This window comes from Eimeria tenella, genomic scaffold (assembly GCF_000499545.2).
Source record: "Eimeria tenella Houghton genomic scaffold, Eth_scaff19, whole genome shotgun sequence".
In the NCBI taxonomy this organism is placed as follows: domain Eukaryota; phylum Apicomplexa; class Conoidasida; order Eucoccidiorida; family Eimeriidae; genus Eimeria; species Eimeria tenella.
In genome coordinates, this window is record NW_013541739.1 from 296,393 (window position 1) to 364,097 (window position 67,705).

General features: G+C 50.9%; 17 protein-coding genes across 17 annotated transcripts in view; 6 read left to right on the plus strand and 11 right to left on the minus strand.

Annotated features, from left to right (window-relative positions):
• Window positions 1–241, minus strand: part of ETH_00007930 (uncharacterized protein) — a gene marked incomplete at both ends in the record, with an annotated part of 3,546 nt that extends 3,305 nt beyond the window's left edge. The window contains one exon of the mRNA XM_013374069.1: window positions 1–241. This exon is cut by the window's left edge and continues 18 nt beyond it. Within this exon, the coding sequence (XP_013229523.1) occupies window positions 1–241 (241 nt within the window).
• Window positions 242–1,748: 1,507 nt separating this feature from the next.
• ETH_00007935 (uncharacterized protein) lies at window positions 1,749–2,654 on the minus strand (the record flags this gene model as incomplete). The annotated part of the gene is made up of 3 exons (XM_013374070.1): window positions 1,749–2,274; window positions 2,403–2,467; window positions 2,568–2,654. The coding sequence occupies 3 exons, from the start codon at window positions 2,652–2,654 to the stop codon at window positions 1,749–1,751; spliced, it is 678 nt and encodes a 225-aa protein (XP_013229524.1).
• Window positions 2,655–3,662: 1,008 nt separating this feature from the next.
• Window positions 3,663–4,738, plus strand: ETH_00007940 (prefoldin subunit 5, putative; the record flags this gene model as incomplete). The annotated part of the gene is made up of 4 exons (XM_013374071.1): window positions 3,663–3,761; window positions 3,989–4,153; window positions 4,294–4,388; window positions 4,582–4,738. The coding sequence occupies 4 exons, from the start codon at window positions 3,663–3,665 to the stop codon at window positions 4,736–4,738; spliced, it is 516 nt and encodes a 171-aa protein (XP_013229525.1).
• Window positions 4,739–5,379: 641 nt separating this feature from the next.
• On the minus strand, window positions 5,380–7,418 carry ETH_00007945 (uncharacterized protein; the record flags this gene model as incomplete). Its single annotated transcript, XM_013374072.1, has 3 exons — window positions 5,380–6,357; window positions 6,493–6,954; window positions 7,008–7,418. The coding sequence occupies 3 exons, from the start codon at window positions 7,416–7,418 to the stop codon at window positions 5,380–5,382; spliced, it is 1,851 nt and encodes a 616-aa protein (XP_013229526.1).
• A 296-nt stretch (window positions 7,419–7,714) lies between these two features.
• ETH_00007950 (uncharacterized protein) lies at window positions 7,715–8,533 on the minus strand (the record flags this gene model as incomplete). The annotated part of the gene is made up of 1 exon (XM_013374073.1): window positions 7,715–8,533. The coding sequence occupies one exon, from the start codon at window positions 8,531–8,533 to the stop codon at window positions 7,715–7,717; it is 819 nt and encodes a 272-aa protein (XP_013229527.1).
• Window positions 8,534–11,654: 3,121 nt separating this feature from the next.
• On the minus strand, window positions 11,655–13,852 carry ETH_00007955 (uncharacterized protein; the record flags this gene model as incomplete). The annotated part of the gene is made up of 5 exons (XM_013374074.1): window positions 11,655–11,735; window positions 11,822–12,679; window positions 12,819–12,869; window positions 13,025–13,573; window positions 13,766–13,852. 5 exons carry the CDS (start codon window positions 13,850–13,852, stop codon window positions 11,655–11,657), a joined length of 1,626 nt encoding a protein of 541 aa, XP_013229528.1.
• Window positions 13,853–18,021: 4,169 nt separating this feature from the next.
• ETH_00007960 (uncharacterized protein) lies at window positions 18,022–19,323 on the minus strand (the record flags this gene model as incomplete). The annotated part of the gene is made up of 2 exons (XM_013374075.1): window positions 18,022–18,084; window positions 18,298–19,323. The coding sequence occupies 2 exons, from the start codon at window positions 19,321–19,323 to the stop codon at window positions 18,022–18,024; spliced, it is 1,089 nt and encodes a 362-aa protein (XP_013229529.1).
• Window positions 19,324–27,164: 7,841 nt separating this feature from the next.
• ETH_00007965 (uncharacterized protein) lies at window positions 27,165–28,058 on the plus strand (the record flags this gene model as incomplete). The annotated part of the gene is made up of 1 exon (XM_013374076.1): window positions 27,165–28,058. The coding sequence occupies one exon, from the start codon at window positions 27,165–27,167 to the stop codon at window positions 28,056–28,058; it is 894 nt and encodes a 297-aa protein (XP_013229530.1).
• Window positions 28,059–29,927: 1,869 nt separating this feature from the next.
• On the plus strand, window positions 29,928–30,194 carry ETH_00007970 (uncharacterized protein; the record flags this gene model as incomplete). The annotated part of the gene is made up of 1 exon (XM_013374077.1): window positions 29,928–30,194. One exon carries the CDS (start codon window positions 29,928–29,930, stop codon window positions 30,192–30,194), a length of 267 nt encoding a protein of 88 aa, XP_013229531.1.
• Window positions 30,195–32,550: 2,356 nt separating this feature from the next.
• ETH_00007975 (uncharacterized protein) lies at window positions 32,551–33,353 on the minus strand (the record flags this gene model as incomplete). Its single annotated transcript, XM_013374078.1, has 2 exons — window positions 32,551–32,852; window positions 33,320–33,353. 2 exons carry the CDS (start codon window positions 33,351–33,353, stop codon window positions 32,551–32,553), a joined length of 336 nt encoding a protein of 111 aa, XP_013229532.1.
• A 2,652-nt stretch (window positions 33,354–36,005) lies between these two features.
• On the plus strand, window positions 36,006–37,958 carry ETH_00007980 (14-3-3 protein; the record flags this gene model as incomplete). Its single annotated transcript, XM_013374079.1, has 4 exons — window positions 36,006–36,084; window positions 36,932–37,242; window positions 37,391–37,675; window positions 37,800–37,958. The coding sequence occupies 4 exons, from the start codon at window positions 36,006–36,008 to the stop codon at window positions 37,956–37,958; spliced, it is 834 nt and encodes a 277-aa protein (XP_013229533.1).
• A 2,418-nt stretch (window positions 37,959–40,376) lies between these two features.
• On the minus strand, window positions 40,377–42,587 carry ETH_00007985 (microneme protein 7, putative; the record flags this gene model as incomplete). The annotated part of the gene is made up of 8 exons (XM_013374080.1): window positions 40,377–40,426; window positions 40,549–40,614; window positions 40,815–41,051; window positions 41,188–41,448; window positions 41,600–41,737; window positions 41,967–42,092; window positions 42,258–42,392; window positions 42,566–42,587. The coding sequence occupies 8 exons, from the start codon at window positions 42,585–42,587 to the stop codon at window positions 40,377–40,379; spliced, it is 1,035 nt and encodes a 344-aa protein (XP_013229534.1).
• Window positions 42,588–44,198: 1,611 nt separating this feature from the next.
• Window positions 44,199–48,574, minus strand: ETH_00007990 (uncharacterized protein; the record flags this gene model as incomplete). The annotated part of the gene is made up of 2 exons (XM_013374081.1): window positions 44,199–45,820; window positions 46,009–48,574. The coding sequence occupies 2 exons, from the start codon at window positions 48,572–48,574 to the stop codon at window positions 44,199–44,201; spliced, it is 4,188 nt and encodes a 1,395-aa protein (XP_013229535.1).
• Window positions 48,575–49,748: 1,174 nt separating this feature from the next.
• Window positions 49,749–53,019, plus strand: ETH_00007995 (uncharacterized protein; the record flags this gene model as incomplete). Its single annotated transcript, XM_013374082.1, has 5 exons — window positions 49,749–50,321; window positions 50,928–51,011; window positions 51,356–51,476; window positions 51,702–51,920; window positions 52,226–53,019. The coding sequence occupies 5 exons, from the start codon at window positions 49,749–49,751 to the stop codon at window positions 53,017–53,019; spliced, it is 1,791 nt and encodes a 596-aa protein (XP_013229536.1).
• A 1,009-nt stretch (window positions 53,020–54,028) lies between these two features.
• Window positions 54,029–56,105, minus strand: ETH_00008000 (protein kinase, putative; the record flags this gene model as incomplete). The annotated part of the gene is made up of 4 exons (XM_013374083.1): window positions 54,029–54,515; window positions 54,836–54,976; window positions 55,118–55,325; window positions 55,805–56,105. The coding sequence occupies 4 exons, from the start codon at window positions 56,103–56,105 to the stop codon at window positions 54,029–54,031; spliced, it is 1,137 nt and encodes a 378-aa protein (XP_013229537.1).
• Window positions 56,106–61,850: 5,745 nt separating this feature from the next.
• On the minus strand, window positions 61,851–62,372 carry ETH_00008005 (uncharacterized protein; the record flags this gene model as incomplete). The annotated part of the gene is made up of 1 exon (XM_013374084.1): window positions 61,851–62,372. The coding sequence occupies one exon, from the start codon at window positions 62,370–62,372 to the stop codon at window positions 61,851–61,853; it is 522 nt and encodes a 173-aa protein (XP_013229538.1).
• Window positions 62,373–64,242: 1,870 nt separating this feature from the next.
• ETH_00008010 (PAN domain-containing protein, putative) overlaps window positions 64,243–67,705 on the plus strand; it is a gene marked incomplete at both ends in the record, with an annotated part of 3,607 nt that continues 144 nt past the window's right edge. The window contains 3 exons of the mRNA XM_013374085.1: window positions 64,243–65,982; window positions 66,314–67,055; window positions 67,572–67,705. The exon at window positions 67,572–67,705 is cut by the window's right edge and continues 144 nt beyond it. Coding sequence (XP_013229539.1) covers window positions 64,243–65,982; window positions 66,314–67,055; window positions 67,572–67,705 — 2,616 coding nt within the window. The remainder of the gene's footprint in view (window positions 65,983–66,313; window positions 67,056–67,571) is intronic.

Here is a 67,705-nt window from a genome sequence, read left to right on the forward strand (position 1 = left end):
TTGTTCCTTCAACACTGCCGTCGTCCTTGAGGGCATTGAGGCAGGAAGAGGCTCCATCGAGCTCCACTTCATTGCAGTGGACTCTTAAAGCGTCTATCGATGCCAGATCTGGCCGGATAAGCGATTGAACTGCTTGTGTAGGAACTGGCGATGCACTGCGGTGAGAGCATTGCGCTAGGGCCCAGTATCGCGACAAGACCCAAGACGCAATGACTGCGCTTGCAGTGCTACCGGTTCTCATTTCCACGTGTAAATGTCGAATCGGAAGAGTAAACCTCCTGGTTCATGCTGAAGGAACTGACAATCCGTCTTCCCAAGGCCTGGTTGGGCATCTAGGCCCACCACAGCGAGCGACCAGAGCTAGTGGAGCGCCCAGCTGAAGAGCAAAAACCAACAAGCGTATAAAAAGAATACAAATTTTAACTGTTCAGAAGCTGCTGCATGTGTTGTGATGTGTTTGAGGCTGCACACGTCCAATGTGTCTCGGGTGCCTTGGCCCCCTGTGGTTGGCCCGTTCAGGTAACTACTCAGGTCGTGTACAGAGCGTCCTCTAAGCCTTTATCTGAAACATTATTTTTGTCAACTTCGCAATAATTAAGGAGCGTCATGGGGCTACAGGTCACTGCTGCTGCTGGCGCCTAATTATCATCGCTCTTGCCTGGACCACGCCATACCATTGGTTGTGACTCTTATTGAGGCAGGGCTGGAGTTAGCCGCGGGAGCCCTACCCAAGTAACGGCCGCACATTCTCGAAAAAAAACGAAGTCATACAGTGCGTTGTCATTACCAACGAGGGACCTTTAATGCCGTCAAACTGGGCGGCTTAAAAGCCTGCGCACCAGCAGGTAATTACAACCAAGCAGTACACCTAGGCGAGACACAACGAATACACGCTTTTTACCGCCGTGCACTCTGACCCTTCTGTTCAAGAAGATTGACATGTTTTTAGCTACGCATACAGTTCCAACTAATGGCTCCAGATGGACCCACACCCGCGCGTCCCAGGGAATCCCCACTTCTGCTTGGGCACTTCGCAAAACTGCTGCACCTTTGCCTAACGCCTGCTTTGGTTGCCTTGTGAAGCTTCGCTGATTTTACAGCGTTGCATACTCATGAGCAGTGTCCTGTACACATATTGTAGATGGCACAAACTACTACTTAGGCCACTGCACCGTTCTTTCTGCGCTGCCTGAGGAGGCAGGGTGCTCACGCGCAGTGAGCAGGCTCGCGAAACACACCACTGTGCGAACATAGCCAATCTGGAAGAAGCATGGTGGCAAGGGAGAAATAAATTTGAAGGCCGTGCGACTGAAAGTAGAGACGAAAGGAAGTGGCTTAGCAGCGGACACTGTGCTTGTGGAGCCACTGCCTACGCAGGAGCTCTACACACGCAACTGCAAAACGAACAATATAGCCATACATGCATTTTCAAAGCTGTTTGTGTAACTCTGTTCTCTCTTGGTCTTGATGGAAGAGACTGCGTCGCCGCATTCGTAGGGCATGTTTTATTAGATACACCCAACAATGAACTGGCCGTAATCGAGAGTGATAAAAGAAAGTCACGCACTTCTTCCTAGCGCATGCTATTTCTCACACCATCTCGCGCTAAGGCCATGTAAAGCGCAGAAACTGCTGCGGCTTTGGCTCCTGTATGCTATGTACACAAATGTATGCAAGACGCAGTACGTAAAACGTGGCCTTTGAAATCTTCCGTAGAGGGCTTTCCATCAAAAACTGTACGACAATCGTCACGATCCTAGTGCTCCGTTTTCCTGTGCTAATGGCTGCAAAAGTAAGTCAAATGCGGGACCCACAGGCAGCGTGCCATTCCTTTGGAGAGCCTTGCACAGCGACTCCACATCCAGCTCCTTCACCTGAGAGAATTTAGACCGGCAAACAGTTGCAGGGCATCTCATAATGGCATAAAATGGGTTACCAAGGGCCGATGCTCGAAGGCCAATCATGTAGCCGCAGACTGCTGGAAACATGACTGTAAAGACAGCAGCGACGCATGAACCTGGCACACGGTACTCCATCAGCAGTCCGCCAGCAGTTCCCACCTCTTCGAATGTAGAGCATGCGCCCGTAGGAGAGGCTGACGATTCTTCCACAAGGCTGCATTTGCTTTGCATTGGGCGCAACTGGGTGCTGCTGCCTCTATCTGTCCGGCGGCTGACAACCGAAGCTTCACCTCTTGAGCTTGCAAGAATTAGCTTTGCTTCGTCGATTGCCTTTTCAAACGCAACCTGAACTGCCACTGACAAAAGCCTAGTCCTGAAAAACACATAAACACTACTCGCAAACCTGCCTCACAGAAATGGTAAGCTTGTGATGTTCGCTCAGAAATGGTAGGTTGCGATGTTAGCCGCAGGTGAGAATACACCTGTTCAGTGGAAGCCTACGCTGCGGGATCTGTCGTTGTGCAGCCTACACGACTCAGGTAATAGTCAACAACCTCATCAAGTATCTGCAAAGCGAGGACAACAGGAATATTACAACCGCGTGTGAGGACGGCGGAAATTGGATAAAAAATAATGGCGAAAAGAACAGTCAAGAGCGTCACTCACCGCGGGCTCATGGGCAGAGAGCTTCTGCAAAAGTTGTTCATCACGAGGACCAAGAATTTCCTCTAAATCCAGGACTGACTTGTCCATGGTTGTTGACTGCCGATCAGAAGAGTTCTGCTCCGTTCCTCAATACGGATCAACGAGTCCTGGGTAACTCCGTCACCAAGAAGGTAAAAGCGTCACAAAAGTGCTGACTGAGCTCCTACTATCCTTTGGAGAGCGTCAAGTAGCATAACTGGCTCCATGTCAGCACTCCATACGGCTCTCGTCAATTCATCTTCGTGCGCCTAAGTAGGGCCTGCCGTTTGGGTTGGCAGCGCGGCGATGAGGAGCTCACTTCTCCCTGAATGTACAGATTTTCGAGTAAGAAGAATTATAAGTAGTGCAAGGAGAAGCAGCCACCCATGCAAGCAGCAAAACTGGTCGCGGCCTACAGGAGGCAATGTGGCACAGTCAACACAAAATAGGCCCCCTACAGGCCACTTCTTCATTCACAAGGATAATGCAGACAGCAGTTTAGTTTGGTAGCGCGCTAAATGAGCGCGATAGAAGCAGACAACCTAGTTTTTTCCAGATTGGCGTTGCTGAAGTTGCATGCAGCCCTGCGCTGCAGGTCCCAGTATGGCGGTACACTTCTTTACCTGTCAAACTCTTTTCTTTTCTGCTGAAGAGGTTTTGAATACCACACTATAAACCAGCTCACTGTAGCCGTGGCTGCCCTGCAGCCCATATTTTCGCCGTGGTAGTTCTCCCAACTGGACCACCGCTCTGTCTTGAAGAACAACAAGTGCACGTGTTATTCCAGGTTGCCCGTTAAAGTCTTTCTTGATCAGCTTTTTTGGGTACTGTTTCTTGACATTTCAGGAGCTTTATGCTTTGTGAAGGTTAGATCCCAGGACTTATCGTGCGCCGACGGGAGGGCTACTGCTCATCAAGTTGACTTCTGGCGAATGAATGTACCCCGCGAGCACTTGTGTGGCATTTCTTTTATCCATGACAGTTATGTGTTTATTTTTTAGTCAGAAAGGGAACGTGACCACCACAAGAGGCTTCCTGGTGTATCCGATGGGCTTCCTGAGTGGGTGCGTTGCAGCAATGGCGGCTCCTACAGCTGGAACCGTCAAACAAGACATAAACAACTTGGGTAGCTTGACTCTGGACCAGTGTAGCTCACTAGTACGACGTGCGGAAGCGGTGAGCACCTTTGAACAAACCCTTGTTTCACTATCAGGTTTTCTGGAATCCAACAAGCAAAATTTTATTTTTTTCCCGCGATGTACAGCTCCTTCAAGGCTCGAAAGGCAAATAGGAACCAGAGCCTTTGCTTTCTACACATTCGTGTTCACAGTGCTGGTGTGCGGTTACGTGAGCTTGTATGTTTTATCCTATCTCTTCGTGAACGTTGCTCCTGCTGTCCGCAGGAAGTGGAGAATCTGTCAAACCACTTGTCGCAGCTCAAATTCGCGGCATCTCGCGTCTCTGAGGCTCGTGAAGCAGTGATCCAGCTTGATGCGTACAGACAGAGGCAGAAAGAGGGGGAAGCGCCCGAAGTTCTCGTGCCACTCACAGGAGCACTCTACGTCAAGGTTGGAATGGAACGCCGCTTTGTCACACATGATAGTTTCTAGTTTTGGGGATGCTGACAGCAAGTACCCGTGGCTTGGGTGGAGTTGTTAAGTACGTGCTTGAGCTGTCCCACAGCTTTGATTTACATACTGGTCTTCAGGGTCGACTTGACTGCGATGACAAAGTTCTTGTCGACATCGGCGCAGGGTACATGATCCAAAAGACATATCAAGATGAAAAGAAAGATGCAATGAGGTAAGGCTGGATTTGCATGGCGGGATGTGCTTTAGCGCAAGTAAATAACATTCAGTCTCATTGCACGGGCTCATCCACATTCAACTCTCCACGTGCAGCAGCATTGTTCCTACAGAGTAGTGGTCACAATAATATACAGTCATGGCGCCAACTGCTGTAGATGTATTTTGCTGATTCTGGTGATGCTCCACAGGATTTTGACGTTCATGTCAGAGCAACAAGCGAGGCTTGAGAAGATAATTAGCGATAAAGTGAAGCAGCTGCAAGTGCTCGTGGCAACGCTGAACCGTTCGAGGGACGAAGCACCTTCTGGGGCGTCCGTTGCTCGTCGGCAGCCGGCATCAGCATGATTCCACGTTTATGCAAACACAGTGTCAGCCAACAATAGCTGAATTCTGTATGGATTCCACCGTCTTTTCTTAATCCCGGCTCCTTGGTTTGGTGAAATAGAGGACGCGCAGTGTGTTTCCTTGCAAGTGGTTTGCTTGTGGAGCTAGTTTCTGGGATTCAGTAATGTCAGGAATTTGTACTACGAAAGGCAGAGCTACGTCTACCTCATGAATGCGACGCTTGGGGTAGAGAGGAAGCGTAATGTTTCTGCGCGTATCTGCGCTAGTGGCCCTTTGCATTCACCGTGTCCTGTCTTAAAGTGCATCAGTCTGCACCTGAAGAGGGCCAGAGATATGGATTATTTCTTTTTGAACGAAACTGTGTTAGTTTCAGCGCACTATATTGACGACTACCCTGTAGAGACAAGGCTGTCGCATATGCCGTGCAATTAGACTGAATATAAGGGTCCAGAGACACTTACTGCATGCAAGACAACCGAATTGGCTAATCTTGGACGGTTTTCGTCTGACAGTTGTGTTCTAGTTAGTGTTGCCGTGTTTAGTGATGGCCTCTAGCAGCGGCGTCAGGGCAAGCCTACAAGAAGGGACGCCTAATGGAAGAAAAGGCATTTGGCAGAGGAGCGTGCAGCCAGAGTGCTGCTTCAAGAGTTTGGGGCCGTCACGAAGCAGTCCAGCCACTCCGTTGGAAGGGGGCAGGAGCAACAATATGGAGCTTGGGATAAGAAGGCATCGTGGTACGGAATGACTGAAACGTACTGAGTTGGAATTTGCATATCCCGGTGCAAACCTAGGGTAATGCGCAGCCTACACCGGCCAGTGCTGCCTTCGAAGAGCAGAACACAAGTTTGGTTCTTAACGCTCCGTTTTCCGGCCAAGCGACCTAGCGAGCAGCTGCCCACTGCAACGGCTTGCTCCGCATATTCTGAATCGCCAGAGAAAGACCTTCGGGGTTTCGCGTTTGGATTTAACGCATATGACCTTGGGTATCCAGCTGATTGAACCCTCAACTTGCCTGTTCGCTGGTTGAGGCAGGAACTGACTCCAGGACGTAATGAGAAGTGCAAGTCTTCCTTGAATATTTGTGTGACTGTTGGCTTTTTTGAAAAAAGGTAGAATATCAGCATGCGGCGAATACGCACAAGTCCCCGCTCATCGGGGACAGGCAACACCACAGGGGATGTGCTACCAAAAAGCCCAAGCTGCAGCAAGTATGAGTTTGGTTTTTCCATGCAAGAAGAGGCGGGAGGATCCTGAAGCGAATCCAGGAACAGCATGAGGCGCCACTGATGCAGTGCGGCGGGCAAAGCAATGTCGTACGGCTGAGAACGTGGCGCTGACTGGATGGCTTCGCCTCCACGGAACGTTATCAACGCTCCTTGAGCATCTTTTGTCAGCGAGGTGTCTGAGTACTGTCTCCCTGCAGCATGTGTATCGGCCTCATCGCTTCCCTTGTCGCCCAAAGCTACGAGAATGCTGTCGTCTTCTGCAACTTCTGAAGCGCCGTCGGAGAGTCCATCAGCAGACCCGACTGTGGAACTTGGCCAATGCGTATTTTGACACGAGTTTTCGAACGCTTGGAGCAACTCCAGTAGGTCGGGGTCATTCATAAGAAAGCTGCCCTGATGCAGAATGCGAAAACGTGTTGAGGCACCACGCGTGCACCATAGTGAAAACGAAACTGCGTAACTGCTGCACACGGCAATATGAGAATTTTGAAGGTGCAAAACAGCCCCAAGGCAAAGATTCCACCTTACCTGAATCGCGTCTAGTATGCCAGTAACAAAACAGAGCTTCCCAGCATCAGCGCTGATATGCTGGCCAGTTTCCCTGGCCATTTCTGCCTCAAGCTGAATGAGCTCCTTTTCGGCCAAGTAGAGAGAGTAGCACGTACCACAGACGGGAGACTCTGCTGACAGCTGTTGCTTCCTAGCCTGATGGAAGAACAGTATTTCTACACCCCTTTTGCGCATATGGTGCTGAGCCTCCAGCATCATTCGGTGATTCAGCATGCGGTTCAAAGATTTCTTGCTCCGACTTAGTCCACACATCGCGCACACAGATGGTTGAGCTAAGGAGGCTTGCTGCTTCCGGAGTAGGGCGGCACTAGCTTTCAAGGCCTCATCAGGAGGCTCATCGTCTGTGTCTCTCCTGGCTGCATCCACTTTTAAAACAGAATCAACAAGAGGTCCAGACTTTCTTAAGGTGAAGGATTTGACCTGATGAACCCTCAACAGCAATCATGCAACGCACATTCTGTAGGCCAGCTGACTTGCAGTTTGAACGTTGGAATGCTGAAAAGGGAACCTGCCTGACAGTCCCACAAACGCACCTGCAGGAAATACAATTTGCCGTTCCACCCCTTGACTAAGTCCACCACCAGTGACTCCAGCCATACTTTAAAAAGCGTCTGAGTCAGTAGCGCCAATTTTTGAGCGATTCTGGAGGCCTCAGATAAACTTGCTCCAGATAAGGTGAACACGTCGAATGTGCTACAGGCGTCAATTCGTTGCTGCGCATAAGCTGCTGAATCGTCTTCATGAAGGTCGTAGTCGGTTTCGCTTGGCCTCCAGATCGGGAATATGTTGTCGCAACTTACACAGAACTGCCCAGTAATATCTAAGTTGGCATCGCGGCCCTCTTCGGGAGTCAGCTTGTTGACCAAGGTGAAACCAATCGGCATACTCCCTGCCCGCCATGCTGCTCTTGTCAACTGACACCGCGAATGCTTCTTTCCATGAACGAAGACCTTCAAGAACCACGCACAGTCCTGGCGGAGAAAACTTTACGGTAACTGAAATGCTTAGTATTGACACAATGGTACCAGACCTCATGTATGGGCTACGTTTCAGAATTCAGACTGCGTTTCACTTGCGTCTGTATGTAGTGGCTCAGAAAGGGATCAGCGGGAATATGAGCATAGTCGGCTGACGGACAATCAACGCACAGTGTGACGTGGTGGTGTCGTGAGCGTCGTGGTTAATAATGACGCACTTGGACAAGACGCTCTGACGATGAATCTGCTAGAAAGGCAGCCGTGCTGGAAAGATCAAGCGCTTTCGTGATATTCCGATTTGCCGCTACGTAGTGTTGTTGTTTTACTACAGCTGCTGGAACAGCCATTGCCATTTGGATTGTACGACGTTGGTCACTCCGCAGGGATTGGGGGGCTGAACGCCGCATCATTTTGCCGCCAGGGAACCCTGACGAGGCCAGGTAGAGTGCCGCATTCCTCTCAAAAAGTTTAGACGCAGTGAAGTCTTCCTTTATTAACCAGCCGTTCCAGGCATTTTCAGGGAGAGACAGGCTTTGTGAAGACGAGCTATCCGAAGTTAGGGCCAGGGAATTGTTCGTTATGTAGTAGCATTCAGTTGATGTTGCATAAAGTGTGTCTGGCAGTAATATGTCGAGGTTTTTGCACAAACGATCAACAAATGCAGGCGATTGCCTCCGATGCTTCACAAGAGCCTTCCACCATCCTGTGGCGGGCTGTGCAGGCAGCTCGAAGTAGTATTTAGGATTGTTATGCGAAAAAGTAAAACGGGATTTAAATTTGACATAGCGTGATTTCCTAGCGCCATTGAGCGCTGCCACGTGCTGTGCTTTTTCTGTCGCCAAAGAACAGCTACTGGACCTGTCCCGTTGTGATCTAGTACTCCATTTCCCTTCAGGATGTACAAAAGTGCGGTTTGTGGCTGTTTGTGGCCTCTTTCTCTGTAACATGCTCTGTACAATGGGCATTTCATTCTGTTTGCTGTCCGTACTATCGCCACCACCTTTTCCTGCTCCATTTCTCATTTTGGCTCTCATCAACTTGTGCTTTGACGCTTTCAGTGAAATGTGTCAAGTGTAGGCTGTAGGTGTGTATATCACCACGCGACTTCGATGGTCTTTCCACATTAAAGTTCGCTGTACGTAGGTCCTCGAGTATGGGCAAACATAAGGTACTCTACAATATCTTTGTTCAATAAAGAACAAGACACAAGAGGTGTAGCACTTGGCAAAACAGCCAGCCCCGTGCACTGTACTGTGCCTGCTCTGCCAGAGAAGAGCTAACGTATATTCGCTGCGGTTATAAACCATAAAATTCACGTAGTGTAGCAGAAAAGATTTAGGGAACTAAAGCTGAGTGAGCGAGTGCTTGTTGGGCGTAGTGTGCTCCCAGCAGCAGAGCAAGAGCATGGGCAGGGTACTGAAGCTTTTTAGCTGGAATCTGTTGCTGGAGTTTCTGCTTAGTAGTGGGCAGCAGAAATGATGCCTCATACATTTTTCATAGCATTATTCATATATGTGGGGGCATATTCATGGCAGTTTATCGGGGAAGAAGAGCCAAAGTGGCAGAAGGCAACGCAAATGAAGGTCACGTTGGAGTGACCTGCTAGGACATGGTACCTTAGCAGCGACGCGTGACATTCAACGCAGTAAAAGGGACCTTCTTCACCTTTAAGTCGAAAGTGCGAGTAAGAATGTCTTTAGACGAGCCCTCGCAGGGTAAGGATCATTTCAACAGAAACTGGGGTTTCTGGTTGCATCGGTGGCTGCTTCTACCGCCAACACAAGTGACTGCTCAGCTTTGGTGGCTACTTTAAAGAAGAACAATGCTCGAGCCTGCTTGGACAAAGCGAGACAAGATGTAACTCCTCCGGAGCATTTTTATGGAACTGTAAGATGTGGGGGATACGAAACCTGCTTTCTTGGTAAAGAGGTGTTCGTGCCCCAGTCGATCTTCACTTGCATTGCACTGCATTCACCTCTAATATAGCGGTACGTTTAACGCATGCGCGTCGATTGCACCTCTCACATGTTGAATTAGGGCTCTCCGTGGAACGCTGCAGGTTTTTGCACTGCTGGGATCAGGTTCTGCGAAATTCCAACAAAACATGAGACATGGCTTGCCAGGAGGGCCAGAGGTTTGTTTATTTTATGTGTAAGCATCAATAATATAGCACGTGGAAACTTCAGTTCTGGTTGATTTGTTAGGCTGACAAGTACAGTAGCATCCGCTTTAGCTGGTTCTGCAAAGCTGCCCATACAATTATTGACTTTTCCCCACGTCCATGACCTATAGTGCCTTCCTTCTTCAGACCCCACTTTCTTCGGTTTAGTTTCCGTATGGCTGTGTGGCACCGTCCGTCCAGCTGAAGCTACCCACCTACTTTGTCGTGGCGTTGGTGCAATTGCACTACCTCGTGAAGCTCCTGCTCACAGTGCTTCCACGTCTGCCTCCCGACAACAAATCCCTCATTTTCGCGCTTCATGATGTAAACCAAAAAGTGTTGAGCTCTTTTGGGGTACTGGTTTTCAGCATCTACTGTTCTCCACAGTACAGGTACTGCTTTCGCAGAGAGCATTGTAAACCTAAGACCTTTCGCCTGGTGACGTAGAACCTGCAAAACAGACCAAAGGCTTCTTATTATAGGTTTCGCCCGCAGCTGCGAGAGGTCCCATTAGGATACTTTTCTGATTTCCAGGGAGAATGCACAATTAACTTGCATTCGCAGATCAGGAGTGGCAGGCGCGACAGCTTGGAATAGCTTTGCTTGACTGCCAGGCTGCAATTATATGCCAGTCTCGTCAGCTCTGTTGTTGTGTCTGGTAATCAATTAAGCATTCAATGCAATGCGCCGTGCCCAGTGGCCATTCCACCAGACGGTCAACCAAATTCTCTGTCCTGGATGCAACCCTTTTTGTCAGCAATCCTGAGCGGCTCGATGCACCCAAATGCGGCCCTAATTCGACAACTTCAAAATAACTGTCATAAAGTAACATTAGCACTGAAAAACCGACGGTGGTGGGCCTCCGAAGGTTCGGGAGTACAACACGCTCAAATCATCCCTAAAGGCGCTGCAGTGCCTGTATCTGATGACTACGTTGACAATGAAGAATGGCGCTGCATACGAGTGGGTTGATCAGGCCACCACTCGTCATGCGGTTCGCAAAGCCAATGCCTACATCAGGCCAACACCCTATTGATTGCAGAGGCGCAAGTAGCTCGGAACCGAAGCATGCCGATTGCGTTTCCCTCCAGATCGCACTTGGGCTGTCAATGCGTGGAGCTTATATTCCAGCAGACGCTGAGGAATTAGATAAACGATTGCAGCCTCTCTCAGCACTGCATAATGGGGAAGCACAGAAAACACATCACTGGAAAGGGCGCTCGGTTTATAAGTAATTGAGAGATTTTCTGCCTTTGTGTGCCTCGAGCACAGCACTGCAAAACAAACGGCAAAAAAAGACTCTTGAGTCCAGGTCAAGGAATCGAATGCGCTGCAGGCGTTGCCATTCGCTGCCATGCGCTGGAAACAGCTGCCTATGAAAGCCAGAATCCACAGCTGGGAAGGCACGCTGCGCGCTTGGTTCTTAGAGTCAAAAACCACAGCTAGCAAGGTACTATTTGCACTCATTGCAGTGGACCGCTCGTAATTTTTGGCGGTTTAAATCATGTTATTCGTGCGGTCACCTTAAGTAACTACCCCAGCAACAGGCTAAGAGGAATGCATATGCCTGCCACAAAAAAATGTCATGCAGCTGGAAAGTCAAAATCAACGCATCCAGCGTAGAACCGCGCGGCCGGCAGTTCATAGCTGCTGCTTGACAGCCAATGGCCGAAAACTGTACACCGCCACGGGGCGGCAAATATAGCCTACACGCATGTTTGCTTTCTATAGTGAAGCAAAGTGAAACCCTGTTTCGCCAGGACGACTTTGAGTTGAAGGAACAGCATATTTCATTTATGTGTAGCGCTGTTGCCACGCCCACGTCACATCGCCCTTTGAAGAAAAGCACCTGCTTCATTGACGTCGAACTGCTTTTTTTAATCGTATGGTCCATGGCAACGCTAGCTAGCTACGTGGAACTGGGGCAGGCCTCCAACTGCGTCCTGTAAGGCACAGCATTAAGAGCTGTCCTTCAGTTGAATTCACCCAACGACGGGCCTGAAAGTGCGTGCACAGTGCAACACCAAAGCAATCCAGCTAAGGCCATGCAGCGAAATGTCCCACTGAAACAAAAACGTCCCACCCATCAAAGCGAGGCAGAAGGCCCCTAGCCACAAGAATACAACAATAACAAGGAGTGTGCGTTTACCTGAGGGAACAGCTGCCCATGCTCGTCCATCAGCGCCCTTGAGGCTTGTTGATCAAGCAGCCGGTGCTCCTGCTGCAGCATCGCAGCCTTTTGACAGCGTTCCCGGATCGCGAGTGCAGCGACAGCACGCTGTTGGTCGTCAATAAGCTGTCTTAACGTACGTGTGGGCCGAGCTGCGCATACTGCACTGGGCGAAAGGTAGCCGCCATTTCCCAATCTGGAGCTATGAGCACGTCGTAAACAGACACATGAGCGATATTCAAACTCAATACGGCTACTCGGACTCCATGTATAGCTGTTATGGCCTTCGTCTAAAGCGCCCCGTGTTGCATCGCAATCTTCTCCTGTACAAGGCTCCTGTGGCGACACAGTGCGCGCGTAAGGAAGTCTCATAACAAACGTTAGCGTTCGGCAGACAGTAAGACAGGCGGAAATAGACAGACGAAGCAGCAAAGCCAACAAAGGAACCCTCTGCTGCTCCCCGAGCGCAGCAGGGGCATATGTTTGATTCCAGTGAGTGTAGCTCGTCTTGAAGGAATTAATGTCATCTGGAGCTTTTTGCACACGTTCATGATTGACCCTTGCGTGGTGCTTCATATCGCTGAACCCGAATGCCGAAACAGCCGTTGGTGTTCCTAAATCCACTGCGGTCGCAGTGGCAGCAAACAGCTGCAACAACCTCCGCCAACGAGGAGGACGAGGAGAGGGACAAAAGGGCGCGTTTGCATTTATCAGATCTGCAAGTCTCTCCAACCGTGGTATGCCACACGCCCGGCCTTCGTCAGTAGCCGGCAGGGACTCCACGTGGTTCGGAAGTTCCCCTAAAACGAGAAGTCGACCACCTAGGCCTTCAACAACCTAAAAGGCAATGAAGAGCAACATAAAGTAGACGAAATGAGAAGTTCTACTGTGCACTGTTGCGGAGCAATCGCTCTCACTGTGGCAGAAATACACGCTCCAGTAAAATTTTCATACGCTGGTTTCATGTCACACTCACCAGGGCACGCTGGCTGTCCCTTCCACACAACACAAGTCGGCATAACGCTTTCTGCAATTTAACACAAGGAAAACATGAAAAGTTGCTGCATGGTGCCGAAGACGACGGCAAAAGTCTAGACGCTCAATCATGAAAAGTGCTCTACCGAGGAACAGGACAATTTCGAGATCCTCTTTAGCAGCTAAGTAGTAAATTTTGGGACCTACGTGACTGTTGTCAATTCTAAAGACCTCTGATGGCTCAGCCCATCCTAAACTGTGCCGGTCGGCAACCTCGCCGTCACACTTTAAGAGCGGCTTCTGGGATGCCTTGAAAGTGACAAGCAGCAGTTGTGTAGGCCGCCTGTGCACCCCGAGTCGTTCTGCCCCTGGTAGTAAAGTGGGCGCATACAGTACTTTAGCAGCGTCCAGTGTAGCCACTGCTGCTGGCTTAGTCCCGCGCGAGTTCGAGGCGTTGAGTGCTAGTTGCTGTTCGGGGCCAGATTCCGGCATAACAGCAAGAAGCATTACATAGCGGGATCGAGGTACTTTGAGCCACTTGCTGATCTTAGTAAGCCAATCAGCAAAAAGGCACTGAACAACACAGCCATCACTACTCAGAGGGATCAAACGGGCTTCTGTTCTCGGAAGTGCACATTGGGTTGTTGGACCTATGCTCGAGAGAGCAACTGGCCCCATCAGGAGCAGCTGTAGTACTGCTGCATGGAGGTGCCCAGGTAGCGCTGCGGCGGATCTAAAGCCAAGAAGCTCAAGTACCTAAAGCACGGGGCAGCGCAGAAATGGTCCAGAGTGGTTTCAGGGGAAGAAAATTACAGATTTCCAAAAATACCTGCATGACTTCTCAAGTGGTAAGCGTTGCACTTTGGTGTAAAGGCCGCGATTTTCTAAGCTACGTGAAAGGCCGCTCACAGTCGGAAATGCAGGAAACTGCGAAACTGACTGCCTCACCATTTTAGCCTTCCGATTGACGCTGAAGCATCTTGAGAAAAACTCCGGTACTGCCATACTTCCGTCTTCAGTGGCCTTCTTCTTCATAAGTGAGTCGGGTACTCATGAAATTAATAGAGTGTTGGGACCCATAGCTTTGCCTGTTCCGGTGCTCCCTTCACAACTGACACTAAGGAGACAGTGCACTGGTCTGCTTTGATACTCATGTGAATTCCCCACGCGACGAGGGAAGCGCAGCAAGGATGTGGCAGTGAGAAGCAATGGCGGAAGGCACTCCTTCAGTTACCAGACCGCTGGATAAGAAGCTTCCGCTAGATCGATATTCCTGGTCTTTAGAAAATTAGGAAACACTTCCAAAAAAAATGCAATGTTTCTTTGCATGAAGATAAAAATATGCTTCAGGGAATGGTCCGCTGATGCATTGTTTGTGGTTGCTCGGCGTGCAGTGCACCACGCAGCTCTCGGCAACGGTACAGAAGTGTCGACAACATCAAACTGGCAAAAGTAATCAAGCGAACCATCCAAAACTTTATGGGAAGGCAGCCTTCATCGTCTGCTAGGATATCATGGTACAGACCAATCCTGGGGCTGTTGGGGTCGGTCGGTGTTGTGCGTAGAGTTCTGCTGCCAGTTGAAGCGGTGTCCTGCAACCAGTAATGCTAGAACTTCATATTTCGGATTCAGCCATTATACGAGTGATCTCATGGTTTCTTGGTCTAAGCTGCGGCTAGGTGCTTCCGCTGACCTTTTGAAGAGAGGTATGGGCCTGTTGGCAGGCTTCAGTTATCCGCTCAGAGCAAGCCCGTGCAGCAGTAGGTCGATACGTCATCCTTGATCGTCCCCAAGATGGACGAAACCATATGACAAGAGCGAAGATATTACCTGCAGGACAAAGCTAGCCAAGAGCGTTCGCAGCAAAGGCAACAGGATCCAGGTACCTGCGTGTCGTCAGTGGCGCTCTCTGATGGACTTCCCTTGGTCTCAAGAGAATACCGGTTCGCCGAACTGTTTGATGGTCTAAAAACATTGCTTTCTGTAGAAAGTATTGTGAGAAGGCAGCTTTATAACGAACTCATGCCGTCTTCAGGCTTTGAAACCAGATTGTGTCTGAGCTGCAGCCCTTGTATGGCGAAGAAAAGAATTTCGGCTGTTGGCTCGACAATAGTACACAAACAGACAATGAAGACAACGTGAGCAAGTGCCACTCTTTTGACATGAAATCTCTTGTTTCCCTCCAGAACCCTTGAGCAAACAACTAAGCTTAGAGCGTAGACGAGATCACTTGTGTTGGACTCTGCAACAGCCCAAGCAGCAAATATATCACATATCAAGCCTTGCACAAATGCATATACAGATGAGTCATACAGCTACTCCTCAGAGCCTAGATTGACCTATTATTAAACAGCAAGCGGTGAGTGTTCTTTCCCAATATGCAAGCCAGGCTCCTACAATGGAGCAACTCCACATTAGTTTCGTGGTACTTTGCCATAAGGGCTCGAACTGCTCAAACAGAGCTATGCTCATCCCATCTACTTCTCCCTTACGTCTTTCAGTCTTACATTGATTTCATTAGAGCTTATATTCTGAGGGCTAGCTATGCCACTTTGCAACGTGAAAACCTGCAGTGACCGCTCAGCACCGCTGAAGAGCTACGAGAGATCTGCACCCACTTCAAGAATTTTGACTTTGCAAATTCAGGGTATGGAACCTGGCAACTAGTGCACATCACAGGTCTTGAAATTCATGGGCTTATCGTCTCGCAATTTACGGAAATCCTCAAGTCCAAGCGGCTTCGTCGTTGTCCTACAGTTTGGTGGCTGCCCTACTGAACACGGAAGCTCCGATTCCCTGAGTCAAGACATCGACTCACCCAACGAAATCCCGTTATCCAAGGGCTGTACATTTTTTTAGGGGCGGGCTTTTGCTGACAATCTGCGTTTTGCACGACGCCCACTGAGCGGAGTATTCAAACGTTTTGACTTGCTTTTATCTGCCGTACTGCCAGAAATAGAGGCGTTAGCACGATGCTGCTTTTAGCGTTTCTGTCTGTCCTCTTCGTTGCTCTCATTCACCCTTGAGAATCATGTGTTTGTCCAGAAGTTGTGGATTCTCGAGCAGCACACAGGGGTGTTCGCTCTCTCGTAGTAATGCTGAAAGGGACTAAACTGGGGAGCTGGCGCTTGTCAGTTTGCAGCGAAGTGTTCCAGTGTGCCCCAAGGGCACCTTGAATAAATCCTGTTCCTCCGTTCGATTTGCTGTCAACTGAAAGACCAACTACCGGGACTTCAACTTAACATGATTTTTACGTAAATGAGAGTGCTAGCTGTGCTGTTACGTGTGGCACCACATGTATTACGACCAATTTGAGGGTGGTAGCATCTAGGACAGTCTTCACGCAACATACTACATGAAATTGAGCCAGTTTTGTTTTAATACGAGTTCTACTGTCCTTTTGTACGGGTTGAAGTCAATGGCTATCCCTGATTGTTCAGTAAAGAGCTAAAATGAGGTGAAATTTTGCTGCCCGTGAAGGTCTTCATCATTAAACGCTTGGTTTTCCTCGTTTCGTAGCCCATATTTTTACATAATAAGACCTGGCACACCATAAGGCCTGCTTTTGGAGCACGAGCAAGTACCTTTTGTTTCTTTGCCTCCCAGCAAAATTATCGGTAGAGGTGAAGTACTGTTTGACAAATATATTTTAGACATGCACAAACCTATATCCTGAAGGCAGATTTGCGTGTTCTAATGAGAGGAGGGATCATTTGCTGCAGTTCTTCTGCGAAAACTTGCTATTCGGGGTTCTTGCAAAGTTGAAGCCCAATTCTCCCGGCGTAGTGACAAAAGGACGGCAACAGATGCTGCACATGAACATTCGGCAATAGGCTCAGGCGGCAAGCTATCAAAATCACAGTTGCTTATGCCATCAGTCTTGAATAGCCAGTTAGCTCTTGCAGCAACGTGCAGCGTACGAGCCGCAACACTTTAGCTTGCATCTAATGAGAGCTTCAAGAAGTGGTTTCAGTCGTAGGCCACCTGCCGGGCAGTCCACGCTAGTGAAGCTTACTTTGTGGATGCTGCTCACGTCAATCAAAGAAGTATGCAGTGTATCCCTGTGCCATCCTGCCAAATAAGGGGCTGCTGCTGCTGCGTTCAACTCGTGCGAGCCCTCGACGTCCGGAGACTCGAAATATGGAGGACGGCTTACGGGCTCGGTACGTAGGAACGTACCGCATTGACAGTGAACATTCACTGCTGCGTAGAAAGCACGCAGTAACTCGAAGGAGTTTCCCCAGAGCATGCATGCACGAAGTAGATAGATTCCTGTTGCGGATCATTCAAGCCAACTTGATCGATTTCTGTGCAGTGCCTCTACTCACTTTAGAATCCTGCACATTCGAGGATAGGTAAGGACTACGAGCATAGCGAAAAGGCTTTTGTCACGGAGAATACAGTGTTTTGAGAAAGAGCCCCCAAGCTAAGTCGACACAATGCGGACCACCTTTCGCGCTCTCTGCCTCTGCGCTGCAGTGGGTAATTTGAAAGTTCGATGCATCATGAATGCTTGCGATCATCATCTCTCCAAAAGTGCCATAGGCTGTTGTTGAATTGACTCTTTTTGCCTAGCCTGTGGAGGATGAACCGCTTCAGACAAATTATTTCTGCAGGGTGCGGGCGCCTTCCTCGCTTATAGATGGAAAGTGCATCAGTTAGACGGCCGACCCAGTGAAGTAGTTCAGTTGTTTCTTTCCTGCTCCGGGCCTTTCGGCGAACTTCATAATCCGTTTCAAACTGTTGAGTAAATTTGTCCCACCAGGCACTGGTGTTCATTTTTCTTTCCCCTAACACTTCGATTGCGGAGACCAGCATGTCAAATATCATAAAGAGTGATGCCAGTCTCCTAGCAACCTGAAATGCTTTTGGCTTCATATTTTTCGTTGCAAACTTGTGTGATGCGTAGGAGATTAGGTGTTCACATTCCTCCATGAGGCTTTTCACATCATCGGCATCCAGTGATTCTTTAGCATACAACTCCCGAATATTCATGTAAATTGCCATTGGGCTAGACTTAAACGTGGTCATTCTTAGTGCAGCCTCTCCGCGGAAATCAGTTGTGACATCCTGCGGAAAAACCTTTGGTAGCCGCACATATGGATGACGACGAGGGTCCTTCACTTCTTCAAATTCGTCATCCTCGTCGATACTTTTCCGTAAGCCTGCAGCGCACCCAGAAGGTTCAACGGGATGATCAATGATCACAAAAGCGCCTTCAGCATTTCTTGTACGTCCTCCTCTTGAATGACAGGCGTTCCTGCTTGCTGCACCGTTTCACAAAGGCGCACTTTTGTCCATGAATCCAGCTATTTTATTACAGTTTACGTCTACGACGTTGGCGAAAACATGTGTACTGTATTTGACGACGTACCTGCTGGGTAACTTATCGACTGTTCACCTGTTGAAGCTGAAGGGGCTTCCTGTCCCGCAGGCATGTGTTGGACATAAGGGGCATAGTTGTCTAATAGCGTGCTTACCCACGCATCAGATTGCGCCCTGCAGTTCGTCACGTCTGAATGGCCTACACAAGATGGCACGCTCGCTCTCAAGCTTGCCAACGATTCGCGAGAGGTAGATGGCTCTGAGAAGTCCAGTGGAGCTCCAACATCCCCTTGCCCGTACGTTTGCCGTCCATTTTCAGCCTGAGACATGATTCCCTCGGGGCAGTGCTCTCGCATACCAGTGTTGAAGTTGAAATCAGTCCTGGTTGTATACCCAACTGACGACGATGAGAAAGCTGGAGCAGGCACGTGCTCTAAAAAGCCATAATTGCAACCAGCATAGTCCCCAGAAACAAAATAAGGATTGGGGAAGCTGTGTCCTTCAAAATGAACAGCAGGAGGAGGTGTGAATTCCCCAGCTGAGTAAGTTTGGCGCAGCTCTGACCTTTGCTCGAAGGGTAGGCTGAAAGCAAGCGGCATCGATAGCACTGGTGCTTCCTTCATAGCTGAAGTTTCCCTTGTTTCAAATGCACTTTGGGCACTGTTGTCTGGCTCTCCGCTTGATATCTTTGAAGCCCACTCTCGCGAGCGCGTAAAAGCTTCTGCAGACTCGTGCAGCATCATTACCAGCCTAGCCTTACTATTTGCAGGCTCCCCAGTCATGCTGGGCGCGTACGTTAGGATGCCTAAATCCTCTTCCATTTCTACGCATTGGTCTAATAAAGCTGACAGCTCCGCATTATCTACCTCCGCGAGGCTCCGCTGCACCGGCCCTGAAGAGTTACGCATCGTTTGGGATCCCTTACATAGAGCAAGCCATGCTAAAATAACCACGAGAGAAATAACGGATGCGAGGGTAGCAGGAAAATGTAAACAGCCGCCAGGTCGCCGTTGTCGTAGCCTGCGCTGGAGCCTGCCAAGGAGCTGCCCATCACCTGGTGCAACAATGTCGGTGTCAGCGTTCTGCGTGTTCCCTGCAGAGGGAGACAGCGAGGAATCTAACGATCCATTTATGTCCTCCACTACCGGTAGGTATGTTTCGTCTTTCGCAGGAAGTGACATCTCTGCAACCACCTTTCCAGCTGTGCCCAGAGTCGCAAGCGCCGCTCTCAGGACGCTGAGTGAAGGGGTGACCCTCTATGTAATACTCAGGCAGGGTGCTTGTTTGCCATAAGAAGTAGCGTACATGACTAAAATGGCGAGTCTTTGCCGATTTATCTCTGGAGGGAAGATGTATGAATAGGCGGCGCTACGCCAGAAGTCCTAACTTTTGCATTAGGTGACACTTTCCTCCATATTCCATACAAAAGCCCAGAACTGTGCTATTCCAAACAGGAATAATTCATCAGCAATAGCAAAAGGCCCACAGGATGGCAATGTCTGCGAGGCATGCTGCCGGTCCACTTGCCCCCACGACACCAGCAACCTTGGGGGTCAGTTGCTCATCGCACGAGCTTAAAACTCAAGTAGCCTCCAAGATCATGACTTAGAGCAGTCTCTTCGGCAGTGTTTAGCTATAGCAGGACAATACGAACACGTTCTAGGCGCGACAAACCAAGTCTAAGGTGCACCAGTACGCAGCAGCAGCTAGGTGAGTCCCGCAGTCTGCACTAGACGAAATCCTGCTACACTTGACGCAGTTTGCCGTACCGTTTCTTTTGTTTTTATATAACAAAATGTAGTTCAGAAGGTCTGTGTTTGTTTTCTGCTGTGAGCGGGAGGCATGCACCGTTGACACTCTACCCATACATTGTTATCGCGGGCTGCCTTGTCCAATAAATCCAGATAAAGAGTGGCAAAATATTCGCTCTTATGGGAATACTAACCCAATACAGCTTCAGAGCGGAGGCTTAGTTGGAATATCCCCTCAGCACAGCAGAGGAATACGTTTGGGGAGTGGAGCCTCTACATGGCACTTCACGGCGCTCCTGCGGCTCATCGTTCCTGTGTTCCTAGCGCAGTAACCCCACTGGATATACTTAGCAGCAAGCTAGACTACCAGGAGAACTTAACCTCACCGTTTCCTTCGACGGAGCGTCACCCCAGGGAGTCCATGCACCGTCAGCAATAGGCCGAATAGTCAGAGCTGTCAAGTAGCTGGCCTTGAAACACCCAGATCTGTGCAACGTAACATTTTGTGGGCAGAGTTAACCAACATGAGGGATAAATCTGCCGAATGAGCGATGGAAACAAAACTTTCGATGCAACCATGATACCGACTCGAGAAGACCAGTGGGTGTTGAGTTCAGACCATTGCAGCTGTCATGACGACACACACTGGAACGCCTCCTACGCTTTATTCGTTTACAGATATATTGGTTTAATTCCATTCAAAGTGATCTCGCAAGATCAGTTTCATGTTCTCTGCCAGCTTGCACATTGTTGCCCAAACCACCCAGAACCCGTGTCCTGCGGGACATGTAGGTGTCTAAGTAATCGCCTGGATTGTAAAACTGTGTTGCAACACTAGTGGAAACAAAGTATAGTGTTCCGTATCCTTATAGTATATGTGTCTTTGCATGCAGCCAAAATGCATCGAAAACTTGTGGCTCATTGACTGGAGTACCACACCAGGAGCCGAAACCGTGGCGTTACGCTTCAAACGCTGCAAAGCTTTTCATTTTCTCCTAAGCGATATGTGAAGACGGTTGCTTGAAACGCTCACATGCCTCCGTGAATGACGTGGTTGCGGAGGCTGCTCGCGGCAGCGCGTTCCTCTGATGAGAGCTACGTCCTGGATCCGCACAGCATTACTCTTGAACATTCAGTATGCTCTATGTTGCTTGTCTTTGGTGCACCAGACCATCGCATTCTATGTCTGTGGCGACGTTTAAAGAAATCATGTCTGCAAAGAGAGCCCTTGTGGACAATCTGTAGTCACGGCATCAGGATACCACTTGGTCTCCGGTCAAATCCATAAATCCATTCCCCGCAAAACTGCCTACACTAGCTGGACAGCCCAAGGGTGCATCACCGTTCCATGAACCGTTTGCCTGCACAGGCCTTTTACAAAATGAGGAGCGTTGGGCTGCGATCATCAAGCCCCTACCCACTTACTCAAGCTCAAAGTGCCCGAGGCTCTTCATCGACGTACGGCTCGATGGCTCGACTTTCTTGTGGAGTTCCCAGAACATACCCTCACTTACTTGCAAGGAGAGCGAAACCAGGTGGCAGACGTACTGTTGCGCCTCCCTCTTTCTCGTATCTCGCACCATCACACATGTTCTTTATACGCATCATGCTCGTGTGACTGCCGGATATCCAGGCCAAAAGATCTTCTGTAGTACGCAGACACTACAATAGGGCTTGCTGGTGACCTGAAGAGGGTAGCTACGGGTGACATATAAGAGGTTAAGACGCTGAACGCGGAAACTTCTTACTAGGAACAAAGCAAGACAATTTATTAGCAAAACAGAATATGTACACTAGAAGTGTCTGTGAATACCCGAAGATCTTGGCTGGTGACAGCGCCTAGACTGGTGCGGACCATCACCCCACCAAGCAGAGAAAGCGACAACCCTGAGTGGGGTTCTTTTGGGAAAGATCGGATTGAGAACTCGAAAGATGACTAATTGTAGTGATAATTTGGTATTTGTTTCATGAGATGTGCGTTGAATGCAGAGGGTTTGTCTAGGGACGTCCTATTTGTCGGCCAGGTAGAAACGTAGTAGCAGCCCCATAGCAGCCCCTTACCGGAGTCCCTGCAACCAGTTGTGCCAGTAGCCAAACCTGGAGGCCAGGCCCACGACGCTTGAAGGGGGCTGGCCAGCTATCTGGAGTTGGCTGGCTTTCTTTCGAGAACGCCTAGACAACGCCACCAGTCGCCTCTGCTAACACCCTCCGAGATTGCGCCAGCACCGGCTGCTGAGGTCGCTGCGTCCACTACAACGAAGAAGGCAGGCGCTCCAAACAGCGAGGACTGAACATCGGCATACCAGAAGTGCCCACACGCGTCCCCCAAAGCTTAGCAGAAGAAGCAACAGCAGCAGCAGCAGCAGCAGCGAGGCAGTACAAAGGGAGCAGTGGGGTGTCTGCTGCGCCACCCTTCCGTTACCCTTACAGTGTCACCATGGGGCAGGCCAACGAAACTATTCTGTTCGACTTCCGCAACTGCCAACTCACCTTTTGTTATGAGCCCTCTTTCTTGCGCATTTGTATCCATGGCGTTTGGTGCATCCGTGTTCCTTAGTTCCGTCAGTTCCTCACACATGTTCTTAATACGCATCATGCTCATGTGACTGCCGGACATCCAGGCCAAAAGAAGATCTTCTGTAGTATGCAGACACTACAACAGGGTTTGCCTGTGACCTGAAGAGAGTAGCTGTAGTGCACAGGCACTACAATAGGGCTTGTTCATGACCTATAGAAGATAGCTAGCTAGCGACCTACAAGGGGTCACAACACTGGAGGAGGACAAGACCCTCTTACTAGGGTCAAAGTAAGGCAATTTGTCTGCGAATTAACATGCATACACTAGAGGTGCCTGAAAATGCGTCGAGACTGGGGCTGGTGATAGCGCCGGCACCACCGTGACCATGTAGTTCTTCCTAGTTCAAGCGCACCCATTTTCATACATCATTAGGTTTCGTCCCTCATGAATAGAATCAGACGCAATTCCCACAAAATGCTGCCAGTCACATTTGCACTGCCTATTCATTCTCACCGCCTGAGCCATCAATCAAAGCCGAAACGGGAGAAGAACGAACCTTGCACCCGGCCCCGTCCACTGCGCTATTTACGCGATGGGTAGATAACCCACACATATAACGATCCATTACGGCGCTCCACTCCCATGCAGCGGGCTTCCACAGGCCCCAATACACTGTGACCGCAACAGCTTTACAACACCCATCGTCTGCTGGTTACAAACTCATTACTACACAAACCGCCTAGAGACAAGGTTTGATAACCATGGGGCGTGGCATCCTCAAACCTTTATGCAGCGCAGCGCTGCGTCACCACGCAATTCGCTCTGGCCACTACTGCAACTGCGACCCCAGATCATCTACTTCCACGCATACACACTAGACCCCACTGCGCAAAACCCACGCAATGTCGCAAGCGCCCAACACACTGCACGTCAGCCCGGCTACAACACAACTTGCAAGCTACTATTTCAGCCTAAAGAATACATCTGCAAGACCCACCTCGACTTCGAGTGAAGTGAGATGCTTCAACCGCACACGAGTCTCACGTTGCGACTGTGCGTCGCCAAGATCTACTGATCGTCCTGGCCAGCACGTCCCTTTTTCCACTTACAAATATATTTTACCTGCGCGTCAAGCGCAAATAAAATGTACGTGCCTTCTCCGAAGCTTCCTCAATGGCTACTAGACTCGCCCCACGCACACCCTTCCTGGCGACCCCTGTGATCCACCACTCACAAACACGTGCTTCACGCCTTCTCCCAATGCTTTCCAGTGCTGATAGCTAACCAATCTCACCTCAATCAAAATTCCCGGGAAAACAGCTGCCAGGAGAACAGTCCATTGGCAGTGGCTACTAAGCTCCTCCGATCCAGTGCTGCCAGTACTCACGCAGTTTCGTACACGCGTCAACAACTCACTGCCGGCACACACAGCTCGTCACACACCCCAGTTGTCGTCTCCGCTCTTGCCCAAGCTTCTACAGTCACCCTTGTTTGCAAACTCATACAACTGTTTCGACACACCTACGAAGCAGCGTCGTCAACCCGGTAGCACGCCACCTGCAGTGCAATTTCCTTCAACCCAGCACACTGCACCGCTGCAAACGTGATTGGTCAGGTGCCCTTCGATCCAACACCACCACACATCGTCCCATATTCATCCTGATGCAGGCCTGAAACGGCTCACTTCTACTTAAAACCGCACATTGCTAGAGGCAGAAAACACTGTTGGACGCACCAACACGCAAACAGACGACGCACCGAGTCCACATCAAACTTTTGCATCTGCAAAATCTTCCAACGATTCGAAGTCCTCTAGTATAAAACGAACTGAGTTGTAGCGGCATGCGTGGGCCTGGAAAGCAAGCAAGGTCACGCAGGTCCTGTTTCCTGATTCGCCTCTACAGTGTCCCATGGTACCTAAAATGCCGCAGGACGCGCTGCAGTCAGCCAGTTAAAAATGTCAAGCTTCCAAATAAGAGTGTAGTTTGTGCAACCCCCCACCCGCAGTCTGCAGAAGAGCAAAACAAAATACTCTGCATGCGCGACTGCTGCAAGTCCCAAGACAGAAGCTCCGAATCCAACATATCTTGCTACTAAAACAAAAAATGCCAGTGGTCGACGCAACATCGGTCAGCGGCTTGTCCAGTCGGCCTAAAACCACCGCACTGTCTGGGTCATAATCATGTGGCGAAGACAACAATGGTCCGGTTCCCCTCAAAATCCGGGCCATCTCGCCTGGTGCACGCTCGCTGCTAACGTTTTCCAACACCTACTGGGACAGTTTCTTTTAGCATCTCAACACAACATTTCGAAAGAATGGTCACTAGCGTTACAGTCCACTGGGAGCAGCTACTAGGTTCTTTCGGCCCAATTCTGCGAGTACTCACGCAGTGTCGTACACGCGTTAACAACTCACTTTCGGCGCACACGGCTCGCATTTCACACCCCGCATCACTTTCGCTCTCTCCGGAGCGCCTACAGACACCCTTGTTTGCAAGCGTACTAAATTGTTTCGACACACCTAAAGTGCAACTTCCTCAGTCCTTCCTGTCAAGTCAGCATGCCACCTGTGACGCCGTTTCCCTCAACACAACACACCGCACCACTGCAACTGTGACTAGTCCTGTATCTTTCAAACAAACACCAGCGCGCACTTCCAGAAACTTATCGTCATGCGAAAACAGCACGGCTCATCTCTTCTTAAAAACGGACTTTGCCACACGAAGCAACGCTGGAGGCACCACCACCCAAGCAAACGGCTCCACATCGAACCCGTCTTCCTGTGTAATCGTTAAGTAACTATGGATGGTTCTATATGAAAAGAAATACATAGTTCTACCAGCATGCGTGCGTCTGGGAACCAAACCAGGATGACGTAGCTGTAAGTCTGATTTTAGAGTGCAGCGTGGCACTTGAACGTTCACTGAATACGCTGGATCCATGACGTTACATTCAAAACCTCGGAAAATATGTAATAAGTGCCGTCGCCCGCAGGATGCAGTGAGAGAAAATCATAATGCTCTGCACTTGCAGCTATGGCAAGTATCACAGCGAAGATTCGCGCTCTGCCAGGATGAGCTGCTCTCCCGCCATAGACATCCTTGCTTTTCGGTGCACTGCTGTTTTATTCTTCAAGGCAGCAGTAGACCTACTCTTAGAAAGTCCTCAAAGCACAGAAACGAGAAACTCAGAACAACGGTCTACTTTCAAGCGCAGGATATTACGTAACCAGAACAATTAATACAGAACCTGGATCCCATCTCCTACCCACCCAGCTAGCCAGCTAGCTAGACCGCTAGCTACGTTCTCTAGCCAGCAAGCCACGTATCTAGTCAGCTAGCTAGCCGGCTGGCTGGCATCTCTAGCAAGCTAGCGAAGTAGCTAGTCAGCTAGCTAGCTAGCTAGCCACATACCTGGCTAGCTAGCTGGTTAGCTAGTTAGCTAGCTAGGCAGGCCCTCACACTGTAATTATTCGATGGATTCAAGCACCAGAGGATATATCGAATAATGCACGACGCCGGTGCCCACTACTCTCCGACGGTTCACTTTTATTGGATCTTACTTCCTGGAAACGCAACGGTCACAAAAGATTATTTGCAACGCGCGGTCGTGTCACTTGCCGGCTAGCTCCTGTGTTACGCTTGTGAAGACACCAAATTCGTCACGCGACATGTGTCATGAACCGTTCAGTAAGGTATTGATGTTTGCAAAGGGACTTCGCCCAATGCGGGCTTAATGTCCACTAAGAATTGACGACATGCAAGGGTGCAAGCATTTCATTTGCGCAACTAGCGCCGTTCCTCGACACAGAAATTCCTCTCAGTACATGCAGTGGCTGATATGGTCACCAGGAGTCAGAGAGGAGTCCGGAAGAGTTTCTTTCTACGTTGTAAGACGTTTAGCCGATAGTCGATCATTCTTTCATTATGTGTTGTATTGCATTTTTCGCGCAAGTGAAACGGGGTTAGCAAGACAGCCCAAAACAGGAAGTACGTGAGCCTAGAAAACCTGTGTGAAGGAAACGAGCACGCAGCGCCTGCTGAACTGCACACTGCGCTGGCAAGAGTACTGCAACGAAAAACACCCGCCTTGGTGGCAGCCGCTCGTCCTACGCGACACGTGGATGGACGTTTATTTGCAACTGTACGTAAATCATAAAAAGCAGAGTCTCATTAGCTCAAAAATGCATTACACCATCAATACTAGATAATGTGAATACCGTGCCTACATTTACTTGTTTTCAAGATTCCGCATTTTCTCTCTGAGAGATCACAGCCTCTCATTAACCACACCACGACTCGCTCGACAAACCTTTTCTGAAAACCAGGCAGCCAATATCCCACTAGAAGTGCAACGAATAAGTACGAAGCATGCAATCTTGCGTCGAACGCAGGCCTCTTGATAGTTACATGACAACACCTAGCCACCAAGCATTTACTCTCATAAGCAATTTTCTCGATAGAACATATCATACCACCATCCGCCGGAACACGTCTCTCAACCACTTGCACAACCCCATTCGCTGGACCATTCGCTGGATCTACAAAATAGTCCCATACCGCAGGAGACTTCTACAATATCAGTAAGCAAAATGCCGAGCGGGACGCCAGCCCATCATCGCCATGCTACTCCGAAGCCCACCGTGGCAGAGCGGCCGCATGTGCATAAGGAGGCGCCCCCGCAGGTGATGCCTATCACCAATGTTATGCCAGAAGACAGTCCCTTCGTCACATGGGGCCAATTCTAGTCCGCTATGAGTGTGATAGGAACTGTTATAGGGGGGACCGTGGAATCGGGCGCAACGATTCCCATACTACCAGAAGACGGCAGCATTGTGCAGGCCTTTCTGCTGCGCATCGAGCGCCGGTACACCCAGATGGGATTGGAGCCGCGCGAGTCGGGAAATGCACTTATTGACCACCTTGTGGGCCTGGCTCTAACGTACTGGATGTATCTACGGAGAACTATCGACCTAAGCGACTGGACGACAGTACAGCGCAGGCTTTTGGAGCGGTGGACGACAGTACAGCGCAGGCTTTTGGAGCGGTTTGACAAAACAATGTCGCAGAGTCAATTGTTAACGGAGTTGGCTAAAGTACGGTGGAATACTAAACCGAAGGAATACACGGACCGGTTTGCGGCTGTAGCGGAGCGTGGTTTGGGTGTTGCCCCCGACGAACTCGCTGACTACTACTGCACCGGGCTACCGACAGACCTCCATCTCCTAATTACCAATGACGGGCAGGTGAAATATCAGTCGTGGGAACAAGCGGCGACAGACGCAGCACGGCTCTACGAGCCCAAGCAGAGTGTGCTGGAACTCCGAGAAAGGACCAGTCGAGCCACTAGGGCTGCTATCCAAGCTAATGGACCCCGTCGGCGCCAGGAAATTGAAAATCGACCTGGGGGAACTCATGCGAACTGCTTTGAGTGTCAGGGTCGCGGACATCCGGCACGTGTCTGCCCCAGCAAAGGGGAACGTACCAAACGTCTGGTGGAAATATGCAAGAAGTGTGGCGGTGTGGGACACTATGCTCGGGACTGTCCTAATTATGAATGTGGCCAGCCCGAGCCGGCGGACAAGAGCAGTAGGGAGCCCACCCGTCCTAGCGCTGAGAAGACGGAACGATTAAACAGGGGGGCCTAGGCGGCCAAAGAAATCAACAACCCTGAGTTGGGTACTTCTGGGGAAAATCGGAGTGAGAACTCGAAAGAGGACTACTTGTACTGCTAATTTGGTATTTGTTCTATGAGATATGCGTCGAATGCAGAGGGTTTGTCTAGGGGCGCCCTATTTGTCGGCCTGGTAGAAACGTAGTAGCAGCAGAGAACGCTGCGCACTACATTTGGGGGCTGTTCCGCGATTGAAACATTTTTTTCCGGACCTGAGGGTAGAAACACTTTGCCTTAATAGTTCACACCTAGATATCTCAGCTCAGTAAGGGATGCATCTACGCAACGGACGTGTTATCGGCCTCATGCAACAGGAGACTTCCTGTAGTGCGCAGTCACTACAATAGCGCTTCCTGGTGACCTATAAAGGATAGCTAGCTGATGACCTACAAGCGGTTGATAGCTTGAGACGCGGATTGAGCGCTGTAACCTCTTACTAATGAAATAGAAAAGCAATTTATTGGCAAATTAACATGTATAAACTAGAAATGCCTGTGAATGCCCCAAGATTAGGGCTGCCGAGAACGCCGGCACCGGTACGCATCACATCCTCACCGGACCAGCAAAGCGAGAACCATGAGAAATAACCTTCATGAAATATGGTTTTGTGAATTTGTAATAAAAATTGTCTTTTTAATAATTTAGCAGACGTTACGAGACCGATGCGTCTGTAGAAGAGAAGCTTTCATAGAGCGCCAGCGTTTTGGGTCGTGCAGAATCGTAGGCGCTGCAGAGAACGCAATGTACTACATTTCTACAGTGTCCGTAAGCACAATGACCAGAGGAACATCGACCCATTATCGTCATGCTACTTCGAACTCCACCATGGCACAGCGGCCGCATGGGAATAGGGAGACGCCCCCAAAGGTGGCACTTATAACTAGTGTTCCCCGCATGCCAGGGGACAGTCCGCACGTCACTTGGGAACAATTCCACTCCGCGATGGCTGTGATACGGGATGTTATACGTGGTCCCTGGGAATCCACCGCAACGTTTCCCATACTTCCTGAAGCCAGCAGCACTATACAGGCCCTTTTATTGCGCATCGAACGATGGTACACCCAGATGGTAGTGGAGTTCTGAGACTGGAGAGTTGCCCTTATTGACCACCTTGTGCGCCTGGCTTTAATTTATTGGATGTATCTGCGGCGAACTATCGACCACAGTAGCTGGGCAACGGTCAAGCGCCGGCTTTTGGAACGGTTCGCCAAAACGATGTCGCAGAGCCAATTGTTAACGGAGTTGGCCAAGGTGCGGTACGGTGGAATGGCAACCCTAAGGAATACACGGACCAGTTTGCGGCTGTAGCGGAGCGTGGTTTGGGGGTCGCCCCCGACGAACTCGCTCACTATTAATGCGCCGGGCTACCAACAGACCCCCATCTTCTCATAGCAAATAACGTGCAGGTGAAGCATCCCTCTTGGGAACAAGCGGAGACAGCCGCAGTGCGACTCTACGAGCCTAAGCAGACCGTGCTACAGCTACGAGAAAGCACCAGTCGAGCCATCAGAGCTCCTATCCAGGCAAATGGACCCTGTCGGATCCAGGAAAATGAAAATCGGCCTGGGGAAACCCCATGAACTGCTACGAGTGTCAGGGTCGTGGACACCCTTCCCAGCAAGGGAGAATGTACCAAACGTCCGGGGGAGACCTCCAAGAAGTGTGGCGGTGTGAGACACTATGCCCGGGACTGTCCTACAAACGACCGAGGCCGTGCTGAGCCGGAAAACAAGAGCAGTGGGTAACCTATACTTTCCAGCACTGAGAAGGACGAACGTTTAAACAGCGAGGCCTAGGCGTGGTTGGAGACGAGCGTTCTAAGTTGCGTAGCCATGGCAAAGAGATGATGTGTCCGATAGCGACAGGACCTAATGCTATTCCAGTCTCCCTAGAACGGGGGAACCACCTCCTCAACACGGTAGAGGAAAACAAAATGAGCGATGAGGCCGTGCAGGGGACTCAGCCGCCTTCGGAAGCGTGGTTGGAGTCTGGGCCGAAGCCGGTGCGGAGTGAAGAGGCTCCGTGCGGGAAGACGGTTACAAGCGGGAAATCTGCAGAAGCGACAGAAGAAGACTGCCTGACAGAAGCAATAGAGACTATGCCGCACTAGTGGCAGGAAACTAGGGTGCTGGCGATAGCGGCAGCACCGATGCAAGCCTCCTCCCCACAGGGCCAAGGAGGCAAGAACCCCGAGTGGGGAACTTACACGAAAAATGGGTTTCAAGAACTAGAAATATAACTACACTTTATGATATTTGGACAGTTATTTCAAAGAGATGCGCCGAAGGTAGAAGGTTATGTTAGACCCCTACTTGTGGGGCAGGTAGCAGCGTAGTCGCAGCAATAGGGACTGTGCACTACAGGACTGGTCCTTTCGCGCAGCTCTAGCGCTGTCTGCTTAGGGACATAAGGTCGCACTGCGGCTGTCGCCTCTTGCTCTCACGAGGATTACTTCACTTACCTGTTACTGATTTTGAGAAGATGAAGGTTTGTTAATAGCCCTGTGCAATAATGGTCAGGGAGTTCTTTGGGGGTAAATCCCATGCCACGCTCCGCTACAACCGCAAACTAGTCCATGCACTCCTTAGGTTTGCCTTCCACCGTACCTTATCCAAATCCGTCAACACTGCGACACCCTGCTTTGTCGAACCGTTCCAAAAGCCTGCGCTGTACCGCCGCCCAGTCACTTCGATCGACAGTCCGTCCTAGATACAGCTAACAAACCAAGGCTGGGCCCACAATGCGGCCAATAAGCGTGTTCCCCCAGTTACGGGGCTCTTATCCCATCTGTGTGTACCGTCGTTCGATGCGCAGCAAAAATGCCTGCATAGTGCTGCCGTCTTTAGGAAGAATCGGGAACGGTTTGCCCGATACCCGGGGCCACCCAGAGCATTCTCCATCACAGCTGTCGCGGAGTAGAGTTGATTCCACGTAACGTACGAGTTGTCCCCTTGCAGGCCGCCAACACTGAATAGAGGTGCCACCTGCGTGGGAGTCTTCCTTATGCCCATGAGGCCTCTGTGCTCCTGTGGGTTTCGAAGTAGCGTGACGATGTTGGGCCGGTGGCCCGCTGGACATTCTACTTGAGGATACTGCAGACGTCCCATGTTAAGTTGGACCGATAACGCGTCCGTTGCACAGGTGTATCCGTTACCGGGCTAAGCTGTCTAGGTGTGAATCATTAAGGCAAATATTGCAGGTGTTACTACTCGTAGGTCCGGAAAAGAAAAATATTATTTCCCGGAGCAGTCCCCAAATGTAGTGCACAGAGTTTTCCGGTGCTACTACCTTACTACACGGCCCACGAATAGTGGGCCCGCCTGACAAACGCTGCTACCTGGCCCACGAAGAGGGCTCCCTAGGAAAAACCTTCTACCTTCAATGCATCTTTCATGAAGCAAAGACCCAAATACCAACAAATGTAGTCATCTTCTCAAGTTCTGAAATAGATATTCATTAAACGTCCCCCCACTCAGGGTTCATGCCTCCTTAGCCCTGTGGGGAGGAGGCCTGCAACGGTGCCGGCGCTATCGCCAGCGCCAGGTATTCAGAGACACGTCTTGTTTACTCATGCTAATTTGCTGATAAACGGCCTTACTTCGCTACTAGTGGGAAGTTGCTGTCCTCTTTCAGCGTGTTGACCTCTTATAGGTCACCAGCTAGTTATACTCTTAAGGTCACCAGCAAGCCCTATTGTAGTGCTTGTAGTGCCTGCGCACTACAGCAGTGCGGCATCCACTCCACCACATCGAACTCCTCATACGGTTTACCTATTTTGTCTTTTCCCTTTTCCTGCGTGCTCACAGCCGTCGCACTAGCCAGCTTGTTTTCTGGTAAGGTGCTTTTCTTTCTTTCAGCATGAGTCTTGGGCACTGATAAAGCACTTGCATCTTTGGCATCTTCTTAGTAGTGCACAGCGCCTACTGCTGCGACTACGCCGCTACCCGCCCCATGAGTAGGGGCCTATGCTAACTGTCCAAATATCATAAAGTGTAGTTATATTTCTAGTTATTGAAATTCATTTTTCTTGTAAGTTCCCCACTCGGGGTTCTTGCCTCCTTGGCCCTGTAGGGAGAAGCACTGCACCCGTGCCGCCGCTATCGCCAGCCCAAATTTCGAGGTATTCACAGACAGGTCCAGTGTATGCATGCTAATTTGCTGACAAACTGCCTTACTCCGATCCTATTAAGAAGGTCCTGGCTTCGTTCGGCGTTATGACCCTTTGTAGGTCGCTAGCTAGCTATCTTCTAGGTCGCCAGCAAGCCCCACTGTAGTGCCTGTGCACTACAACTTCTCCCCTTGTCAGACTGAGCAGGCCTACCCAGAACACAATACGTTTGCTTTTTCAAGCTTTATTCTATTCTGAAGCTAATGTCGTGAGCGCTTGCGGTGCGCAGCGCTCCCTCCCCCCTCTTCATTAAAGGTTGTCAGCCTTGCAGGCGGCGGAAGCTGACGGACCCAAACCTCTACGCGTCGGGAGGAGCATTTTGGTTTCGAGCCTGGGGTCGTCTTCGCTGGAGGCGGCCCCAAGCGCGAAGCAAAGCTGGGCAGCCTGTAAGGTGGTGAGCGGGATCCCATGTGGCTTGATCTTCAGGGGTCCCGCGCCACTTCACGAGGTACTGGGCTACATCTCCCGAGCCGCGTTGGTCCATAATGTAGTTGACTTCGTATTCCTCTGTTGGTTCGCCTGGTGCATCGCGGGTAGGAGACCAGGCAGCGTCGGCTTCGGGGGGAACCAGATCGGGAGGGCGGGGCGGCGAGGAACTAACTGCGAAACGTGGAAAACGTTATGGTATTCATAGGTGGGAGGCAGAGCGAGCGGTAAGCGACTGTCCCTATGCGTTCGATGACTTCAAAGGGTCCTCGGTAACGGGGCTCGAAATTAGGGCATCTGTTGTAGTACACTGCGCTCTCAACAGCGTCTACGTTGCTGTAGTGCACAGCACCTAATGCTGCGGCTGAGGTGCTACCTGCCCCCTCGAGCAGGGGCCTATGATCAGCGTCTAACTTCGGCGCATTTCCTTGAAACAGTAGCCCAAATATAAGGAAATACAGTTATTTTTAGTTTTCCAAAATCTGTTATCCCCAGAATCCACCCCCACTCGGGGTTCTCGCCTCCTAGGCCCTGTGGGGAGGAGGCCTGCACCGGTGCCGGCGCTATGGCCAGCCCCAATCTCCAGGTATTTACAGGCGCCTCTAGTCTATGCATGTAAATTCGCCAACAAATCGCCTTACTTTGATAGAAGGTCCGGTCCTCGTTCAGCGTCATGACCTCTTGTAGATTGCCACCTAGCTATCTTCCTACGGTCACCCGCAATCCCTATTTTAGTACCTATGCATTACAGTGAACCTGTTGTTATGCAGGCAGGAGGGTACACGGCTCTGCAGTTACGGTGTGGTAGAAGAGGTGCTACAGAGAGTGCCTCCTTCAATGGTAAACATCAAAATAGGATTTTCTCCTTTGAAATGTGACAAAAAACCATAAATCAGGTCTGGACATCCCTGCAGAGATCCAGTTCTCACAGGTGAAAGCAACAGGAGCAGAGGATGCCGGGGATGCTTCGCGTCTTCCGCCGTTGCCGTGCTAAAGAGTTATTTTCACAGTGAGACCAACTCTTTCTCTTCAGCTTTTCCAGAGAACGCTAATACATCAATTTCCCATCTCTATTAGCACCTTGCGTCCGTGAGCCAGTGCAGACAGTCAAGCGAATTCAAGTCGTTTTTTACATTGGTGCCGACTTGAGACAGCCCCAAATGGGTTATAAAGAAGCTCACAGCGTCGTCTAGTGCTAATATGATGTTTGACTCAAGTTGTTTTGAAGCCTACACTTGTGTCTGTCCGCTGCGCCGGCTGCTGAACGACCTAGTTGCGTGTAGCCGATTAACCACTATGCCATCGGGATATCTGGTTGGTGAATTATGCATCAAACGCGGCCAAAGAACACTTTTTGCCCCGAAAATTGGTATTCTGAATGCAAAGTAAGGGCTCACGATATCTTCTCGAGCCGTCACAGTAGATACATGCTGTAACACTGTTGTCTGCCAAAACTAGGATAAAGCTCTCAAGCAATGCGAATATGAAGGATGGGAAAAATGGAATTGGAAAACAGCGTGCTTCTTGCTATTGCCTACAGGTAACGGCGAAGAAACAGAAACAATAGTAGCCGAGCAGCCCCGTTCACAAATCTAGTTAAAAGCTCGATACAGGTACTAAGGACAAGGAACGCCTCTCAGTATCCTCACCTGCAGGACACTATTCGCTTATTTCCTGTAACAGTGCATGCCATTGCATGCCACCTGTCCGGGGGTGTAAAAAGTATATGCCGTTTAGATCACATCGGCCATCAGGCTGACTACATGAGGTTTCTAGTCTGTAAAGGGTATAACGCGCTTTTTGTGGGCTTCTGAAGTGGAGAAAGAAGCCTTGTATATAACGAACGAGCTGCAAATTCTGAAACCGTCCCATTGAAGAAAATGAGCGGCAACTTCTGCTAAGTTGCCACAATGCCACAAGCGGTGAGTCTGTTAGTACTGTGTTATGTTCGCAGCGGTTTTAGTGAAGGAACCAAGTTCAATTGTGTCACGCAGAACCTAAGAAGTTGTGAAGTCTCTTGACAATAAATGCTGGCACTCAAGCTTTCAACGCGGACCATTGTAGTAGGCAGTAATTCAGACTTACGACAAATGGAACAGCGAGATCGTCGAACTCGATGTGGAAGACGTAGTATAAACAGTCGAGCAACAAGACTTCACAACCGTGCCTCTATAAGCCAAGCAATCAACTTAGATCTTGCGGCAAAAACCTTCGTGCAGCCCTGCTGGGAGGGCACCAAGGCATGCAAGCTGTTGCACTTCTTGCTATTGTACGTATTAATCAAAAATCAGGTGTTATATGGCTTTAGAAAGAACGCAAGTAGCCTGCTGTTCTAGAGGATCACTGCTTGCTTGCGCTTCAAATACGCCAATATGTTGAACAGGCACCTCCCCTAAAACCAAATCAATATATATCACAGGAACACCACAATACAGCTGTCCCTCCAGATTAGCACACACAACCACCTAGGCGGACTGGCCATAGGAAGTTACCCCGTCGCATCCCAGCGGAATTTGTAAAGGTGTCCTACCCAGCGTTCTGCTTGCTGATCACGCTGAACCCTTCCACAACTTAGGAATCTCTGCCCTATTATTCCCAGCTCTAAGACCTCTACTGACAACTACACCCGAAAAGCAATACGAACCATCCCCACACCCATACAACTATCTCCTTCGCTGTGACGTCAGCGGTGGATCAGCCAACAGATTTGATGCTATACGAACTTCCGTCAATATCAAATAGGTACGGCTTTTGGAAAATACACGTTTTCACGTCAGGTGGAAGTAAACGAAACAACGTGTGGGGGGCGACCATAATGTGTGGAGAAGTAGAGCCACTGGAGCCCTAGGGAACATCTAAAGATGCATACGTCAGGAAAATCACATTAACATCCTGAAGCTGTAAAAATATGATAAAATTCTTGCAAAAAAGATGGCGCAAAGCACACTTTTTGGTGAGGATGCACCGGATGAAACGGCCTAACCCACTTGGCGTCAAGCTGCATGTGAGAGCTGAACAGTCGCATGTGTGTTATTCACATGGAACAAAAGGCAACGTGTTGTTCAGAAAGCGAAACTATCTCAGATACATTAGGAGAATGCTGTTACAGCGATCCATGTGCGGGGTGTTGTCAGTTGAGCAACAGCAGCAGCAGCAGCAGCGGGCTGCTGCGTGCAGCGGCGGCAGCAGCAGCAGCAGTGTGCGGATGAAGCGCCGTGCCTGCAGGCGGGTTGCTTGGTCACAGTTCAGCATTTTTGAGCCTGTAGAGTGACCTCTGACGGCGAATTTTGTGTGTCTGAGCCCTTATTCTGGTGTCTCTCCGAGAAAATGATTGAGGACATCAAGACTCTTCGGGAGGAGCATGTGTACCGCGCCAAGCTCGCTGAGCAGGCGGAGCGCTATGACGGTAGGTCTTTTTTTTTCCGACGCTTACACCGCAATTAGGGATATTTGGCACCGCGTATTTGATTATTTCATTCGTCTTCTCCGTTGTGGCGACGCTTGGTTGGAGAGTGCTTCCACAGTCACGCCGTCATGGGATGGCAGGGTGATGGGTCGCAGGTGCGGTCAGCCGTAAGTTTTTCCTCTGGGTGAGGTCTACAGCTGAGGGTTCAGTCACTATTTTTTTTTAAGTTGACAATGCTTCTGGCTAGAGCGAATCGGCGGGTTCTGTCTCACGCGGGTCATTGTGGACAGAGGGGGATGCGCTACTGCGGTGGCGCCGAGGCTGCTTCAGCACATACGAAAAGCTGGAGCGCTCCCTCAGCAACATCCACCAGTCGCTGTTGGGCTACTGCATACAGTGACGGGTTTTCTGGCGGCAGGGCCCCCGCGGTGCTCTCAACGTAACACGCTGGGCTTCTGGGGAGGACTATCTATCTTGAAGGGTTCGTGTGTGCGGCCGGACGCCGCGCTTCAGCTTGTTGGCGCCATAAATCTTCATTGAATTTGGGCGCAGCGCCAGGGGAGGATATCTGCCATCTTACGTTCCGGACTGAAGATGCGGCTGGGTGGCGAGATGTGCGGACGCCGCTTCATTGTTTGAGAAGCTGCGCGTTGCACAGTGCTTTACTTAGTGGTGACCGAAGTGCTTTTTGAGTGTGTTTTGGGCTATTTCTTCGTGGTGGAGGCCAAGATGAGCAGTTCGCTTTTTTTCCAAAGGAGCTGTTGGGGCGTGTACGAACGTGATCGAGCAGTTTAGTGTGCATGCGGCTTAGGTCACTTTGTGTTTGCGATATGTGAACTATGCGCAGAAATGGCAGAGGCTATGAAGAATCTGGTGGAGAACTGCCTTGATCAGAACAACTCCCCTCCTGGTGCTAAAGGGGACGAGCTGACTGTTGAAGAGAGAAATCTTCTTAGCGTTGCATACAAGAATGCCGTGGGTGCTCGCCGTGCGAGCTGGCGCATTATTTCTTCTGTGGAACAGAAGGAGGCCAACAGGAACCATATGGCCAACAAGGCCCTTGCAGCGAGCTACAGGCAGAAGGTTGAGAACGAGCTCAACAAAATCTGCCAGGAAATCCTGACGTTGCTCACCGACAAGTTGCTCCCTCGCACCACCGTGAGCCTTGGCTGTGTTTTGTATGCATCCCGCGTCCCAGGGTTTGAAGTGAAAGCAGTAATACGGGGAGAGCCATGGTGGTTAACACTGTAGTGGATACTTTAGTTACCTGGCAGCTGCCTGGCAATTCTGGGTGGGTTGTATGCAGGATTCCGAGAGCCGAGTATTCTATTTCAAGATGAAAGGCGACTACTATCGCTATATTTCTGAGTTTAGCAATGAGGAAGGCAAGAAGGCCTCGGCAGAACAGGCGGAGGAGTCGTACAAGCGTGCAACGGACACTGCGGAGGCTGAACTCCCGTCAACTCATCCAATCCGTCTGGGCCTTGCGTTGAACTATTCCGTCTTCTATTATGAAATTCTCAACCAGCCACAGAAGGCCTGTGAGATGGCCAAACTTGCGTTCGATGACGCAATAACCGAGTTCGACAGCGTAAGTTCGTGTTGCATGCCGTCTCAGCTTAAGTTTGCACTTTGCGTCGATATTTTTTTTTCCGTAGCTGAACTGGGAACGTAAGGGTTCTGTTTTAAGGCATTTGTGCATTTGCCGTCTGAAGGTTTCGGAAGACTCGTACAAAGATTCTACTCTGATCATGCAGCTGCTGCGTGACAATCTTACATTATGGACCAGCGATTTGCAGACTCAGGAACAACAGCAGCAGCCTGTGGGTGAAGGTGCTGAGGCGCCAAAGGTGGAGGCTACTGAGCAACAGTAGGCTCATTATGCCACTCGCGTCGTCGCACAGCGCCGACAATGGCGTTAATCGACATGTTGGTGTTAAGGTGGAAGGTTTTCGGGGTAGGAGGGTCCAGCATGGTGTACATTTTGTGGAAGGAGGGTGGCTTGCACAGCATGCACGGAATTGACAAATTAGGCCTGGAAATTACTCGCGGATAATGGCGACTTCACGCCACACAGACAACCGGCATTGCATCATTGTTTTGATGCACCGTATCAGTTAACGGCCGGGCAGAGACGCAGCCCTTCACTGTCCGCTCGCGTTGTTAAACGATAACACAGTACCAGTCGCTTTTGCATGGCGTCTAGCACCTTCGCCATGAGCAACAGCAGATATTAATGTTCCAGAGTAAAGCAAGCTTGCTGGTCATACAGCAGAGGAGGACTGGTGTGCCGAGTGGCATGGCGGACGGCTGTGCGCAGGGCTACAGCAGTATTGTGAACAGCTATAGGCATTGAGCGATGGCCGGCTTCAAAGTTGCTCCGATGAAGCTCCTTTCATGTGGTACGAAGGAGCTTCTATGCGAGTGAGAATTGTGACGTGTGACACAACCGTGGAGGTGAAGGAAAATACTCGCAAGCGTCTGCTCCTGTATCTGACGCTGCTAGGCAGCGAACGCGAATCGGAATGCGTCGCGTGGACGTTACAGTGCCATAATCAAATGCTCGCAACTGGTCCCTGGGAAGTAGTCCTGTTTACTAGATATCTTGGTTTCGTGTAGGGTATATTGGTAGCGGTGATAGTGATAGTTTATCTGTGGGGGGATTCCTGTATGGAGGTTGTCGCAGAAATTAGCAGGTATCGTCCAGTGAGGCAGTGTATGGTGGCAGGAGGTTGCCTTTCGTGGCGTTGGTGGCTTCGGCAGTTGGGTAGGTGGTAGAACTTTTACAACAACCATCAGCGATAGAGCAGTTCGGTTGCAGTGAAAGGAAGAGCAGTGGTCAAGGTGGAGAGCGCCACTTCATAAGGGGTACTCGTACCGACAGTACCGCCGGTCAATTCGTGAACGATGCTTCTGCTTGGCGCCTGCGTTTTCGGCGGGGTGACCGTGAGATTGCGACTGCTACCTTAACAGGTTTCATTCGTTGCCGGAGATCGTTGCACCTGCTACCAACTTTGCACTGATTCGTAAGTGCGGGGGCCACTACATAGCAGAGGACCCTCGTGACCAAGTCGCGCTGCCCAGGGCCACAACACGAGTTCTGTGCTGCTACCCCTGCGACGGTCATACAATTAAATGGGGAAGACTAAAACAAGTCGTAGAGCTGAAGGAAATGCTGCTACGTCGGAGTGTTCGAGCATTTGGCAAGAGCAACCCAAGCGTACGTATTTGAGAACAGGCGCAGGATGTGGTTGGCACACACAGAGGATTGACGGAGACCCTGAAGAAATGCAACAGCAGCGTTGGTTAATAGTCTCAAGGCTGCCTTAACAACGTCTTGACCTCATCTTCCACTTATTCACAACTGGAAAATAAACCAGGAACTGACGGATGACGGCGTTATTTTTTCCTCTCTCTCCAGGAACAGCTGGGCAGCCGTGCTTGATGGGCTGGCTGAAGCGCCTGCGCAGATGTTTTGCCGCTCCCTCGTTCGCGTCCGTTGCATGCGAGTGCGTGGTTAAAACTCTTGCAAGAACAAGGCACAGGGATGCCGCATCTGCAGTGTTATGTGCCTGTCTCGGTTGGCCTTGAAGACAAGCAGTACACTGTACGCTCCCTGCAACTGTACAATAATTCTCCTGCGCTGGGCAAAAGCCGCCTGCAAGCTACACCCACGTGTAATCCCGCCAGATGTGGCGCCTTGAGCAACTCTTGCGTAATTGTTTAGCATTCCAAGTGGCTCCCGGATACACAAGACATGAATCATGAGTATAATCCAATCGCCTGAAAAATTGGCCTGAAGGCCACTGATGTGAGTAAGTGAAAAAGGTGGCAAACGCTTCAGAGACAAAAATCTCCGCGATTGCACTAAATGCCACTGTGGAACCACTGCGGGTTGACAACACGTGTTCAGAAGAGAACGGTTGATGAGTACCTCTAGGTGGATCTTGTTCTCATGAACTGAAATTCCCATATAAAATTACTGAGTGTCCCAGTAATTTCTTTGACAGCAGCAGCAAGGACAGGCAGCCGAAACGACCTTACTGCTTTGCTGCTGCGCGCTGCTGCCCATCGTGATCAGCTTCCATTGTCATTCAGGCTAACAACCTCGCGCAACATGTGAAACTGAGGAAGAACAATCCTGCAGGTAGTCTTTGCCCCCCTGACACTTCTCAGAGCTCGTCTGTTGCGTAGTACCTTGAGGTAAGAGCGGAAAAATGGGCTCCACTACGCGCCGCCCGTGACAAGCGAACAAACTGGGAACGTTGTGTATTCAGAAGTTCGTGATCTTATCACGCGTAATACCCTTGTGTCGCACCATAGCTGTAGCCTTCTCCGAAGTCTGCACACGGACACGCAGGCATAAGTGTCCAGAAAGAGTACTGAGCATGCGTGCTCCGCTCAACAGTTGTGAAAAAGCGTTCCTTCATGAGGGTTATTGGCACCATGCCCGCAAATACACACCCTGTTCTGCCAGCAGGTCCTCCTCGGTGTCCTCTCTGGTTTTGATGAAACGCTTGTATAAGCACCCTAAGGACAAAACATGCAGAGAATCGTGGGCGCTTGCTTTACTGTTCAAGTTAGGTCTGCCCAACTGGCATCTTGGGCTCTGTGGTCACCGAAAGTTCTTAAAACAGTAATTCGTGAAGCTGCAGACGCAGACAGTGCTGCCGAAGTGCTCATCCACAAACAACAGTTGAAAGGGACGCTGGCAAGCTGTGAAAACGCACACAATACGCCTCCAGAAATGAGTATTAGCGCAATCGTAGACAAAACAACGACAGCCCAAACCCATGATGGTGTATCGCTCGTTGCGCCATTCGCAATGAACACTGCAAGCTGTTCGGATGCCGCTTTATCTGTGCACTCCCACAGTCCTGCCTGTGTAGTGCTCTTCGTGCAGTACTTGTAGTCACCGCACGTCAACCCCAAAGTTGTGCAAGCCAGATCTTCGTTGCCAGGCAAAGCTGCACAACATCAAAACAGGCCGACGAAGCGGTGAACTGAAGCTACATTTGCCTAACGACTCTCTAAAAAAGTACCCAAAACTCCCGTTCCTGTTGAACAGACCAAATAAAAACATGAATAATGGTGTTTGCTTACGCTCGCATGTGTTGACTGTCCCGGCTCCACGAAATCCCTGGATGCATTCGCACTTAAATGATCCAGGAACCAAGGAGCATGCGGCAAATACCGTGTCACAGTCATTCTTGCCCGTGCCGCAGAAGTCTTCCGTCACGCATCCACTACCGGAAGAGTCGGGCTCGAATCCCGCACTACACTCGCACTTATATGATCCCGCAAGGTTGGTGCAGACTGAGTTAGATGGGCAGATAGACGGGTTCTCATTGCATTCATTGATATCTGAAGCAGCGTTCCAAGACAGGGCACATTCCTCAGAAAAACTCTATTCCGATAACGAACACATGCAAAGTAGGAAAATAAGCTCTGACTTATCGACATAAGGTGATTCTGGCGTGCAGGTTGCCTGAAGATTGTCTCTAGAGGCTCGAACCTCTGCAGGCGACGTTGGGCTTATCGTTATTGCCAGTCCAGCCTTTGTGGCATTTGCACAGCTGTTCTTCTCCATCAAGGTTGATGCAGTCGCTGTTCTCATCACAGTTTCCCCTGTTTGTGGAGCATTCATTGATGTCTGAAGAGGCAGCACACAACCACAAGCATGTTCACATGCTGATTTTCAAACAAAACAGCCCTCTCGAGCAACCCTAGTCATAAAAAACAAACACTTTGCAAAGTAGTCTAGATAGAAACGTCCTCACTACTGCACTCAATATGCACAAGACTCATGCCATGCAAGATGAAAAACACACAACACGGTAAGCCAATAGCTAGCTCTGATAAGGTGGAGTGATGCTGCTGACCAATGCAAACTCCGTCCTTTTCTTGCCTGTACGGTCCACAACCGCAAGTAAAGCTGCCCGGAATGTTCACGCAATCGCCGCCCTTTTGCTTGCAATTATCGAGACCCTGAGCGCACTCGTCTATATCTGTGGGACAAAAGCAAATAGACAATGATTTGCACGACCGTTACAACAAGCTGACGGCGCGTTGTACAGTGCCAGGTACGCACTAATTCTTCCTCCATGCTCGTGCTTCTTCATTAACAGCCACCCCCAGATTTCCGTTGTAGTAGTGCTGTGCGCAGGGCTCACCGATGCAAGTGGAGCTCAGGTTTATGCCTTGTGGAGTGAAACCTTTCTGGCAAGCACACCAGAAGCCGTCTCCGCTTTGGCATGACTCTGCGTGTTCAACCCTCGAGCAGTGATCATACCCTCCGGCGTCGCACGCTGCAATGGATAAAACATGAGCCTCGAGCAGCAGGAGAGGTGAAAACAGGATTCCTACTGGCCATTAGGACAGGCAACTTGCCCCCATTCTAGAAAACAGCGCAGAAAACTCTCGCTTCTGAAACTGGCATGAGTTGCATGATCTGCTTGACGAAACGCCGTTTAGGACTCACGAGTGCTGCTTTTGCCTCCCATAGCTGCGAGTCTCGGCGGTCCAGGTCACCCGGACCCCTACCGTACTGCAGATGGCGCAACGCGCCAGTTCAAAGGCCACAGCGGGCTCTACTTTATCCAGTAAAGATGTTACTGGATACAGAAAAACGAAACCGCAGAATCGAATCAATGCTACAACGACACAGCTGTTCTGACCTAAGGGATGCACTGAACCAGAGAGGCTTCACCTCTAAGTCTTAGGAGAGAGATGCGGGGGTAAACAAGGGCTTTTGGCCCATGAAAACGGAGATCAGATGATGATGATAGACTTCAAACAGTTATCATTTGAGAGCCTCTTGTGGAATGGTAGCCTTCGCTCATCGCGGCACCAGGCCACCCGCCAGTGTCACTGGCTACTTGCATCATGTAGCCTTGGGAGCAATTGCATGCAAGGACTTCACTGTTTGTTTTCCGAGTGTTCTCATTTGACATGTTCATCTAGAATTTAGTGTTTCTAATTGACAAGTATTCTTATTCATATAGGACAGGGTACGAAAGAGGTGTCTCTGCTCAGTCATGCCAGTGGTCTGGTCCACACTCTCGAAAGCAAGCCTTCTCCAGTCATTAATGAACAGATACTCCTTCTGTTGATTGAGTATTCAGTTTTAATTAGCATGTGAGCTTTTCTAGCAAGATGACCATTAGACAGGGACGGTCGGCGAGTCTCCCTACAAAAGCCACTAATATCCCAACAGGGGTGACCACTAGCATCGTCAACTTGCGTATGCAATTTTAAGGCATTACTGGTTGCTATATCCTATGGTTTTAGGGAACCGCTGCAGCAGCTACTCCACAGTGAGCGAGATCGACAGCAGTATTGTGCCGTGTTCCCATGACGTGGTTGGGGAGGCACTCCTCGTCTGCAGGGCCAATTCTTCCATAATTAAGACTACAAGATGTATTTTGTGGGCCGATGCCCCAGAAATGTACCTTAGTCCTCGCATGAGGGCAGGACCAGGCCGGCAAAGGCATCCCGGCTGACCACCCCCTGATTTGTGTACGGGGTATATGCATTCCAGTGCTGCTTAACTGCTGTGTATTGTCTCAAGTATCCAACGTTTACAGTTAAGACTACTGGGGTATCATCCCGTTCGCAACCTTTGCCGTAACTTCCTGAGCTGCCACTAGGGGTCTTTAGCGTTGCCTTGCATCAAATGGGAGGCGCAAGCGGTGAGCATTTCACACTGAGGCAGTGTTGATGCTGCTCCTGTGTCACAGAACAACGGATCCTAGGTCATAGGGAGTGGGTCGTAAATATAGATGCAAGGCTCATGCGTACAGCTGGAGTCTCAGCTGCGTTCTCTGCAATCAGCTCGCCGTCGATTTGACTCCATCGCCATACAGGGACAGCTGAAGCCCTGCCCACGTCCTGTTCAGTTAGAATTGGAGCGACTGGAACATGAAGCGGAGTGTTTGCAATACATAAGCCTTGAATTTTCGCATTAAGCGGTAGACCCTAAATTGAGCAAAAAGCTGTAGAGCAGATGAAAGCGGAAGCAGATACTCGGCCTGCATGTTAGTGGCAAGTCCGCCACACAGCGACACATAACTGCGATTGCTGTGGACATCAATAGGAGCAAACTATACATGGAGTTATGCTGTCTGCTTCCGCCGCTGCCGCCGCTGCTCCTGCTGTTGCTGAGGGACTTCCTGCTTCTGATCACCCTTTGAGTCGGCTTGCTGACTTTTCGCATCATCTGCCTCCTCTTGGAGTTCTGAGAAGTAAACACTCCCGAAGAGGCATCGTGTCAGGCAGAGACCCTGCAGTTGCTGCTGCAGCTGAAACGCGTCCGCTGAGGCAATGACAGTCCTATGCAGTCGTGGTTTTTGTCCCAAATTGGGCTGCCCCCACTCTTTCTGTTGATACTGCTGCTCTTTGGGGTCATCCCCTGCTGCCTCAGTTGCCGAGTCTGGGTCCTCTGATGCACGGGTTTCCATCAGCCGTTCTAGGTGGTCTTCTGCGTCTGCATGTGCTGTGTCTGCTGCGTGCGCGTTTACAGCCGTGCGCAGCAGCAGGTCATCCGCGGACACTCCTGTTCCCGGAAGTCTCACAAGTCCCAAGTGCTCGAGCGAGCAAAGAGCAACACCAAAACGCAGAAAAATGTGCTGCAGCAAAGACTTAGAACCTGCAACACCACCTGGGCATGAGACTTCCGCATCCTGCTGCAGCACAGCCAGCGCCTTTCTCTCCACAGAGTCAGCCTCTTCGCTGAGCCCTGCATTTGAGCCTCCCTCTTTCTTTGCAATTTTCTCAGTCCTCCGCCCCTTGCCCTTTGCTGCAATACACTTCTGTTGCTGCTTTTTTTGCTGCTTGTGGTAGTGAAGCCAATTCTGTTTATAAACGCCAACTAAGTCGGTGCAAAAAAGACAAAAAAGCGACCACAAGGAAATGCGTCGGCTGCTGAAGGCAATACGGCGGTAGAGAAGCCCTGTATCATCAAGAGCGGTGTGCATCTGCTGGATCTCTCCCATCCCCGCCGTTGGCACTGCGGCTTGCTGGTGATATTCCAACGCACTCCCACTGAGACATGCCAGCTCCTGTAGCACCTCAATAGGCCGCAGCGGCTGCAGGCGGGCGAGAGTATCTGCCGCTCCTGCCTCTGCACGATGTGTCGGAGACCGGGGAGCTGCGAGGGCTGCAGCAAAGAACTGCGGCTGTTCTGCTGCAGCAACAGACAACGACCACACCCCTAATTCGCAACCTAGTGGGTGCCACTGCAATAGTGGCAGCAGACAATACAACAAGCACTCCCTGGCCCAGCTTTGGAAACGACCGCAAAGGCCGCTGTCACTGTTGCTGCTGCAAAGACCCTCCGTAGAAGATAATGGAATAGCTCTAGCGCGTCTTTTTAGCCCAGAAACGAACGCAGAAGGCGCGTACTGTTGAGACTGTTGCTGTCGCTGCTGCTGGTCACATGTCAGCTGCAGGAGTTCCATGAGTTTGTTCATCATCCTATGGAGTTCAGCAGCCTTGTTTATCCCATGTACCCGCTGCTGCTGCCGGTGGTGCTGCATGCGTGCTTCTAGCTGCAGGAGCAGGGCCCATTCCCTCTTTGTTTGGCGGCAAAACTGCTGTAGCGCGAGTAGCAGAGCCTTTGGGACTGCGGCAACCCTTCGCTTTGTAGCAGCAGCATTTAGGGCTTCTGAGACAAGTGTTGTGACGAGACCCCCGACACGGCAGCAAGCCCCAGCTATCCGCTTCACTTCCTCGCAGACTGCATAAGCACAGCACCAAAACAGCAGCCATCACGTAGCGACAAAGGCCACAAGGTGTTCACGCATCACTTACACGTACTATCCTCAGTGGCACCGAGCTTTATAAGTTACACAAGGCAAGCATGCATGGTTCATGTTCAAATGAGGGCCCAAAGCTGCACACAAGTACATGCCCAAAAAAACGCACTCAGGGAAACGACGTGAGCTGCTGCAGGAGCAGAAGTCAGCTGCTTTCCCTGCAGCAAATAGTCGTGATAGCCAGGGGTCCTGCCGCTGCCACCTAGTATCTGCAATAGCAGATTAACTGCAGGAAGAGTGCTGCTACTACTATCAAGGCTCTGAAAAACAGCAGCAGTTTCGGATGCACTGAGGGCGAAAGCTTGGCGCTGTTGCATCACGTGTTGCTGCAGCACAACCAGTAGCCGCATGCCCAACCCTGCTGCTATGCGACGCTCCAGGACCTGCAGAGCTGCAACCGGCAGCAACTCTCGCTGCAGCGCAGCGCGCCGCCGGTCTAAAGACTGCTTCTGATCTGCTGCCGCTGATGCACCCGCTCTGTCCCACCAGTACTGTAGCATTCCCAACGCCCGTGCAATATGTGCACACGTTGGGGTTTTGTTGCACCCGTCCTGCTGCTGCTGCTGGTGCTGCGCCCGCCAGGAGCTGCAACAAGACGACTCTAGTCTCGCTGTGGCTGTTGTGCGCAACTCCGCATGCAGGTGCTGAAATTTAGTTATTTGCTGCAGTAGGACTGCCTCCTGGTGCGGCGTGAGTACAGCAGCAGCCAACAGGGCTAGCCGCCATTCAAGAGCTGCTAGCTTTGCTGCAGCGGATTGGTCGCCAGATGCACCGTCAGCATCACCTTCTGCTGATGAAGTGCTCTCTTTGCTGCTGCCTATGATGCGGCTGCCTCTGTTGTTGCTGCTCCGGGTTTCAATGTTGGTATTGCTGGTGCTCGGGCTGCAGAGTGCAGCAGCGGCGACGCGAGCATCCAATGAAAAGAAAGAAAAGGGATGATCTGAGAAAAACTTGTAAAGCATCATGCGCACTAGCCGCAGCAGCTGCAGCACAGATGCTCCTTGGTCTAGAAGCAGCTGCTGCAGTTCTTCTATGGCTGCAGCTGGCAGGACAAACAGGGTGCTCGCCGGGCAGCACAGCAGTAACTGCAGGAGCGCGTCGTGTACTGCAGACGGCCGCAGCAGAGCTGCAGCATCAATTTGCAGCATTCGCAAAGTTGAAGGCTCCAGCAGCTGCTGTACTGCTATAGCAGACGCAGCAGCCGACGCTAACACCACTACAGGGATTCCCTGCTGTGACCGTAGCAGTGCCACCAGCAGCAGCACCTGAGAAAGGACGCGTGGGGCAAATGCCTCCAGCTCCTCCAACACAACAACTAGTACACTGTTATTGCTGCTGTTGCTTCTGCTTCTGTCTTCTTGAGCCCTGGCGGGTCTGTCGTCGGCTCCACCGTCTTCAGACGAGCTGTCGTCACTACTGCTGTCGCTGTTACCAGCCGCGGCTAGGTGCTGAGAGCGTGTTTTTACCGTGGATCCATCCCCCTTGCAGCGCGATATGCAGCAGAAGCCCCTGCTGTGTTGCTGTAATTGCTTTTGCCAGAGTTGCCCCAGTCTGCTGCTGATGTCGTGGCCCCAGTAAGTCCCCTCATCCTCTTCAGTTGCTGTAGCCTGAGCTGGGCCTGTGCCAGCGTTGCTGTCGTCACCTATCATCCCCTCAAGACACCGCAGCAGTAGCAGCTGTTGATGTTGCGCCCAAACGCCGTCAAATTCACCCCAAGCCGCAGCAGCCGCAGCATCAGCAGCAATCTCTTCTGCCACTGCTCCTGTTTCGCTTTCCACTTCCTTCTCCGGCCTACCTCCATTCCCGCTGCGGCCAATACATGTACTGCAACAGCTACTCGCCTTGAGCTGTCCGTACATTGTACGCAAGGCCGTTTGCGCATTCGTGCAACTGTTGGCCTTTAACACGACTTGCCTGAGGAACAATTCATCTTTGCTACTAGCGCTGCTGCTGCCGCGACTACTGCGGCTACTGCGGCGACCCCCACAGCAGCACTTAGAGAGTTGCTGCAACTGCAGTTGCAGCATCCGAACAGCCAACCGGTGGTCCTCGACGTCTGCTCCCACATGCATTATGACCACAGGCAGAAACTCGCAAAGGCTACTGTTGTCCCTTCTGCTGGTAGTGCTGCTGCAACTGCTGCTGTGGGGCTGCTGCAGCTCCAGGGTGCCTACAGCTGCATGGGTGCGCACTATTCGGCAGATGCCCTGTAACTGCTGCTGCATTGCTGCGGAGACCGCTGCTGCTGCTGCTAGCAGCAGCGCCTCCTGCTGCTCCTCTGCCCGTTTGCACCGCAGCAGAATTGATGGAACCTCGGAAGCAGAGGCAGAAAAGCCATCGTATGGGTACCTCCCGAAGATAGCAGGCACAACAACGGGGGTCGGCAACTGGCCGCTGCTGTTGACGCCACTGCTATTCGCTGCGGCGTCTTCTTCATCCTCACTGCATTCTTCGAGAGCCTCCCTAAGCAGCTTGTTAACTAGGGGTTGCTGCAGATCCTGCTTGGGCTGCTGCTTGTGGCGGCGCTCCCTCAAAAACGCCGGTGAGCGCCACGCAGCGGCAAGAAGAGGCGAAGGATGCTGCTTCGGGGCCGTAACGGTGAAGCAGCAGGTGTCTACTTCTCCGCTTTCCTTGCGAATCCCATCCCCGTAGGCAGCCCACGGTATGACGGGCATCTCGACGGTTGCTGTTGCCGCTGCTTGTGTTGCTGCCTTCGCTGGTGCTGCGGCTGCGCTCTTCGAGAGCGTGGCGACGAGATGCCAAACGTAGACCCCCCGCTCTCTCGGCGAAGATGCTTAGTGGTGACTGCAAGATCTCAAGCCACTGCTGCTGCTGCTGCTGCGCTTCTTTGGACAGATGGCTAGCGCCAGGGGCCCTACTCCTGTGTGTAGCTGCAAGCAGGCCTGAGGACTTGAGCTCTAGGCTTTGGCAAAGATGTAAAATGCGAAGGGAAGAAAATGGAAACATCCCAAGAGCAAAGAGGCGCTCTGGATGTGGGATGCGCTCTGGTCATTTCGGTGGGGTTGTTGTTGGCGTGGCACGTGTTCGTTTCTGCACCTTTCTCAGCCTTCAACACTTCTGAAAAGTGCTTAGAAAGACAATTAAAGTACATATTCAGAAAATTACAACCATTATCAGATTACTCTTTTACTCAGACAAGGTCAACCACAAAGTTGGCGCCGAATGTAAGGGGGCCGCTGGGGCTTTCGCGGAGACCACCATCGAGCCACATGCCCGAAACTTTATCCCTTAACACTCCACGCCAATATGTAGATTGCACATTTAACTAGAATCTTCATGGCTTTTCCCCTAGCCAGGGCTGTCCGCTGCTGCCGTACTGCTACCCTCAGCAGCCAAGAACAGCAGAAGGGGCCCCTGCCTTCTGCACTATAACATTCACAAGAGCAACAGCAAAAAGAGGCTGCGAGAAATCTACACTCAGTTTCCTCACATTTTTTGGGTTAGCCGCAGCGGCTGGAGCCCTAGGAACTCCAGTTGCGGCGCAAGCACCAGCGGCGACAGCATGAGCCGCGGCAGCGACAGGAATAGCTGGCGAACAAGCACGAGAAACAGCGAAGAAAAAGGTCCAGAAGGGTAGCCGCTAGGCCTACAACGTCACATACGCTAGGAGCAGCTCCGGTTGCATGAGCAGCAGCAACAGCAGCATCCCCGGCTCAGCCAAGAATCCTTTCCAAGGAAGAGCGCATTCGCATTAACACCAGCAGAATCTTCTGCTCGATTAGGCACAGCAAAAGCAGTGACAACCTTTACACTGGTAGCGACAAGAGCAGCAACACCAACACCAGTACCAGCTTGCGCACCAGCAGCAGCAGCATATTACCCGTAGTGATGACAACTCCTGAAGATATTGACGCTTTTTTCGATGCCCTGGTTGACGGTGTTGGCTCTCACGATGAGGAAACAGAGAAGAGAGGCGATCAGCAGCAACAGCAAACAAGGAATGGTCCGGACAACACTGGAGCTCAGGCAGCACCTGCTGAAGCAGCTGCTGTTACACAGCATGCTGCTGCAGTAGGGGATACGTCTCCAAGGCTGTCCGCGGCAAGCAAGGCAGCGCGTGCAGCATCTGCGGCGGAAGCAGCACCAACAGCGGCAGCAACAGGAACAGCTCAGCAGCCAGTCTCCAGACCGCCCGACAGACCCCAGCAGCCGCAGCAGCCTTCGCAACAGCAGCAACTTCAGGGAGCTGCGTTTTCACGGGAGCCCCCAGAGCTGCGGCCTGAGCCTCCGTATCGCTACGATCCGTACTTGAGCACAGAAGAGGGACGGCAGCAGCAGGCGGCGGATGCACAGATGGAGACAGCCAACTTGTGTGCCTCTGTCTTCGCTGTCAGCCGGCTTATAGAAAGCAAACTTAAAGAAAACGAGCACATGTTGTTTGCAGTTCATGAAAATATGACGGTGAGAGCACGAGAGCTGCCACTTTCTCACCACCCTTTTCTTCCACCTTGGTGCCTTTCTTTTCTCTTTTTGTTGTCCCTTTTGTTTTCGCCCGCATCTTTGACTCTCGCCTTTTGCCTCTGTTAAGTTGTGGCTCCTTGCTTCTACCACGTTTTACCTTCGCGTTTCCTATCTATGTCTATTCCCTCCTCTTACTTCGCTCCTCATTACTGCTCTGGCTGCTTGCTGGTCACGGCTGCCTGGGGCTTTTGTCCCGATCATCACACTCGTCTCGCGGCAGATGCAGCTGCTGCAGCTGCCGCTGCAGCTGCTAGCGCAGCAGGAAAAGGGTGTGTCCGATGCCCTAGGCCTTCTAATTATCGTTCTTGCAGCAAACACATGCATCAGGATGTTTGTGTGCACTCACATGCGGCGCTCGGTGCACATGGAAACTGACACCAGCGAATCAGAGCAAGTGAAAAAAGCGAGTGAACAGCCGCAGATTCAGGAGTCCATCGCGCAGCAGCTGTTCACCTTCGGACCCTTCATGCTGCTGCTGCTGCTGTTGCTGTCGTTGTCGGTACTTTCGCTGCAACTGTTTTGGTCTCGTGTGCGTTTTGTTTGCAGGTTGGTCGCTACGGGGAAGCGCTTTGCTACTTTGAGCGCCTGCAGCAAAACCTTCTTTTTCTCGCAATGCTGGCAGATCAGCACGTGAGTGTGATTCTGGTGTTGCTCTTATTACTGATGCTACCGCTTTGGTTCCTTTTGTAACTGCTTCACTGTACCTTATGATAGGCTTCGTGTTGCCGGTTCCATTGCTGTTGCTACTACTATGGATGCTACCCATTGTGTTTCTTATTGCCAGATTGGTGCCTGTGCTGGCGGTTTTTGTCTTGACGAGATGCTGCCAGTGAACCTGCAGCAAGCTTTGAAGCAATGGCACGCGTGCAGTGGTCGTCCTAGGCACGGAGAAAGCAGTGCCTGTTAGGCCCCGACGTCCGTACACAAGCACGTTGCATGCTTATTTCATGCTTGCGTATGCGGTGTATGTACAGCGTGGAGGCCCGACTGAAGGGTCCACTGAGGCCCAACAGCAAGCGTTCTACGCCAACAGGGACTTTTGGAGCCACGAGGAGCTGCAGCGCCTGCACCATGCCCTGCGAACTCCAGGACAAGGTACATAGCGTCAGACACTGCAGGGGCAGAGACACTGCAGACAGGCAGTAGCAACTGTAGCAGTAACTGCTGCTAGTGAAACCTATCCTTTTTGACGGGCCCACGTTTGCCTGCTGCATCAGGTCTCTCGATTGAACGCGTGGCTCTCAGAGACCGTGACTGCTGCGGCAACAGGATTTGGGCTACTGCCCATTCTTGTGTTTGTTTTTGCTGCCGTCGGCTCAGATTTGCAACAGCTTGCCGCTGCAGTGGGCAGCAAGAACTCTGCGCAGATTCTCTCCTACCTATCACACGCAGCAGATCGACATATGATGCACCGAGCGGCTGCGGGGCCAGCTGTGGGAGCTGCTGCCACTGGTCTTGTTGCGCAGAGCGCTAGTTGTACTACAGCAGGTGGAACCACAGCGGCTACTTGTGCCACTCCTGGGCCTGTCCCCGCAGTTGGTGAGTATTCAAGCGTTTGTCTCTGAAGTACCTTCTGGGTATTGCTTCGCCCTTACTACGGAAACAGATTTTGCCGCTGCGCCTACTGCTGGTGCTGTTACATAGAGGTCTAGCCTGTTCGCCGACATCAGCTGCTTTTGAACTACATCTGTCCAGAACCGCTCGCTTTTTTACTGACCTTGGTTGCCTCTTTTGCTTTTGTTGTTTCTGCCTTCTTGTCCAGTAATTTCGAATTCTCAGATGGACTTGGTCACATGACCGACAGACAATCGACATACAGTATGTCCATGTGATTACTGCTCCAGGGACTCTAGCAGCAAATGCTGCTGCGCGAACGGCACAGCCGGCACAGGAAGTGCGTAAGCAAGATGGGAAACATCAACAAACGCTGAAGCAGCAGCAGCAGCAGCAGAATGCACAGCAGCAGCAACAACAAATGCAGCAACAACTACAGCAGCAACAGCAGCAGCAAATACAGCAGCAACAGCAACAACAAATACAGCAGCAGCAACAGCAATTACAGCAGCACCAACAACAGCAACAAATACAGCAGCAGCAACAACAAATACAGCAGCAGTTGCAGCAGCAGCAGCATATGCAGCCCCAACATATGCAGCACCATTCACAGCAGCAAGTCCCGCAAGTAATGCATATACGGGAGCAGCCAAGACTACAGCAGTTTCAGCAACAGCAGCAACCTGGTACAGTGACTGCAAGTGTTCGTGCCCTCCCAATGGTTCAGCAGGGGACGCTTCTAGGGGCTCCCCTGCTGCTGCAGCAAGCCACACTGTCGGGGCAGCCGCTGCAGCAGCAACAGGCAGCAGCAGCCGCAGTGGCACAAAGCGAATCAGTGGTACAAGGCTCTGGCCTCGCTCGCCCACTGCCTGTCCCTCAGCAGGATTTGTTGCAACAACATCTGCTGCAGCAGCAACAGCTACTGCAACAGTTGCCCATGCAACCGCAACAGTTGTCCATGCAGCCCCAACAGCTGCTCCAGCAGCCGCAGCAGCAGCAAGTGCCGCTGCAGCAGCTGCAGCCATCGCAACAACTAGCTGGCCAGCAGCCTGCGCATTTCCCATTTCCACAGAAGAGGCCATAGACCACCTCTCAGACATATTGTGTACAAATGCATTTTTGGCATTGTAGGGTTGGATGTCACTTGCTGCCGTTGATCATGTTTCCTCTCAATACACCTTATTTGTTCCCTGTCTGTCTCCTTGTCCCTGTATCTGCGTTTTGAATTTGTGTTTCTTCTCAGCGGTGTCGTGGTTTCTGCCCCTTTGTTGCCCCTGTGTCTGGTTCTGTCTGATGGCGCGATCTTATTGAGAGCCTCCGCTCGGCGTCCTGTCCTGGGAAATATCATGTTTGACTGTATTTAATTATAGTTGCAGTTACAAAATTAGTGTCCCTGCATCTGCGGCTGCTCTCTCCATACCCAGCTTTCCTCTTCCTAGTGTGTGTAACCCCACAATGCGTGCTCCAGAAGAGCGTTTCTGGCAGCCAAATCGAAGCTGCTGTCCGCCTAAAGGTGCGAGATCTAGGGTTTAGAGGGTGGAGATTAGCTGAGGCGCACTGAGGGTTTATGTGTCTCCATGAAGTTGTGCTTCTGTGCTTTTCCACGTTTTCTATCTGGCACAATGCGCAGAAGTGCAACTGCAGGAGGCGCTGTGCATCTCGTTGGAAAATCGCCACTGCACGAGGTGCTGCGCATCTAGTTGCTTCTTTCTGATTCCTTTTGTGGCTGCACTCTTTTGCTTCTCTGCTTTTTTCTTCTGTCGCGCAGGCTGCTCCTCTTTCAGCTGTCATGTCTGTTTCCATCTGATTCTGAGTGCGCTCACATTTCTTTGTCAGCAAGCACCCCTTTTCAGTTCTTTGTCTCTGTTTCTATCCTTGTATCAATTCGTTTGGCTGCTTTATCCCTACCAGACTGTGCTCTGTTTTGTCGCATTTATCTATTCCATCCGGATGTGCTGTGTACAAGAATACGCTAAAAGAACACCGAGAAGAACTCAGGCCAACGGGGGACCAAAGCAGACAAAAAGAGAGATAAACTGCAAAGAGTGATAGTTAAAAAGACAAAAAGAGGCTAGAATACAGCCAGGCACCCATTAAGGCTTCAGGGGCCGCTGCGTCCGCGACGCAGGTGGCGCAAATATCTCACAGACCTTTGAGAGGAAGCGACTATGCGGTTTGGGCTCGGGCAAGGGCTGCTGAGAGCCACATTGCTGCTGCTGCTCTTGCTGCTGCTGTTGCTGCGGTGACGGAGGCTGGTGCTGTTGACGGTTCTTTGACTGTTGCTGGGGCTGCTGCTGCTGCTTATTGTGGTCGGGCGGCTGAAGCGTATCTTGCTGAGGCTTCGGTTTGTTGGCCAGTGGACTTGTTTGTGGCTGCGTACAGCATGCAGCAGCTGAAGGCGGACAAGGACCCTGTGATGTGGGCTGCGCCGCGGGCGACGATGCCCTGGTGGTACTGTTAGGAGCCTTAGGGTCTGGGTGTCCCTCGCCTCCGTGTTGTTTTGGTGTTCTGCTGCTGCTGCTGTCACTGCGAGAGTGAGAGGGGCTAATGCCCACCCCATAGTCGGCGGGGGCCGTTAGCCTGCAGACAGACAAATCACACACTATGGAAGCCATTGGAAGAGGAGACGGGAACAAAAGTAATTGAAAGAGACATATAGACACAAATGCACACAGGCGAGCCGAAAATGTGAAGTGAGAGATATTGATGCACAGAGGAACACAAAGGAAAAAACTCGAAGTAAGGGCGGCAAAAGCGTGGATAGAGGCATGCATACAGTTGATTATTTACGTGCATACGTGTGCAGTGGAAGCATAATGAGCAGTAGCAAAAGCCAGGACAATGGCACCAGGAGCAGCGGGAGCACAAGCAGCAACAGCAGCAACGGCAGCAGGCATTACCAGGGGCTGGATAGCACTTGCTCCGCCTTGAGTCTGCCCTCAGGGTTTAAAAACAAGAGGCCCTGCAGCAGCGCCTTCACTTCAGTGCTGAGGGACTGAGACACCACGTACTCTCCGGCTGCTATGTTTGCGTAAAGCTCTCTGTAGTGGAAACCATAAACAACCAGGCTGGTACGACTTTAAGCGGCCCTACCCCCCTCTTTGGCCTTATTTCCTTTTCCCCATCGCCCCTTCCCACGGCTTCGAAATTCCTGTGCACCGGATGAGGTGGCGAACACTTACTCGGGCTTCTGGCCTTTGAAGGGGTAGCAGCCGTGCAGCATGGCGTACAGCACCACCCCCAAAGACCACATATCAGCTGCGGGACCCTCATATTCTTTCTTTTTTAATATTTCTGGTGGCATATACGACGGAGTCCCACATGCCATACGGCACTTGACCCCAGGCCTCAGCAAACTTGCAAATCCAAAATCGATCAGACGCACTCGCCCTAAAACAGCCGTGTTAACAGCAAAAGCGGAAGCAACGGCAGCGTACTTACACCTTTGGCTTTATCATCAGCTGCGTGCTCCATTTAGTCAGGTAGTTGAACAGCTTGAAAACCACTTAACTAGCTAACTAGGTGGCTAGCTATGGCTAGTGGCTAGCTGTGTAGGCCGCTTTTGAGGCTTCAGGTGCTCTTCCTGCGAGTCTGTCGGTTATTAATGGGTAAGATAGACGTATGTGGAACACTTAAAGAGAATGTTCGTGGTGAAGAAGAAAGGAAGGCGAGAAGATAACGTGGAAGAGGGACAAAAACAGACGCAAGACGCAGACGCAAGGGCGAAGTCAGTCTGTGGGGAATTAGTGAGAGATACGTCGAGACAAAGACTCAGCAGAGGAGAGATACTGGCAAAGAGAAGCAAAGACACGCCTAAGCAAGCAGGAGTGCAGGGTGCCACCGCCAAGCCTAAAATGCATACTTCCTACCTCTATCATCCAGCAGCATGTTCTCTAGCTTGAGGTCCCTGTGGACAACGCTTTGGGAGTGGAGGTAGGCGACGCCCCTGGCGACATCAAGAAAGAGTTTGCGGGCGCTTGCCTCTGAGAGCTTGCCCTTGGGGTTGCTGCGAACGAGGCCGTAGAGGGAGCCCCCGCTGAGGTGCTGCATAACTATGTACAGCGCCTGGCTTTCGTTGAAGCTGCCCCCGTACTTGACAATGTTCTCGTGCTGCAACTTCCGCATTATCTGCACCTCTCGAGTTATCAGCGCGCGCTTCTCCCGCTCCATCTGGCGAAAGCCTTCGTAGATCTTCACAGCCACAGATTTACCGGTAGCCTACAAAAGCAAGCAAATCATATGCAGTGTTTACAAGCTCGCCCGCCTGCATGTGTGTTCCCATGCACAGATTAAGCGCTCAGGGTAGGCGTGGTAAGATATGGGAAGTATATGGATCGTCTTCTCCTGCCTACAGTTCAAGAGTGTTTATGCTGCTTGCACACAGTTGCATACAATTCATGTATGCGCACATATGCACGTGTAGGTGCAATCACATTCTAATATCGTCAATATAACTGTGATTGCATTCTGACATATTACCTATTGGGCACTGTGTATGTGTTTACACAGAACTTAGAATGCGTACAAGCACAATGGAGATATATGGGTGAGCGCTACTGTTTACTACTGAGAGAAGGTGACACGTTTAGAGTGTTCTGGCCTTTGCAAATACTAGACTGCTGTGAATGCATGGAAGCTCATGCGCTGGTGCCAGTTTCTTGTCTGGGTTCGTCTTTGCTTGCTTGCTTGTTCGGTTGTTTGCTTGTATCTCTGCATGCCGCGTTGTTCGCACTCTATTTCTCCTGCCCTTTGTAATTGAGGCTCTTCTCTTGCTTGATACCTTTATTTAAGCTGATCTTTCTTTAACGCTGAAAACTTGTGAGTGCATTTGTTGTTCCCGTTTATGTGCAAGCAGGTGCAAAGAAAACCGAGATACACAATAGGCATACAACTCATGAACGAATCTAGCGATGTGCATGCTTGCGGGTACAGTTACGTTTGCTTATTCATTTACTGTTTACTTTATGCACAGCAAGGTGCACAGGTGCATAGGCTCCCTTGCCTAGCACGGGCCCCAAAGCAAAGCTGTCGGCAAATTTATTTCTCTGGGATTCCCCTGGACTTCCGTTCTGCAATAAGTACAATACGTCAAATGAGAAGAGTTCGGGTTCTTGTGAGGGCCTGGTACGGGGGTACGCTAATAGAAGTGAAGCGAGTAAGTACATGTTTGTCTAGAGACTGCCACATACTATTTAGTGTGCGTTTATAGATTTAGTTTTTTTCGGCAGGCGTATTTTTGTGCAAAGGTGAGTATGCCTATACATATACAGATGCAGCGTTTTCGTGGACACCGCAGACTGCACATTCACAGATGCTGCTACTCGCCTCCGTAAAATATGAATATACGGCTATGAAGCCACAAAAGTAAGTACAAATACGCATATGCAAGTAAATATTTGTTTACTTTAGTTGTTCGACTGATTCGAGCGATAGGGCGAAAAGAATGGCAGGCAAGTGCAGAAAGATAACACGAGGAAGGAGAAAGAGAGTCAGAGATGCCAAGGGAACTATGAGTAAGGCAGCCCGAAACAAGTAAACACTGGAAAAGACAAAAAAGAGACAAATATCGCTGGCAAAGCAAAGGCAAGCACCAGGAAAGATACCATGTGTCATATAAAGTGGCTCACAAGGGTTAAGTTCGCTTGTGGTATTGTTTTCGCTCCGTCTGCTTTATTCGTTTTCGAATTCATGTCCAGAGGGGGTTGAGGGTGTAAGAACAGTTCCTTCTCATCAGACAAGCTCCTCAGCACAGGCGGGCGGTTTCCAGAGGCCCCAGGGGCCCCTGATACTCCGCCCTTCTCTTCAGCAGGACTGCGCAAAGTAAACTTCAAGGACCCCTACGTTGTAGCTGCGTTTTTCCCAACGCAATTTCCGTATCAAGAAAACCTTAAGTTCTAATCCTAGCCCCAACGCCCTCAATTATACAGTTCTACTTCAGCCTTTTACAAGGCAAAGGTGAAGAAGAAGAAGTGTGAGAGGAGCAAGAACACCAGCTAGACTGCGGCAGCAGTTGCCGCTGCTGCTCTCTCGTCGCTGCAGCTACTGGTGCTGCTGTGTGTACACAGAATGGCACTGAAATTCGCGGAGCACGCTACATGCTGTTCCTTTGGTGTTATTTCTTATCTTTGGGTGCCAACCTGTATTCGCCTCCATGCGGACGCAGTCATTTCACTATCTGGAAAGACAAGTGACTAGAACTACTGTAAGCTGTGCTGGTTAGGGAGAGCTTCCGTGCGCCTTTCTATGCAGTATTGCACACACGCTGCACTAAATTTGTCCTCCTATATTGCAGCTATGCTTGTGCCGTTGGGAGTGGTGCGTGACAGCAGTGCAAAAGCAGCTCGCGCTCACCGGCGGTCTGGGGGAGCCGGAGGCACTTCCTCCGGGTCATTCTGAAAGACGGAAAAAGAATATATGCATCAGTGCTCTGTGTGCTCAGGGGTACGTACAGCTGCGAACTATGAAAGGAGCTACAAACACACATATCTGTATGTACAGGTATGCGGCTTGGTGTGTGCGAAGCGATGGCGAGTAGTCAGCAAGCAGCAGCCCGGCACAGCCATCTTGGCAAGCTGCACTGTATACATATAGAAATAATCCAACTAATTGATTGTAGCACTCTCTTCCGTAGCACCAGCCGCCGCTCCAGGCGCCAGCATTGCCCATCCCAGGGTCACCACGCGGACCCGCGGCAGCCCCAGGCAGACGCTATGGAGAGGCAGCGAACGGAAATCCCACGTGAAAGTACCGAAGTAACTAATTGAAATGCGTTAAGCATGTTGATGTCACTCTGTTTCTTTTTTTCAAAAGGGTATACCCTTCTCTAGCCCAGCGAGCGCCCCTTGACTGCCCCCACAGAGCAGCCAGGGCGGTAGCAAGTTCGTGGCCTGTTGCGACATCCTGTGTGTGTGATAGCTCTAAAAGCCAGAGGAATATACTTCGTTTTATTGCAATTACCATTGTAATTTGAAAAAGCAAGAAAGAGGGGTGAGAATATGGGCCCCTGAGCTTCCACGCTCGCCACCTGGCACGAGCAGGCTTCGTCCCGCGTGCTGCTCTTTGGCGCTCCGCGTTTGGGTGCTCTTTTAGTTCTCTAGTTTGCGATATTTGGGGCCCTAAATAAAAGGCACTAAGTATTTCTGACATTCCCCTCCCTCGGGCCCTGTACTTACATGCAGGTGCATGCACGCTGGAACCTGCCACAGCTGCGCATGCAGATTCCCGCCGCCATCGCTCTTTCTGCCTGTTGCCTTCCTCAAAGGATGAAACAAAATGTAATAGTGATACTGAATGAAAAATTAAGTCACGGTGTAGTGCTCCGTATATGGCACTAAACGTACATAACTTGCCTCCCCAGCTTCAACAAGAGTTTGGATGGGGACGTGAACAACCGTTGTGGATGCGGCAAAAAAGGCGACAGGAAAAGAAACGTGTATATGAAGCTTTATACAAAGGCTGTGAGGTAAACTTTCGCCGCACGCTTTGTAGGCAGTCTGTGCACAGCTAACTATGATCAGGAAGCTCACTATGGGGGCCTAAATGCCTTAGAAAAACTCTAAGCTTTAATGAAACCGCACTTGAACGTTGAAAGATGTACACAGGCCCGAAAAGAACAATGCAAAATAAAAGGCAAACACATCTGTCGAGAAGCATGTCTCTACGTTGTGAATGGACTATCGAGACTATCGAGAACTCCGTCAATTGGGAACTCTGTACTTTACCTTCAGCACACATACTTTTTTCACGTGCGACCTAAAAAAGCAAGATCGAAAGTAAAGGCAGCTTACCTAACCTCCTCTGTATCTCAGTGCAGCTCTTGGGCTTAAGGTCGAAGATCTATCGGTTCACCCGTTTCTTGTAACAGGGAGACACTGCTCTGCTCGAACGAAGCTACCACAACATTCCACGGCCGGTGTATTCTTTTGCACTGCACATACTTATAATGCATGAATGCTCACCCCGTGCAACCCGAACTCGACCCTGCCTTTCAAAAGAGAAAATCAATCGAAAGCTGCCAAGAGCAGGTGACACAAAATACGAGCTGTTAGAGCAACTCGTGCCACAATTCCCCATTTGCGGCCCTACATTCACGCATACAATGCTCACGTAGGTATTTTTATTCGTGCCTCCCATACCTTCCCACACGTCCATACATATATTCACACAAAGTCGCGGGTAATCGTACGTCTTAACAAACACACCCTAACCCACCGTACATACTCACACTCCCTCCAGACATCTCCATTTTAACATTCACATTCAGATTATGTTTCTGAGGCTCGTTTTCGCCGATGCACTCCTGCGAGTCCTCAGTTCACACGTAAGTCCAATGTGCCACTGTGCACACGAATGTACATCTCCGCCTTCAGAAAATGAGATGAACTTGCTATTTAATCTACCCCCTTACCCAGATATCCTAGATTTAACACAACGCTTCAATTGTGTTCCATGGACGTGCATGTACCCTGCGTAGTTGCAGCTAAAGTGCACTGATAAGTGCAACAGAAAATGTACGTACAATAATAACCGTATCCGCTACATCTAGATGAGCTCTATACGCATATGTATTTGCCGCTGCGCTCTTGCCACAAACAAACCTGAAGAAAGTCTTTGCAAAGCTGTCACATCATTATTCAGTAACTGCTGCTCAATCCTTCGACCTACACAGTAGACTCGTGATTTCATAACAGACGGAGTCATTCAAAACTACGCCATTCAAGACTAAATCAAACTAAAAAGAGCAAATTGTTTGGCTGCTTACAAACATAAATACGGCCACAGACACTAGCACGGCCCCCACTTCAGCTAACTCAAGGACACACTTTGGGAAGCACCTGCAGTCTGCAGTCCTCACAACACGGGCTACACACGAAAGACTTATATTTAATAGAGGTCGAAAGACGCATTTACACCGATATGCATATATACACGCACACAAGTACCTCGACAGATCTCTATTTGCAAGACATTTGATATGCACATACTGCTGCTGGAAACAACTTAGTGCTGCTACCCTGTCGTACCCAGCGCGCGACAGAGAAAAGAAAAAACAGAAGAAGAACTTAGAGCAGTAGAGTTCACTTGTAGAAATAAATAGTGCAAATATGCAGTCGGCATCCGCCCTCCTTTGTTTTCGTGTTCATTTGTTTCCGGCATGATCATCTATTCATCCCTTGTCTTCTCTTCCACAAGCATATCCAATACAAAAGGGGCTACTGCCAGCCCTACTGCGGCTGCCAACAGCTCTCATGGGTGCAACTGCTTGCGTCCTACTATAGCATGGATTTGCTCGCATGCAGACAGTCGCATGCATGCAGCTGCACAGGTGGATTCTTGCATGCATTCCGCCGCATGCAGTGGCCGCATATATGCATGCATGTTTGCCGCGCATGCATTTTGCATGCCAGAGACATATGCACGCATACATGCATGCACGCCGGCCATACACCCGAAGCCACTCATGCATACCCCTCTGCGCACGCATCTAGCAGCAGCGCCTGCTGCTGCACTCTCGGCACCAGCCGCTGCAGCAGCAGCAGGAAATTCCCCACTGGGACTGTGCAAAATAGCAGCCTACAGCTGAGGGCCCCACAGGCAGCGGCCGACTGTCGCAATCCAACCAAACCCTTTCCCGGTGTAGTCGTCACTTCCTTGCAGCCGCTGCTGCTGCTGTTGCTGCAATCTGGACTTGCTTTCAAATGGACCTCCCAGTGTCTGCGTGCACGCAGCAGCTGCGTGCTACTACTGCCGCTGCTTGCCGCTATGTTTGCCGCTGCGCCTTTCCGGCACTGTCGCAGCCTTCGCAGCCTGCTCCGCAGCCGCCTCCAATGCAGCACCCTCACGGACAGCAGCTGCAGCAGCAGCCGCAGCAGCATGCGGTGGGGCTCGCCTAATATATCCAACCTCGCACCTGCTTTAGGCCTCGTCCTCCCCCTCATCCTCCTCCTCCTCCTCATCCTCCACTGGAAACAGCTTGGTGCGGAATCCCATGAAGACGCTAGCAACGAGCAGCAGCAGGGCCAGTGACAGGTACTTGCCCATTGCTAGCTGACCTGATGCTGCTGAGCCCCCAGGGCGCATGCTGCGCTTTGTAGTGTACAGACGCTTCGTCGTGCGAGGGCGATCGCCGCCGCGGCGGCTGCTGCTGTCGTCTACGAAGTCATCCTCATCGTGGGCTTCATCCAGGCCAGCTGCGGCTGCTGCTGCTGGTGCTGCTGCTTCTTCTGGCGCTGTCTCTTCTTCACCACCACCCCCTACTGCTACGGGGTCTGCAAGACCACCTGTGCGCGACAGAGCCACACCTGGATCCTGCAGCTGGGGCAGCGGCGAGGACTCCGGAGAGTGCTCGATTGCTGCCGTTACATCGTTACTGCTAAAGGCCAGCAGCAGCCAGAGAAGCAAACAAGGTGCCGCAGTTGCTGCCGCCGAACAAACCATCCTTCTCACTGGCCTAGGTGGAGAGGGGGCCGGAGGTACCAGCGGCGCTTTAGCCGGCAATGAAGCAAAATAGATGCGCTAAGTTAAGCCTCAAAACAACTGATATTGAAGGGATAACTGAAGGCCGCCAGCAAGAACAGGAAGAATAGGGGATCCTGGGTCGCCCGACGAGCAGCAGTAGCAGTAGCAACAGCACCTCCTCGATGCAATGAAGAAACAACGGTTGCAAGCCGAGAAAGAAGAACCAACAGGGCTCAAAGATTAAAATAAAGCTCTACTAACATAGCCTAAAGTTTAGAAGCCATTATAAGCAAACAAAGAGTAGTAAGCGAGCGGCTGCTTCCCCGGAGTCTCACCATCCCCACTCCTCCGGCTGTTGCTGCAGCAACGCCTGCTGCATGCGGCTGTACGTGAGCGATGGCTGACCCTAAACTCAAAACCCTGCCCCATTAACTCTAATTTGTTGAATTTATTTCAAATTACAGGAAACAATAGCTCTGGATTTCAGTCTAGGCAGCAGATACAGCTGCTTTAGAGTACGCCGCACACAGCCCCTGCCTTCGCTCAGTAGCAACCAGGAGCTGCTCGCTGCTTCTGGCGGCAGCAGCAGAAGTAGTCGGTCTTATTAGGTGCAAAAGTATTTATTGAGGCTGCTAATTTCTTTCAAGGCAAACTAATCCGCATTTTATTGTACATCCAGTGTACACGCCCAGCGGCTGCGGCGCACAGACAAGGAGCGGCTGCAGCGGCGAAAAAGTGCAGCAGTACAACATAAACACAAAAGATGCATTAAATGCAGCTAATTCATATATTTCCCTGGTTAATGCATTTGGGCATGCAGTGAGGCAACCCATGCCAGCGTACGCATGCACACTCCATGGTTGTGTGCAGTTGTTGCGGTTGTTGCGTGCCTGTCTGGAGAACCACTGCACAACTTTACACATATGTCTGCAAAAATCTGCACGAATTTACTTACGGCCAAGTTCTAAACGTTTAGACATATGCAGTTTGCGGCCGTAGAGCGAAGCAGCTGACTGTTTTTCCCACTCATTATTCACGAAGTTACACACTTAGTATGTATTGTCACCTAGCCATTTTTTTTACTCTAAAGGGGTGAACGGCTGAAGTTTGAGTAGGTACCAGTATTATTACGACTTCTACTGCGGCTGCATGCAAGGCGTACTGCAGAATGCGACGACGCAGCACACAGGATGCGCTGCTCTTGCTGCTGCATCTGGTGCAGCTGCTGTTCCTGCAGCAGCAGCAACCAGCTTCGGGGAGAGAGCAGGAGACTACGTTAGCAGCACCTACAGGTAAGGGAACAGGGCTTGCATGTGGCTCCAGTGGTACACGGAAACAAGAAACCAATTTGTAGTGAGAATCATTTGCTTTTATCATTACATCTGAAGAAACTAGGTACAAAAAGACGGGGATAGACAGAGATTGAAAAGGACAAAAATAAAGGATCCAAACACACAAGTGTAGTACTGAGACAAGAAAGAATAAAGTAGGGCGTCAAAATTGTTAGAGAATTAGATTGAGACAGAAGAAGTGAAATGCGTTAGAACAGGAGGAAACAGGGCTCAGAGAAACAGGCAAAAAGAAGTAAAAAACCGTGCGCAGAAGCAAACAGGAGCTGCGAGGGTGCACACAAACAGGGAAAAGACACACACGCGAAGAAAAGAGAGCAGCAAGAAATGACAGAGAGAGAAAAAAAAGGGATGAAGAAGAAAGCACCAGCGACAGAGGGAAAAACAGAAAAAAAAGTAACACTAGCGGCAGGTAACGCCTAAGGAACTCTTCTCTATGCAAAGACAGAAACGGCTTGACGGCCTCATTGTGGAGATTAGACACACACACACACAAAGATATGAGGATGAACATACACGCCGGAAAAGAATGGAGAAAGCGAATAGAAAAACAGTTTATTCTTCAAACTGAGGGACGAAGAAGTGTCCTTTACCAGTCGCAGTCGCTTTTGCCTGCCAGAGGCCTCCTTGCAGCTGCTGCTGCTGCTGCTAGCGGTGCTTCTACTGCTGCAACTGTTGCTGCTGCTGGTCCTGCAGGCGCTTTGGGGAAAGCTCAAACCACACCGTTTGTGGTCGATTTGGCAGCGACTGAAGAACCAGAAAAAATAAATGAAAACGAAGATAGAGAAACAGAACCAGCTCCTCAAGCCATGCAGGACCCTTTAGATAAACAAGACAGGCACAACCAACACAACATTAACAGCAGCAACAACAGCAGCAGCATTAGCCAAGCATCAAAGCACCACTCTGAAGGGCCTGGTAGTCCAGCTGACAATCCGCCAGTAACTCTGGGAGCAGACCCAGAAACAGCAGCAGCAGAAGAATTGGCAGTTGACTCAGAAGCAGCAGCGGCAACAGCAGAATTGGCAGTGGACCCAGACCCAGTAACAGCGGCAATAGCAGAATCAGCACCAGACCTAGAGCCAGTAGCAGCACCAACAGCAAAATTGGCAGCAGACCCAGAGCCAGTAATTGCAGCAACAGCAGAGTTGCTAGCAGACCCAATGCCAGTAACCGCAGCAACAGCAGAACTGGCAGCAGACCCAATGCCAGTAACCGCAGCAACAGCAGAATTGGCAGCAGACCCAGAAGCAACTAGGGCAGCAGCAGAATTCGCACAAAACCCTAAACCATCACCGTCGGGAACATCAGTCCCAGAAACTGCTGCATCAGCAGTGGAAACCGCAGTAGCAACGGGGGCAGCAGAAAATGCAGAATCTGCTGGGAACGCAGCAGCAGGCGGCAAGCAGGATAACCAACCCCTGGCTTTACCAACCGCGGAAGAAAAGACCGAAGACAAAACGGTCAAAGAAGTGTTCGATGGCAGCTGTTTCGTGTTCAACAAGCGTTTAAGGGGTGCAGCAGCAGCATCCGGTTCCAAAACAACTGCCAAGGAGTGCCAGGCCCAATGCGCCTCCCTGCCGGGGTGCGCTTACTTTTCCTATGCGCTGTCTAGCTCTTCTCCTCCCTTTGTGGCTCTTTGTGAACATTACATAGCCACAGAGAAACAAGACGAAACCACAACCCTCTCTCTCTACTCCCACAGGGGGGCCCTCACAGCGCAAGTGAGTTGTAGGGTCCCAGGGGAGCTCCAGTATTTGGGGCACCACAAGGCAACCTCTCAGGCACCCACATCAGCATCTACAAGAGAAGCACCTAGAGGCAGCACGCAGTCAGCGGGCAAGCCTGGGGGCTCATCAATACCTATTGGCACCCCCACATCCTCCGCTGCCTCGCCCCCTGGTTCCTCAAGGAGGTCTCCTAGAGGGCCCCCACTAGGGCGCTCGAGCACCCCCGCAACACTGGCGCACCGGGCCCAGCAGTGCTCCGACTCATACAGCCTGAAGGACACGTATATGGGCGACGATTTCCTGAACCTTGCGAAGTTTTTCTTTTTTGAGTGGGGGGACCCGACTGGGGGCACTGTGCAATATGTGGGACAGGCAGATGCTCAAAGATACAATTTAATTAAGGTAATGAGCAACGGGAGAATACAAATATTGGCCGACACCACGGAGACCTTAGGGAACGGGCAGGGGAGGAAGTCGATCAGGTTGACCTCACAGAAGGGTTGGGACGACGTAAGAATAGCCTAAGGGGATGCTAATATCTTTCTCTTTCTATACTGCGCCCTCACTGCTTTAAGCTGTCTCTCTGTTGAATGTCATTTTCGTATTCCTCTATCTCTTTATATGTCGTGCTTCCAGTGCCTTAAGTTGTCCCTGTGTTTAATATCATTTTTCTTTCTTTATCGCAGCTGATCCGTGCCTTTCCCTCGTCTGTCCGTTTCGTTACCGTTGTTTCTGTGTCTCCGTCACACAGAATTATTTGTACCTGCAGTACGCATGCAGGCGCAAACACAAGGGTTCCTGCTTCTGCTGCTGCTGCCGCGGCGGCGGCTGCTGTTTTCAGGCTTTGTGGGTGTTGGACTTGAACCACATGCCAACTGGGTGCGGCACGTGGCCTGCGTTCTGGACAGTGGGGTGGGAGCCGTGGCCAGATACGGGCGAGATCGACATAATAGAAGGGGCCAATATGCAAGACCACGCGCACTCCGCCTTGCACACAAAAGAGGGCTGCGTGATGCCCGCAGACACCAGCAGTTTCAACGGCGCCTGGAGCCAGACCGCGAGTGGTCCCGCCTTGAACTGCTGGAACTTGGCAACCCCAGACAACACAGGATGTTCCATAGAGTCTTACGAGGACGCCTACGGAGCGCCCCTGAACAACAAGGGGGGTGGCTACTACGTGATGCAGCTGCACCACGCCAAGTACATCCGCATCTGGTTTTTCACTCGCCAGGAGGCACCCGCGGACCTGACTAGTGGACAGCCCACTCCGGATTTTTGGACCAAGAAGCCCCTTGCGTACTTCACCTTCGGCTCCAACTGCGATGGCTATGAGTACTTCAAGGAGCAGCGCATAGTCATTAACACCACCTTCTGCGGGGGATACTCCGGCTACAACTTCACGACGGCCAACGGCTGTCCTGGCAACGGCCTTGTGGACTGCGAAAACTATGTCCGCAAGAACCCGGGCCAGTTCACGCAAGCGTACTGGGACATTAACTCTATCGAGGTCTACAAGAGGGCGGGGCAGCAGTGCCACACAGTCACTGACACCACCACCCAGTCCACCATCACTTCGTCTTCGTGTAAGTATAGCACACCCAGCTCTCCCCGTGGGGCTAAAGTGGTTTGCAGGCAGTAGCAGCGGCCGGAGCTGCTGCTGCTGGGCGTTAGAATGTAGAGAAGGGGAACAACACACCTTGAGCTTGGGCTAGGCAGCGGCAGCAGCCCACCTCTGCGAGAACTCTGCTTCTGTTCGTGCTTGTCTTCATGTACTTTTGGCTGCAAGACAAATGACAAGGCCACAGCTCACGCATGATGCCAAGTGCAGGGCGACTTGAACTGTGGCTTGCAACTAAATCTTTGGACCCGCTCATACAGTCTGCCTTGCCGTGTACTTTTCTCTCTCCCCTTCCTGTTTTTCTTCTTCTTTTTATTTGTTCCATTCTGTCTCATTTACATGCATATTTATGTGTCAGGTTTGCCTCTGTCGTCCCCTATGCGCCCACATATTTGTGTTTACGCGTCGCAGCCCCTGTTCGTTTCTGTTAGTATAGTTTTTGTTTCTGTACTTCCCTCCTTCTCATTTTGCGTCTGTGCAGTCACATGGCCCAGCTGGGGGGGCGGCAGCGGCTCGGGAGGCGACTGGGGCGACGGTGGCTCGGGAGGCGACTCGGGCGGCGGTGGCTCGGGAGGCGACTGGGGCGGCGGTGACAATGGTAATACTGGGGGTTCA